General features: G+C 44.0%; 1 protein-coding gene across 1 annotated transcript; it reads right to left on the minus strand.

Annotated features, from left to right (window-relative positions):
• Window positions 1-20805: 20805 nt before the first annotated feature.
• Window positions 20806-54330, minus strand: NRG4 (neuregulin 4). The gene is made up of 5 exons (XM_073650769.1): window positions 54102-54330; window positions 43280-43370; window positions 22790-22939; window positions 22639-22719; window positions 20806-22058 (listed from the first exon to the last, which is right to left on the minus strand). The coding sequence occupies exons 1-4, from the start codon at window positions 54112-54114 to the stop codon at window positions 22683-22685; spliced, it is 291 nt and encodes a 96-aa protein (XP_073506870.1). The 5' UTR covers window positions 54115-54330; the 3' UTR covers window positions 20806-22058; window positions 22639-22682.
• Between the last annotated feature and the right edge of the window lie 17759 nt (window positions 54331-72089).

Raw genomic sequence — 72089 nt, forward strand, 5'->3', positions numbered from 1 at the left:
AACTTTTCTTTTTACTTTATTTAATAGTCCTCTTAGGAGACTTGTAGCTGCGATCATCTGATCACCTGTGCTATACATTGCAGTGCATAAGCACTGCTATGTATAGCAGAAATCACAATCTCCTATGAACACCAGCCATGAGCCGTCAAACGCAGGAGTAATGACAGGCATGGGGATCTTCAGCAGACCCCCGGCTGTCATGACTACCCATCCATGCCCCGCCCATGATGGGTGCCGATGGGCGGGATGAATTACAAGCTTGCAGCCAACGCGTTGTAGGGCCATTCTCTCTCCATCCAAGAAAAATAGTCTGATTATTTGATCAGACTCTGATCAGAGTTTGATCAGAGTGGCATCAGTTTTTTTTGGAGGTGGAGAGAAATAAAAAGTTTCTCCACCCTCTCCAAGATATCATCTGAGCGCGGTCCAATGCAATGTTTTTCATGGACCAAAAAACATGTCTCCTTAGCGTAGCTAAGGGCTCGACTCAGGAGAAGCAAAATATCTGAGTGGGCGACCAACCAGGTAACCATGTTTACATCTACGGTGGTGCACCCTACTCGTGGATATAGGGGAACTTCAGCAGATGAGCAAGCCTTTACTGAAAATAAATCTATATACAAAGACCAATATTACTGTTATACGGTGACCATATACAGGTGCATCTCACTAAATTAGAATATCATCAAAAAGTTAATTTATTTCAGTTCTTCAATACAAAAAGTGAAACTCATATATTATATAGAGTCATTACAAACAGAGTGATTGGCCTACTGAAATATATGTTCAGTAAATGCACTCAATACTTGGTCGGGGCTCCTTTTGCATCAATTACTGCATCAATGCCCTGTGACGTGCAAGGGAGGGGGGGAATATACTAACTAAACACATATGCGGGGATTTCGGGGATTACTAAAAAGATAGGTGGGGATTTCTTGGCGTCCGGGGACGCCAAGCATGTGCAAAACCCAGTTGATAAAAACACATTTCTCTGCAATCAAACCTCTACTATGGACCACACAGGTATGTATAGATTTACTTTTCTATAACCTGTATGCCCATAGTAGAGGTCTAATATTTCCCTGGGGGTGACACATCCCCTTTAATATGTTATATGTTCTGCAGAATCCCGGCATATGTGTTTAGTTAGCATACTGCCCCCCCCCCCCCCCCCCGCACATCACAGGGCCCTGTGACATGTACTGTTCTCCCTCAGTTACTGCACATGCGCAAAGCGCAGCTCACATAGAACGCGCTTTGCTTCCTCCCGACCCCGTTTGTCTGTGCACTGCGCCGCGGGGTTCTATTGAGCAGGCGCTGGGGAGTCACTGCGGCGCATTACACAGACAAATGGGGCCGGGAGGAAGCAAAGCGCGTTCTATGTGAGCGGCGCTTTGCACATGTGGGGGAACTGAGGGAGAACAGTGCATGTCATAGGACCCTGTGATGTGCGGTGGCGTGGGGGAATATGCTAGCTAAACACATATGCGGGGATTTCGGGGATTACTAAAGAAGATAGGTGGGGATTTCTTGGCGTCCGGGGACGCCAAGCATGTGCAAAACCGAGTTGATAAAAACACATTTCTCTGCAATCAAACCTCTACTATGGGCCATACAGGTATGTATAGACTTACATTTCTATAACCTGTATGTTCATAGTAGACCTCTCATATCTCCCAGGGGGTGACAGATTCCCTGGGACAAATTACCTGCACAAATTCCACATACTGCTGATGCCTCCAATACTGAGCCAAGCGGCTGTATATGTCCTTATCACTGTACCTGCTGTGTGTCAAAAAAACAGGGCTCCTCTTAGTGCCCCATACAATAATGCCGACCACTGTGCCCCTGAAAATTAAAATGCCTTCTTGGTGTCGTCTACATGGTACAATTTCCTGTGCAAGTGCCCTAGAAAACAGTGCCCACATTTTACCCCCTAAAAAGTAATAATGCCCTGTGTGCACCTCTAATGGTCACAATACCCTGAATGCCCCTATAACAATAATGCTGATTTCCCAAATCACCTATATACAACATGATGTCCCCACAGCTCCACTATACTCCATATAAGGGCCCCACACTGTATGACAGACCCCCACAATAGCCTCCATACTGCATGAGGGCCATCAAACTTTATGATGCCCCCACACTATGAGGGCCCCTACAGTAACCTCCAAACTGTATCAGGGCCCCCCACAGTAGCCCCCCATACTGTATGAGGGGCCCCCGATAGTAGCTCCCATACCATATGAAGACCTCCTTATACTTTATTATGCCCCCACAGTCACACCACAAGTACTAATTAAAGTAAAAGCATCATATACTCACCTAACCCTGGATCCTGACATGTCCGCCGGCATACAGCTGCAAGGTGCGGGCGGACCACCGCGATGATCATCCCACCAGCCCACACACGGGACTGCAGAGTCCATGCACGGTGATGTCATAGTGATGCATAGCCTCACCTCTTCCTGTGCATCATCCTGCCGTTCTGTAAACCGCAGGCTTAAAATTACCTGCAGTCTTCAGAACAGAGAGTGGTAGTGCAGGAAGACTATGCTCCCCGCTCTACTGTAGACCTTAGATGTGCACGCTAATAAAGTTAAAAATACAAGTCGTTCTAGGTGAGCCCTCCGAACGAGGGAAACGGGCGACCGTCTGCTCTGCCCTGGGTAGTTATGCTACTGGTTATAGTTCTTGTAAGAAAAAGAAGAAAAAACAAAAGTGCAAAACAGGTAGATCGTTCAGTCGGGAAAAAGTTAATGAAACGTGCTTGTTAAGAAACATAGCCCCTCTGAATCTTTAACTTACATTTGGAGGATGTGTAGGTGCACTAGCTGTAAAGTTCTGTTCTCTAAATAAAAAAATCCGGCCTCCACCCCTTAATAGCCAGCCATCTCTCAACTTTTCCCGAGTCCCATGACAGCATTGTCATAGGTATGAGGAAATCCAACTACCGGTAATGGGAAATTTATCATAGCCATGTGCTAGATGTTATTTGAAAAAAAATATCCGGCCTCCTCAGCCCCTTCATAGCAAGCCATCATGCACCTTGTTATTTCCTCCTTACCCAAGACAGAACCAAAAGCTGGAGCTCTCATGAGCATGAGGAAATCCTATTACCGGTAAGTGTAAAATGTTTGTCACATGCCATGTCACATGATTGTAAGAAAGCGCAGATATTATGGCGCTTATACAACCCCTGGTAAAAATATGGAATCACTGGGCTCGGAGGATGTTCATTCAGTTGTTTAATGTTGTTGAAAAAAAGCAGATCATAGACATGGCACAAAACTAAAGTCATTTCAAATGGCAACTTTAGGGCTTTAAGAAACACTAAAAGAAATCAAGATTAAAAATGTGGTACTCAGTAAGGGTAATTTTTTTCAGACCAAGCAGAGGGAAAAAAAATTATGGAATCACTCAATTCTGAGGAAAAAATTATGGAATCATGAAAAACAAACACACAAAAGAACACTCCAATACATCACTAGTATCTAGTTGCACCGCCTCTGGCTTTAATAACAGCTTGCAGTCTCTAAGGCATGGACTTAATGAGTAACAAACAGTGCTCTTCATCAATCTGGCTTCAACTTCCACCAAAGATTTTCAATTGGATTGAGATTCGGACTATTTGCAGGCCATGACATTGACCTTATGTGTCTTCTTTCAAGGAATGTTTTCACGGTTTTTGCTCTATGGCAGGATGCATTATCATCTTGAAAAATGACGTCATCATCCCCAAACATCCTTTCAATTGATGGGATAAGAAAACTGTCAATGTAAACTTGGGCATTTATCAGGATGCACAGATATTATGGCACTTATACTTACCGCCAGCTCGTGAGTGGATCTGCTGGCTCCGCCATCTTCAGACTTTTCCTCCAGGGTCCAGCGACATATCCATGCTCACATCCATTCCTACAATGGTTCCTGAAGCAATATCCAGTCTTCTGTTCTTCGCTGTCTTCTAGAGGCTCAGGAGGACAGCTCGCTTTGATGACTATGGAGCTAGGGTCTCTTCAAGGGTTTCCAAGTTGACAAATGAAAATCATTCGAACAAGGACTGATCCTTTGCTGGTATCATGTTCTGACTTTTGCTGCTGCTTCTATTTTGTCCAGATGGAAGGGTTTAGGATGACGGTGAGGCTCAGATGGCTATAAAATATGAAAAAATATAGAATTATAATATTAAAATAAAAACTTTTATCTCATTGATCAATAATAACTCGTTGTGCTGAGTGAAAACTATGAAAAGAAGAGATACAAACCATAACAATTACTAAAAGAATGTTTTCTTGTAAGACATGTAGATTCTGCAGTAAATAATGTAAGAGGCTTAGGAACAATATCTGGTGATATACTTACTATAGGGATGTGTGGTGGAGGCATTTTCAAGGCTTCCACTGAGACCCAGTTGATACACTGAAAGAACATATGCTTTCTGATGTTACGATTGGCTTCTAAGCAGAAGGCAGGATCTTTCTGAAGGAGCTAAAAATAATAAAGCCAAACCCAAGAATGTGAGAAGTAGAGAAATAATGACGACTATACCATTGTATAAACCCTAGTAATAATATCTTGTAAGAATACTGACCTATCTAAGGATGTGCCGGACGCCAGAGAATTTATAAGAGTATCTGATGGTCAACACTCTCACTCATAACCATTTCTTTCAAGATGACACCGAAAGAGTCCTAGTCTATTCCGGCATTATACCCCTTCCCAGCAACAATCTACATGACAAAAAAAAATAGAAAATGAGTTGGTCAAAATGTCCCACAACCGTTATGTCACCAGGTTCTCACTATAGTGAATGTGTGATTATGTAATATACTGAAATTGGATGATTCCTCTAGTTGTGGCTTCACTCCACCAGAGTATTACGAATACTTACTATAGGGTAAGTATGCCTTATTTTTTCTTTTATCAGCATCCCTTCCTATTTTTAACTTTTAAACATGAGCAGGAAATTCCTATAAATAGTGAACATCTTACATAAAATATGTACAGTATTTATAAATGTACAGTTTGCCATCGTAATTATGTAAAAATGATCTACCTGCCCCTCCCTCTCTGGTTGTCCTGCAGGTCTTCTTTTTTCTGGACTTCTTCAGGCTTCTAGATGGATTTTGCCAAGTCTGATCTTCTCTTCTTGGCTTCACTGCTGGCCTTTTCCTTCTTCATGTCCTTGGCGTTCTGCCTTCATGTAAGCCTACATCGTTTTCTTCCCTTGCTCTCTTTAGAAGATGTCTCCTTGTCCCCCAATAGGTTGCAGACTCTCTTCTTGGCTCCCATCTTCCAATGTGCCTCCATTTCTTCCTCCTTCTTCTGGACAGGTTGTTTTGTCCTCTTGACTGAAGACTTCCTCTCATCATCAGATGTGTCATAGGTAGTGTTGAGCGATACCTTCCGATATCAGGAAATATCAGATCGGATTGGATCGGGCCGATACCCAAAAAGTATCGGATATCTCCGATTCCGATACCGGAAATCAATGCAAGTCAATGGGACACAAATATCGGAATGAAAATAAACCCTTTCTTTCCTTGTAGGTTAATTCTACATGAAGGAAAACAACTAACAATAATGTAGAATGTATTGGGGGAGATGGTTGCCCAAATCGATGGGAACAGTGCTCACAGTGAAACATGAAAAGCCGGCAATTCAGCAGCGGCATACACCGGTACCCGACAATTTAGAACAGAAAGAATAGAGCATCACACATAGATTAGATAGATAGAAACATGTCAGTCACATATATAATAAGTACAGTGATAGTGTTGGTTACTGTACTTGTCATTTAGTGTTAAAATAAAGGATTTATTAAAAAAAAAATTGGCGTGGGGTTCCCCGTAATTTTAGTCTCTAGCGGAGGTTAAGCAGATGGCTGGGGCAGATGTTTGAAGCCTGGGAAGAGGGTAATACCCACGGAGCTTCCCAGGCTACTAATATCAGCCCCCAGCTGAATACCTAGCCTTTACTAGCTATTAAAATGGGGGACCCCCCCCAAAAATGATGTGGGGTCCCCCCTATTTTAATAGCTAGCAAAGGCTAGGCAGACAGCTGGGGGCTGATATTAATAGCCCAGGAAGGGTGCTATCAATTTTTTTTTAATTATTTCATGAATTTCCTGAAATAATTAAAAAAAAATTGACGTGGGGCTTCGCACTATATTTGTGTCCAGCCAGGTACAGCAGGCAGGAACGGGCTGCCCCCAACCACAAGCTGCCTATTTGTACCTGGCCGAACACAACAATATAGGGAAGCCCTTTTTTTCTTAATTATTTAATGAATTTCATGAAATAATTAAAAAAATAAATACGTGGGGCTTCGCCCTATTTTTGTGTCCAGCCAGGTACAACTAGGCAGCTGGGGGCTGGAATCTGCAGCGCAGGGAGGCCCAAGCTTTCTGCCCCCCCCACCCCCCACTGCAAATTGCAGTCCGCAGCCACACCGCAAAATGGCGCGTTCATAGAAGTGCCATCTTCTGGCGCTGTACCCAACTCATCCAGGGCCCTGGTGCGGTGGTTCACTGGGTAATAAAGGGGTTAGGGCCAGCTTGGTATTATCAGCTGGCCCTAAGCCCGAAATTCATGGGGTCACGCCAATATAAGACATGACCGCTATGAATTTCTAGTAAAGTATTTAAAAAAAGCACAATAGCCAGAATAAAGTCCTTTAATTGAAATAAACACACAATTCTTTATTGTTCTAAATTAAACCATACCTACCATCACGCCCATTCCAGCTGAAGCCAACGATCTCCTGCAATAAAAGAAAAATAATAAACCAACATCATCCTTACCTTTCGATGGTTCCCAGGACAGCTCCAGCTCTGCTACATCGAGATGACAGGCTGGATCGCAGCAGAAAGCTGCCATCCAGCCTGTCATCCCGCAGACACTGAGAAGTGCAGTCACGCTTGCGCTCCTCAGTGTCAGGCTGTGACGGCATCCAGATGAGCCAAGTCTCTCACGCTCACCGCATGCGCAAGAGAATTCTCCCACGCTGTCAGTGACGTGCATGAGGTGAGCTGAGTTCATTGTCGGCTCATCGGGATGCCGTCACAGCCAGACACTGAGGAGCGCAAGCATGCCTACGCTTCTCAGTGTCTGCGGGATGACAGGCTGGATGGCAGCTTTCTGCTGCCATCCAGCCTGTCATGTGAATGTAGCAGAGCTGAAGCTGTCCTGGGAACCATGGAAAGGTAAGGATGATGTTGCTTTATTATTTTACTTTTATTGCAGGAGATCGTTGGCTTCAGCTGGAATGGGTGTGACAGTAAGTAGAGTTTAATTTAGAACAATAAAGAATTGTGTGTTTATTTCAATTAAAGGACTTTATTCTGGGTGTTGTGTTTTTTTTAAATACTTTACTAGAAATTCATGGCGGTCATGTCTAATATTGGCGTGACCCCATGAATTTCGGGCTTAGGGCCAGCGGATAATACAAAGTTGGCCCTAACCCCTTTATTACCCAGTGAGTCACCGCACCAGGGCCCTGGATGAGCTGGATACAGCGCCAGAAGATGGCGCTTCTATGAACGCAACATTTTCTGGGGTGGCTGCGGACTGCAGTTCGCAGCAGGGGGGGCCCACAAAGCTTGGGCCACCCTGCGCTGTGGATTCCAGCCCCCAGCTGCTTAGTTGTACCTGGCTGGACACAAAAATAGGGCGAAGCCCCACGTATTTTTTTTTTTTAAACTTATTTCATGAAATTCATGAAATAATTAAAAAAAAAAGGGCTTCCCTATATTGTTGTGTCCGGCCAGGTACAAATAGGCAGCTGGGAGTTGGGGGCAGCCCGTTCCTGGATTCTGTACCTGGCTGGCATACAAAAATATGGCAAAGCCCACATCAAAATTTTTGGGAAAAATTAATTAAAAAATAAATAATAATTTAGGGACTGCATCTTTATTAACCCCTCAAGTGTAATTTAGTGTTAAAATAAAGGATTTATTTAAAAAAAAATTGGCGTGGGATCCCCCATAATTTTAGCCTCTAGCGGAGGTTAAGCAGACAGCTGGGGCAGATGTTTGAAGCCTGGGAAGGGGGTAACACCCACGGAGCTTCCCAGGCTACTAATATCAGCCCCCAGCTGAATACCTAGCCTTTACTAGCTATTAAAATGGGAGACCCCCCCAAAAAAATGACGTGGGGTCCTCCCTATTTTAATAGCTAGCAAAGGGTAGGCAGACAGCTGGGGGCTGATATTAATAGCCTAGGAAGGGTGCCATGAATATTGGCCCCCTCCCAGGCTAGAAACACCAGCCGTCAGCCACCCCAGAAATGGCGCATCCATAGGATGCGCCAATTCTGGCACTTAGCCTCGCTCTTCCACGCTGCCCTGGTGCGGTGGCAGGGGGTAATAGGGTTGGGGTTCATGTCAGCGCCAGCTGCCATGAAGCCCAGGTTAGTAATGATGGGCGTCTATAAGACACCCCCATTACTAACCTACAAAGTGTTAAAAAGAAAAAACACACACTACACCCAGAAAAAAATTATTTATTTGAAATAAAACACACCAGTTTATTTAATTCTTAGTTTACTAAAAAAAATAGTTACCTGTCCACGTTCCTGCGCTGATCTCCCATGCACAGCTGTCACATCTGGAGATGGTGACAGCTGTGCATGGCTGCTGTAAGCTCACGCTGCCAGAACACGTCCGCTCCCGGCAGCGTGAGCCCTGACTGAGGTCACCGGAGTGCATTCAGTCAGCGCAGCTCCGGAGACCTCCTTTACGGCACTGCTGTACCGTGGGAATTTCTCACAGTACAGCAGAGCCGTAAAGGAGCTGACCGGAGCAGCGCTGCCTGAACTCCGGCGAACCCGCTTATGCAATGACGGGGCTGCTTTACGGCCCTGTCATTCTAGCGGCAGCAGCGGTTCAAAGCGGTCACATTCTATGTGGCTGCTCTAAACTGGAGATCATCGTGGGACACTCGTGGACTGCTACGGAGGGGTAAGGATAAGGTTGTGGTTAATTATTTTATATTTTATTACAGGAGATCGATGGCTTCGGGGAATTAGGTGTCTAGGTGAGTATAGGTGTAGTTTTTTATTTTTTACTTTATTTTAGGTGGCGATCGGCGGGGACAGGTAATGTATAAACTAATTTATTTTAGGTAACCACTGGCCACCAATGAAATGTATTTAAAATTTATTGGGGACACAGTAGGGCAATTTAAATAGCAGGATCAGGCTGATGGGAACTACTGCTCCCATCGAGCTGATCCTGCTGGCACGAGTGGACGAGGGACAGACATAGGCCGATGGGAGTAGTAGTGTCACATCGGCCTATGTCTGCCTGCACGCACACACCCGCAGACATCGCACAGACACCCGCACACACCAATCATGACGGGCTGATGGTCTGCGAGGTGTGGCTGACCTGTGCGGCCGTGGGAAAGTTCATGTGAGTTCATGCAATGCAGTCAAGCATGAACTCACATGAACCCTCTGAGGGCACCGCGGCGACTTCAAATGAACAGCTGATCGGCATCACCTGATACCTCAGCTGTTCATTTGAAATAACCGGCGGGAAAGCGCAGCACAGAACGGGAAAGCCGGCTGTGAAGTCTTTTCATTGCCGGCTTCCCCGGCCGGGTCCTTCGCTCCCCGCTCCTTGGTGCTGTGCTCCCCACCCTGTCCTAACTTACGATCGGGATGGGAGGTGGCGAGGGGAGCGGAGGATCGGGGTGGGAGGATGCGGGGAAGCGAGTATGGGGCTGAGTGATTGCTTAAAAGCGGGCGGGCGGTAAAAAGCCGCCGGCTTTTAAACAATCAGGAGAATTCTCCCATGCTGGGATGGCATTCTGATGACAGGCTGGATCGCAGCTGAGCGCTGCCATCCAGCTTGTCATCCTTCAGAGACACTGCAGAGCGCAGGCAGTATGGGAACTTCCGATTCCGGTATCCGATATTGTAAAAATATCGGAACTCAGTATCGGAACTCCGATACCGCGAATATCGGCCGATACCCGATATTACAGTATCGGAATGCTCAACACTAGTCATAGGTAGTTCTTCTTCTCTTCACTCCTTCTTTCCTAAACTTCTCTTTATCCGCATCCGAATTATGGCTGTGCTCAGCAGACATCTCCTCCACCGTCGCTGGTCACTTCCAACTGTCACTCACTGACGTTCAAATGTAAACATTCCAACCTCCCTGGTCGTACGGCAATCCACTGGTCATGTGATCAGCCGCTGGTCAATCATATTTATAAGATGAATATCCTTTAGCTGATATTTAACACACAGGTATATAAAATTATGTCAGATGTTCTGCAGAATACAAGATTCCACTTTTACTAATAGTGGCAGATCAGCACCAAGTGGCCATTTTTGTCTCTTACTACAAAGCATCTTATGGGTGTAATTCATGCAATCTTAATAAGATGAAAGTTTTACATCCACTGTATCTAATATAGACATAGAGTAAGCATTACCATTTAAATATGGGTTATGTTAAACTTGGACTATCTGCTATGACCAGTTTATTGTCAACTCTTGCTTGTAAGCATAATTTTCAATTTTTTTAATATTTCTTTACACTTTCATTGAACACAATGTCTGATATATGTAAACTGATAACAGTAACAAGAAATCAGCAATGATGAACTGAGAGATATACGGTATAACCATCATGTCTTATATAGGCCAATTGTTAGAACCTTGCTCTTAGGTTTTTTCTATTGCTGGTCACATGACCTTGTTGGCCTATTTAGTCCTGCTCCGCCCTTCTGGCTTTGCTGGACTTCATTGTATTACTACTCTTTAGCTAGCCTGTTGTCAGTATTCCGGATTTTCTAGGTAACCTTGTGAATGATTTTGCCCTTTGTTAAGATGGAGTTTGCTGTTTTTGTATGCCCTACTTCCTGTTCGTTTGTTTAAAACCCGGCTCAGGTGCTGGCTTCCTTGCTGGAGTATTCTGCTTCTGCTTCCCTTCAGTCAAGCTGCCTTGTCCTACTATTATCTCCCAGATCTCGTGTGTATTTACCAGGTTAATCTTCACGCCTGTGGCTCTGGACATTCTCTGCCTATGTAAGCTACACTCACTGTGTTATCATTAACCTGTTGACTTTGGAATTTAACCCTTGCCTCACTCCACCCGGTAAGAACTGTGTTTCTGAACTGTGTTGTTGTTTAACCCTTTGTTCACTCCCTCTGGTGAGGGCTGCTGGAACTATTTACTGGAATATTACTTAAATGTGAACTTGTTTCTGGACTTCCCTGAATCTACGCCTCATCTAGGATTAACTTGTGAACTTGTTCTTGGACTTCCCTGTGGCCACGTCACCAGTCTGTTAGACTTTCCTTTTGATCACATTTGTGTGAGGACTCCGTCGTAAGAACATTGCAGACTTGCTATATAGGTTCCAAAGACTTAATATCGCTGGACTTATTTCATTGTATGTCACTACGGGTTATCTGTATATTGTTTTTGGGTGTTATTGCTGTTGCACAAATACATTATTTGCATTAAAGAAACCCGTCTCTGCTTGTTCATTGCCCCACGCTATCAGAATCCTCGAGTTCCTACAATAGTATTACACCTGTGCTCAGTATCTAACTGTTAGTTTGCTTGGTCTTTGGACCTCTGTGTTCTATATATTTTGTTTGTTTGTCTGTCTGCTACTATTTCTGTTAGGAGGTGTCCATTTTGCTCCCAGTCCCTAGTACTTGTAGGGATTCCTTCCCCACATCTATAGGTCTCCGTACAGACTAGCTGAGGACTTTAGCAGGTCTGATCGCAGGATCAGGTTCCCTGTTACATCGTAGGGATCAAGCTGAGTTCTATCGTAGGGACAGATCTCCTCTCTTTCCTTAGCTCTGGTAGCAGAACATAACAGTAAGTCCAGCCTGCAAATTCTCTAAGGAAAGATTTTTCTGTTCCATCATGGTGTCGGTTCTGGATTTGGCTAAACGCCTGCAGGGACTCTCTCTGGAGGTGGCCGAGCTCCATCAGCACGTGAGTAACTGTCCTGGAGCACATTTCTTGGAGCCTAAGGTACGTTTGCCTGATTTATTTTTTGGTGAACACCAAGAATTTTTTTCATTTAAAAATGCTTGCTTATTGTATTTTCGTTTGAGACCCAGGTCCTCTGGGGATGAATCCCAGCGCATAGGGTTCATAATGTCACTTTTGCGCAAAGAGCCTCAGGAGTGGGCCTTTTCTTTGCAACCTAGTGATACATGCTTTAGATCAGTGGATAGTTTTTTTTCTGCTTTGGGGCTATTATATGATGATCCTGACCGTGTCTCATCTGCTGAGACTGAGTTGAGACGTTTGAGACAGGGATCAGGTAATGTGGAAAAATATTGTACTCATTTCCGTCGGTGGTCTACTCAAATAGGGTGGAACGATTCTGCTCTGAAGAGTCTGTTTCTTGCTGGGCTTAGTGAAAGGGTTAAAGACCTGCTAATTGCTTATCCCACACCTGAAGATTTGCAACAGGCTATGCAATTAGCTATACGGGTGGATAGGAGACTGCGTGCAAGGGTTAATGAGAGCAAATCCTCTGCTATGTCAGTTTCTGGTCATGAGAATGTGTGTACTGACAGTGGAGAGCCGATGGAGATTGGAGCGATGGCACCTCGCTCTCAAGAAAAGGACCGCAGATTTTCTGAAGGTTTGTGTTTCTATTGCGGAAATTCTGGTCATTTCATTAAAAGCTGTGTGCTTCGTATGAAGAAAGAAAAAAAAATGGTCAGTCATGCCCGTATTGCCTGTTTAAATTCCAAGGGTGTATTTTTAGCTGCTTCCACTATTGCTCAGGAAAAATTAATGGAATTTCGGGTGTTTGTTGATTGTGGGTCTACTCTGAATGTAATTGATGGGGGATTCTTGGAAAAACTCAATTTAAAACCCGAACCTTTGTCATCCCCCATTGCTGTGGTTTCTGTGGATGGCTCCCCTTTGAAGAATGTTACTCTCAAGGTCTGTGAATTTCCTCTCACTATTAATGGTGTTCACCATGAGAAATTGGATTTGGTAGTTTTGAATAACTTGCCTTCTCCGGTGGTGTTGGGATTGCCCTGGTTAAAATTGCACAATCCTGTACTGGATTGGTCTACCAATGAAATTAAATCCTGGAGCCATAAATGTTATGACAAGTGTTGTAACGGGCGTATTGCAGCTGTGGATAGGGGGGAATTGCCTGTTCCTATTCAGGATTTTTGGAGAGTTTTTTCTGAGAAGGAATCGCAGGTTTTGCCTCCCCATAGAGACTATGATTGTACTATTGAATTTGTCCCTGGAGCGACTCTTCCTAAAAGTCGTTTATTTAACCTTACTATTCCTGAGAGAGGCTTTGGAGGAATACATACAGACAAGTTTGGCCGCCGGTCACATTAGGCCCTCTAAGTCTCCTGTGGCGGTTGGATTTTTTTTTGTAAAAAAAAAGGACGGCGGTTTACGTCCTTGTCTGGATTTTCGTGAGATTAACAAAATTACTGTACGCAATCCTTACCCACTGCCATTGATTCCTGATCTGTTTAACCAGTTAGTGGGGGCCAAGTGGTTCTCTAAAATTGACCTTCGGGGGGCATACAATCTGTTGCGCATGAAGGACGGTGACGAATGGAAGACTGCTTTTAACACTCCTGTGGGTCATTTTGAGAATCTGGTTATGCCTTTTGGTCTTACTAATGCTCCTGCATTTTTTCAGAATCTTATTAATGACATCCTTAGACCTTTGGCAAAAATGTGGTTGTGTATTTGGATGACATTTTGATTTATTCGCCGGATCTGGAGTCTCATTGGCGGAGCGTACGTGAAGTATTACAGTTATTAATTGACAATTCGCTTTTTGCTAAGCTGGAGAAATGTGAGTTCGCTGTACAGAGAATTAGTTTTTTGGGCTACATTATCTCCAGCGAAGGATTTGAGATGGACCTGGTAAGTTCAAGCGGTGCAGGAATGGCCTAGGCCTATTGGTTTGAAATCGATACAGAGGTTTTTGGGTTTCGCCAATTATTATAGAAAATTCATTAAAAATTTTTCTATTATTGTCAAACCTCTGACCGATCTCACCAGGAAAGGTGCTGATGCAGTTCAGTGGTCTTCTGAGGCCATTGAAGCTTTTGTGTATCTCAAGGAGAGGTTCACCTCTGCTCCCATCCTTATGCAGCCTGATGTGACTAAGCCGTTTTTGGTTGAGGTTGATGCTTCCTCTGTGGGGGTTGGCGCAGTATTGTCTCAGGATAACGGGGATGGAGTACATCCCTGTGCCTTTTTTTCAAAAAAATTTTCGGAGACTGAACTGAATTACGATATTGGTAATCGGGAATTATTGGCTATTAAACTCGCATTTGAACACTGGCGCCACCTCTTGGAAGGTGCTGAATTTCCCGTTCAGGTTTTTACGGATCATAAAAATCTGATATATCTTGATGCTGCCAAGCGCCTGAATGCCCGTCAGGCTAGGTGGGCACTGTTTTTCTCGCGGTTTAATTTTTCCGTTACTTACATCCCAGGTACTAAGAATGTTAAGGCGGATGCCTTGTCTCGCAGTTTTTCTCCCATAGTCGGTGCTGAGAAAGAGGAGAACATTTTACAAGAAGGTGTTGTGATTGCTGCTTTGGACTCCGTTTTGGAAGATGAGATTCTTAAAGCACAGGAGAATGCCCCATCTAACACTCCTCATGGGAGGTTGTTTGTGCCTGGGACCTTTAGGAGAGATTTGTTTGAGTGTCACGAATCTCGGTTGGCAGGTCATCCCGGAATCTCTGAGACCAAGAGACTGGTGGGTCGCAGTTTTTGGTGGCCTGGATGGCAGAAGGAAGTCATTAAGTGGGTGCGTCAATGTACTATATGTGCTAGATCTAAGTCCTCACATACTCCTTCTGCGGGGTTACTTTGCCCTCTGGAGGTTCCCAGTGCTCCTTGGACACATTTGGCTATGGACTTTATAACTGACCTTCCCCCCTCTGAGGGTTTTTCTGTCATCTGGGTGGTCGTGGACCGTTTTAGCAAGATGTGTCACTTGGTTCCCTTCGTCAAACTGCCCTCCGCTTAGACTCTCGCTAAGGCCTTTGTCAAGGAAATTGTCAGACTTCATGGCGTTCCTACTGACATTGTTTCTGATAGGGGACCTCAGTTCGTGGCTCGTTTTTGGCGCGCCTTTTGTGACAGGTTGGGAGTTCATTTGTCGTTCTCATCCGGATATCATCCTGAATCTAATGGCCAGACAGAAAGGAAAAACCAGGATGTTGAGCAGTTCTTGCGTTGTTTTGTGGCAGACAATCAAGAGGGGTGGTCTGAGTTTCTGCCACTTACTGAATTTGCTCTGAACAATCATACATCTTCGTCTGCTGGTTGTTCGCCTTTTTTTTGTTGTTCTGGGAGACATCCGTCGTTTGGGTCGTTCTCCAAGTTGGTATCTGCCGTGCCTGAGGAGGAGAATTTTTCCGGCGATTTGGAGAGAGTTTGGACGGATGTGCGTGGTAATCTTCAGGAGGCTAACAGAAAATCTAAAGACTACTTTAATAGGAAACGACAGGAGGTTTTGTTCGCTGTTGGTGACATGGTTTGGTTGTCCTCTAGGAATCTGCGGTTGAGGATTCCTTCTAAGAAATTGGGTCCCAAGTTTGTAGGGCCCTTTAAGGTGCTTCAGGTTGTCAACCCATCTGCTGTTAGGTTGGAGGTTCCTACCTCCTGGAGAATTAATCCGGTGTTTCATGTCTCTCTGTTGAAAAAAGCTCTTGTGACGCCTCTGCCTCTGTTCCTCCGGTGGTGGAGGACAGGGAATATGAAATTTCTCGCATCCTTAATTCTAGACGGTATAGAGGTAGTTTGCAGTATCTCGTGGCCTGGAAAGGTTTCGGACCCGAGGATAACTCATGGGTGAGGTCGGATGATGTTTCCGCGTCCAGACTTATCAGAGCGTTTCACAGGAGATTTCCTGATAAGCCTGGTCCTAGGGGATCCGGAGGATCCTCTTAGAAGGGGGGGTACTGTTAGAACCTTGCTCTTAGGTTTTTTTCTATTGCTGGTCACATGACCTTGTTGGCCTATTGATGTCATATTGAATATGTCATCATTAGTGTTAAGCGCAAGTGCTCACTACTTGAGTTTGCATCGGGTGTTTGGGTATCGCGGGTCCCCGAGTATCAAGCACTCGGGGACCTGCGATACCCGTGCACCAGATTCAAACTCGAGTAACAAGCACTTGCGCTCAACACTAGTCGTCATATTGTCATCATTTTTTCTTTTTACTTTTGAAAGAACCCCAATCTTGACTCCAACCCTAACCACAACCCCAACCTTAACCCTAACACAACCATAACCCCAACCTTAACGCGAACCCTAAAGAATGGAAAAAATAAACAAAAAATATTTTATAAACTGTATCTAACTAAGGGGGTTAACAAAGGGGGATTCGATTTACTAATTTTTGGTTTTTGATCACTGTGATAGGGTTCATCACAGTGATCAAAAGGAACCAATAGGAAAAATTCCCTATTGTTGCCGGATACTAGCCGGCAGATAATTTCTCTTTCATTTGACCTATATATCATGTCAGAAGAGAGAGAATTGGTTTTAATAGCGGGCACAGTTTTTTATTTTTTCCGTGATCGGGGACCGGAAAATCCAGCCCTGATAATGTTCTCCAGTGTCTCAGCTACCTGTGGTAGCTGAGATCCCGGAGATTTTCCGACTCTGGGGAGCACTACAGCCTTATTCCTAATCGCCATTTTAAAACGACAATAAGGGAATAAGGCCCCTTAACACCTGCAGTTTTAATGTGTATTGGCGTTCATTAAGGGGTTAAATCACAAAAACATCAAAGGCTTTGGGAATACAAAGTTATGAGTCTTTGATTCCTTCCACATGGGACTAAATCTGTTAGGAGGATTTATTACTCACTACAAAATCTGAAGAATCTGCTCCAGAGACAGTGAGGGCACCAGGTCTCTGATCTTACATAGATATTGGGACTATGAAACCACTAATTAATGCAATTAAGCATTCACGCTCTTAGATCATTGTCCATTTATTGTGCCATGCCTCTGGTTTTTTTTTTTTACATATTAGTGTTTCTTCAGATATTTTGTTATACCATGCCTGAGGAAAAGCCCTAAGAAGTCTCAAAAGCTTACTTTGTAACATCATTTATTTTATTTTTGTTATCCATTAAAAGGTATCATAACTACAAGATTATCTTGTTTTTCCCACTGAGACCACTCTTTTTTCCACTGGCTAACACGGTACCAAACCCTTTTTTTCTTTTAACTTTATGTACTATAATGTCATAATGCTAACATTTCTGTTCAGTGTGGATCTGACTATAGTATCCATTCCCGATCTCTGGAATTAGGGGCAGCAGCTCTAGGAAAGCACAGTGCCACTGCAGTGCCTGTCAGTCATTATAAGAGGCTGTATTCTTGGCTATTGACTATAATGGGCTGACTATGCAAACTCTGAAAGAGATGCAGGGCACAGTGCTGTCTCTTTACTGACATTTCTCTCAGCTATTCACCAGTTGGACATATCCTAGGAATATACAATCAATGACTTAGGAAAAATATCAATATCAGATTATTGGTTCTGACACTTGGCACCTCCACAGTTACCAGCACCAGAAGAGGACAGCTGTAGACAGTGTACAGGGCAGAACTCCACAGCTCTGTCACACTGTTTAACAGTGACTACCAGGTATTGTTGATCAGCTCCCATAACTTGAATGGTAGGTGATCTGCAGTATCCGGCAGTGAGCACTTAACAGTGTACAGAGTGTTGAAGTTTCGCTCCTTACACTGTTTACATCCAGTCGCTGCTTGGTAACAGCTGATCTGTGGAGGTGGCAAGTGTCAGAAACCACAACCTAATATTGATCACGTATCTTGAGGATAGGTCATCAATACTAAATTGGTAGAAACCCTGTTTAAACATCTAGTACAAAGATTTTGCCTTGTTCCAGTCGTCTTAGAGTTGGATGATCAGGACACATTTGTGCTTCAAAAGTACGATAAAAGAGAGGTCAAAATTCCTTAAGCCGATGCAAGTCCACACCGACTTTCATCACATTTTTAAAAAAAAAAATGTATTATCTATATTATTTTTTTTAATAAGTAAAGAAAGTTTTTTTTTATCTGTGGACTAACATTTGATATAACCAAAGCTCTAGAAAGGAAACCAGCCTCGTTTTGTATTTTTCCAACATGTGCTGAGTAAACAGATAATTTCACAGTGTGCCAGTCGATGTACCCTGGAACGACAAAGCCTCGAAATGACGCAGGAGCCAAAAATTACATGCTCCAACACAACAGGCTGGATTATCTCCTAAGCATGTGTGTACCTGTACTGAGTGTCTAGATAGTTACAGAATGTGCTCCCTTCCCAGAGATTTCAGAACCCTCATCATCACTGCCAATAAAATGCCATCAGAAGGTTTTTACCAGCAAAGTCACTGAATGCTTGGGTGCAGATCATATTACCATTTATAGAAATTAAAGTGGTTGTCCAAATCATTTCCTATGTTAGGTCACACAAAAGATCATTTAACACTTTTGTTGGCAATTGTTTTACATTTTGCGCCTCTCGTAGCTAAGACAATTTTCGCATTTTGACATGTATAAATAAAAACTAAGTTACAAACTAAAAGATTAAAATTAGACCCGATACCTGTATAATTTATGAAAGTAGAAACATGGCACATTGTCAAAATGCCACTCAGCACTTTATACACTGCTCAAAAAAATAAAGGGAACACTCAAATAACACATCCTAGATCTGAATGAATGAGATATTCTCATTGACTACTTTGTTCTGTACAAAGTTGAATGTGCTGACAACAAAATCACACAAAAATCATCAATGGAAATCAAATTTATTAACCAATGGAGGCCTGGATTTGGAGTCACCCCCAAAATTCAAATGGAAAAACACACTACAGGCTGATCCAACTTTGATGTAATGTCCTTTAAAACAAGTCAAAATGAGGCTCAGTATTGTGTGTGGCCTCCACGTGCCTGTATGACCTCCCTACAATGCCTGGGTATGCTCCCGATGAGGTTGCGGATGGTCTCCTGTGGGATCTTCTCCCAGACCTGGACTAAAGCATCCGCCAACTCCTGGACAGCCTGTGGTGCAACGTGATGTTGGTGGATGGAGCGAGACATGATGTCCCACATGTGCTCAATCGGATTCAGGTCTGGGGAACGGGCGGGCCAGTCCATAGCTTCAATGCCTTCATCTTGCAGGAACTGCTGACACACTCCAGCCACATGAGGTCTGGCATTGTCCTGCATTAGGAGGAACCCAGGGCCAACCGCACAAGCATATGGTCTCACAAGGGGTCTGAGGATCTCCTCTCGGTACTTAATGGCAGTCAGGCTACCTCTGGCGAGCACATGGAGGGCTGTGCGGCCCTCCAAACAAATGCCACCCCACACCATTACTGACCCACTGCCAAACCGGTCATGCTGAAGGATGTTGCAGGCAGCAGATCGCTCTTCACAGCGTCTCCAGACTCTCTCACGTCTGTCACATGTGCTCAGTGTTTCGAACTGCTACAAGTACTAAGGAAAGATAGGAAAACTGTCCCTACAATAGGACTAAGCTGATTCCCTACGATGCAGCGGGGGACCTGTTCCTTGTGAACAGACCCGCCTAAGTCCTCAGCTAGTCTGAACGCAGACCTATAGATATAAAGGAGGGGTCCCTACAAGAACTAAGGACTGGGATATAGATGGACAACTCCTATCAGAAATTGTAGCAGAGCAAAGACAAACAAACAAAAAGTACTAGTGGTCCAAGGACCAAGCAAACTACAGAGTCGCTCTCCACGGCGTCTCCAGATTCTGTCACATGTGCTCAGTGTGAACCTGCTTTCATCTGTAAAGAGCACAGGGCGCCAGTGGTGACTTTGCCAATCCTGGTGTTCTATTGCAAATGCCAAGCGTCCTGCAAAGTGTTGTGCTGTAAGCACAACCCCCATCTGTGGACGTCGGCCCCTCATACCACCCTCATGGAGTCGGTTTCTAACCGTTTGTGCAGACACATGCACATTTGTGGCCTGCTGGAGGTCATTTTGCAGGGCTCTGGCAGTGCTCCTCCTGTTCCTCCTTGCACAAAGGCGGAGGTAGCGGTCCTGCTGCTGGATTGTTGCCCTCCTACGGCCCCCTCCACATCTCCTGGTGTACTGGCCTGTCTCCTGGTAGCGCCTCCAGCGTCTGGACACTACGCTGACAGACACAGCAAACCTTCTTGCCACAGCTTGCATTGATGTGCCATCCTGGAAGAGCTGCACTACCTGAGCAACTTCTGTGGGTTGTAGAGTCCGTCTCATGCTACCACGAGTGTGAAAGCACAACCAACATTCAAAAGTGACCAAAACATCAGTCAGAAAGCATTGGTACTGAGATATGGTCTGTGGTCTCCACCTGCAGAACCACTCCTTTATTGAGGGTGTCTTGATAATTTCCATCTATTGTCTATTCCATTTGCACAACAGCATGTGAAATTGATTGTCAATCAGTGTTGCTTCCTAAGCGGACAGTTTGATTTCACAGTAGTTTGATTTAATTGGAGTTATATTCTGTTGTTTAAGTGCTCCCTTTATTTTTTTGAGCAGTGTAGTTATAGGGCTACAAAGTGTCTTATCAACAAGGTAACTAACTATTAGATGGTGAAGCAGATTATGGAATCACATCATGGAAAAGGCCATGCTTTGAAAAAAAAAAAAGCAGAAAAAAAGTGACTGATAACTAATTGTTCTCCATATTACCGACTAGCAGCAACCTGGCTGCAACAGTTTGACATAAATACTGTATAAACAGCACTATGGCATGAAAATGACTAATGTGTGACAATACTACTAAATTCTGCGGTGTACATTCATCACAACACTTCACTGAACTTTCCAATGTCCTGGTCACAGCAGATAAAATAATTGAATAAGACAAAAATTACACTCTTAAGTTTTCAGCAACAACATTTAATATTCAACAACTTGTTTTCTGAACATAAACGCCAACATTGTATATCCAAAACATATCAAAGTGATAAGTGATTAAAACAGAGAAACAAGAGTTTTCCTTTAATTTCTAACATATACAGAAGTTTATTCATCGCTAAGAAATACTGATACATATATATATATAATACAGGCTTTTTATCAGTAAAATCTCAAAGCCATATTCAATTATGAAAACTTTGTAAAAACAGTTTTCTGACGACCCTCTTTGTAAATGAAAGGCTTATAGAGTACTTGTCGCTTGCAATAAACATATTTTTACCTGGTGTAACTGCTGCTGTTCTCCTGAATCTGGCATAGTTTATTTTATTTTGTTCTTGTCCCTCTCTGTTCCTGAGATTTGGCCAAATGTTCCTTGTATGTAAATCTAGTCATGTTAGCCAAGTGGGATTGGTCCTCGTACCTTCTCTTTAGGAATATTCTTGATGACCACGCCTACTTGGCTAAAAAGAATAAATTTAGATACAGGAAAGAGAGCCACATCTCAGGACAGGCATAGTATAAAAAAAAACAATACCACAAGACTTAGGAGAACAGCAGCATTTACACCATGTAAGAAAAAAATTATATTTATGGCAAATGACAGGTCCTTTTTTTAACATAAATCAATATTACATCAAGCAAAACCTAAATGATACATTAGACATTTCTATCTAATCACTGGTAATCCATTCCCATTTCTGATTCATTCTCTTGTCGACTGCAGGTGTGAATAGTCAACAGTGACATTCCCTCATGCTGTCTGTCACCTAGGTTGACTTCAGCTCATACATCCACCTGTTACAGCACTTGCTTTTAAGTGTAGCTTGAATATTTATGAATTTTGCAGAGTCTTTCCTGCATCTTATGACCTATTAACAGCTTAGTAAATTCATGTAATCAGATCCAGGTTGTGTAGTAGACGTTGAAGGAAAGCTTTCCAGAGAGCGTGACAGCAGAGTCTACATTTTACTCGGCACCCTAAACCTGCGGGAGCCACAAGGAAGCTTAACGTAAAGCAAACCATCGTATTACTTTTTGTAAAATTTAGTTCAGAGGTCCAGTCTTCCATGCGGGAGCAAATCTCCTTGAATATCTATCAAAACAAAACATACAGTTATAATTTAAGCAGTGCATTATATGGTGCAAAGCCAACATGAATATAAGTCACGGACAGTTTCAGAAGGCTATAATATGGCCACATTTTAACATTCATATTATGCATGAATGACATAATTTCACTGAGTTTAAATTATCTTAAAAATAAAAACAATAAAAGAATTATTAGATTACTAGATGGTGGCCCGATTCTAACGCATCGGGTATTCTAGAATATGTATGCGGCCGACCGGGCACAATCAGCAGAGCGTTGTTTAAATTTGGCGCCAAAATCTCTGATTGGTCGCGGCCGGCAACCGCGACCAATCAGCAAAACGGTGTTTAAATTTGGCGCCCATAATACTGATTGGTCGCGGCCGGCCGCTAACGCCGCTCATCTCCCCGCTGACCTCCGTCCTGCAGATGAGCCGCTAACGGCCGCCATCTTTTTCTCAAATCCCACGTCGCTGATTGGCCGCGGCCGGACCAATCAGCGACGCGGGATTTCCTGGACAGACAGACAGACAGAAAGACAGACAGACGGGATAAGACGATTATATATATATAGATATGGCTACCTCAAGTTATCTGGAACTCCACTTTGTCAACAAAGCTGTCATATTTATGGTCCGTCTTCAGTACGATGCTTTAATTTTCTTCTGAAAAATTAAAAATTATAAATAAAACTTGTGGTTTTATAGCTCCTGCTTATTTAGTAAATTTGCTTACCTGCAACAATAAACAACTAATCCCAAAAATATCAGACCCAGGAAAGACCCTAAAACCAGAAAGTTTATTAAAAAGTTGCTTTGCGGCTCTGTTTCCACGCTAGACAATAAGATTTCTTCACAGCGCTCGCCTGTGTAGTTGTCAATGCATCTGTAGAACATAAAAATAAGTCAATGTGAGGGGATTTCGATCTTAAAGGGAATCTGTCACCACCTGGGACTTTTCAGACCTCTAATATGGGCATACAGGTGATAGAAATGCAAATCTATACATACCTGTATGGCCCATATTAGATGTCTGCTTGCTTTGATATATATTTTTATAAAATCCGTTTTCCTAGGCTTGGCTACCTACTTAATTTAAATATTCCCCCCCCCCCCGCACGTCACAGGGCCCTGTGACGTGCACTCTAGACCTGCACATCCCGCGCATGCGCAATGCGCCTATATCTTAAGGCGTGTTTTTTATTCTCCCTGCCCTATTTTACGGCTTTGCTCTAGTGCGCAGGCATAGGGGAGTCACTGTGACTTCCGCTCCAGTGACCTCCAGCATGTTCAACAATAAGGTTTGGTCCCCATGTAATGCAGGTGCCGGAATGCAACGCACAGAGACACAAGGCGAGAACAGTCAGAAATGTTTGTAAACAGTTTTATACAACAGGTATACTGAAACAAGGGATTAGCAACAAGGGTAATGAACAGTGGTTTGAAATATCAGAAAAATACGAAATTTCTCAAAATAAGGCGCAGTCTCTTATAATAAGGCGCAGTCTCTTAAAGTAAGGCGCAGTCTCTTAAAGTAAGGTGATGCCCTCAAGCATGAGAAGCACCACACAAGTTCTTTAACCGTGAATTTGGCCCTAGCGGGGGTCACCGGTTATTCCCGCTAGGCCGTGAGTCTCTTTCCAGATGAATTCAATTAAATCACATTGTGCTACTTTAGCCCCAACCGTCCCCCTCCCAACCTGAGTACTTAAACCCAATTGTCCCCGGTACCGTGGGTGAGCAGTGGAAGTGACGGCCCTGCTCACGTATGCAGCTCCTCTCTGCTTGGCTGTTGGGGGCAGTCTCTCGAGCCTTGGATAGGGGGGTCCAGGCCTCGTCTGTCGGCGGCCGACGTCGGGTTCCGCGAACTCACTCAGCACAGCGATCAGGTTCCTAGTATCCTCAGCAGGCACAGCACTCGAGTCACAACTGTGAGGGATCCGGAGCTCTTTTACCGGTGTCCGGCTGGAGCACCTCTCAGGCCTCTGGATTTGGCCTGTCACACGGGGTTTCTCAGGACGCAGGGAGCACATCTGCTCCTCTCTGCTGCTTGGCGCCAAAGACCCCTCAGGTTTGGCGCGCTGGCCTCTTATCTCTCTGAACTCCTTCCTGGAAGTCACCTGATCGGGTCCAGCCTCTGAATCTCCCCTGCCTGCAACTTCCTTTGTGTATTTTGGTTCCGCTTGACTGTCTCTGGCCAGTAGATGGCAGTCTCGCTCCATCCTTGAAACGTCATGTTGAAGTTCTGTTACAAGCTTTTTAGCTCGTTCTACATTCCTCCCTCCTTTTTGCTCGCCAGTCCTCGGGCGAGTGGACTCCTCGCAGAATTGATGCCTCCTTCCAGGCAGTGCAAGCTCAGACAGGAGTTGGGCACACTCCTGCGTTTTCTGTTGGATTCGAGACCAGATAAACTCTTCCTGAGCATACCGGTTAGGAGGAATTCCGGCATTAGCCCGCTCAGTTCTGCGGGGCTCTTCTTGCGGAGGAGACTCCGGGAGATCAGAGGAATCAACTACTGGGGATTGCAAATCATTTCCTGACTCATTCTGACTTCCACTCGGGAGTGGCACCAACGGTTCTGACGGGCCCAACTGCATTGTGGCCCACCCTTTTTCATCCCCCAAGGTTCCTGTATGTGGCACTTCAGCCAACATGTCTGAGGGCCCAGCCCTGTTACAGACTTCTGCTTCAGAGGAGCAAGGTCGCAACATATTACGGTGCAACACCCTGGATGTCGCGGTGTCATCCCCTTCGGGCCTAACCTCGTAGACGGGGTTGTCTGGGTGAACCTTCTTCACCACCCGATATGGTATTGCCTCCCAACGATGGTCCAGCTTACTCCCAAATCGTTTAGCCCTCACCAGCACTCGGTCTCCTGGCTGAAGCGATCCACCTGTGGTCGGGGGCCGAACTGCATGCTCTACTTCCTGAAACTTCTGAGCAAACAGTCTTCTCACGGTATGGAGTCGACGCTGGTGTTCTCGAATCCAGGTACTTGGGCTACTGCCCGGACCGGGGTCTTCTGAGTCTAGCTCCAGTTCGGTGATTTCTCGGCCACTTCTTCCAAACAGCAACATGTAGGGGGTGTAGCCGGTGGTTGCATGAACTCGATTATTATACACCCACACCAGCTCGGACACGAATTCGGGCCACTTCATCTTTTTGTCCGCTTCCAGTGTTCGCAACATTTGCAACAGGGTTCGGTTAAAGCGCTCGCAAGCCCCGTTCCCTTGCGGGTGGTAGGGCGTTGTCCGGGAACGGTCGATCCCATAGATGCGGTATAGCTCATCCATCACTCGTCCTTGGAAGCAGGCCCCCTGGTCAGAATGTATTCGCTTCGGGCACCCATAAATCCGGATGAAATCTTGACAGATGGCCTTGGCTGCGGCTTCTGCCGTCTGATCTTTAGTGGGCGTCACTACTGCAAACTTGGTGAAGTGATCAGTCATGACTAAACAATGTCCATAACCGTTGTATGAAGTTCCTACCATCAAGTAGTCAATCATCAGGACTTCCAAGGGGGCAGAAGTTCGGATGGTCTGAATGGGAGCTCTTTGCTCCGGGGGCTTGTTCAACTCACACTGGCGACATGTTCGGCAGACCCCCTCGACTTCTTGTCGCAGTTGAGGCCAATACACCAGCCGTTGCAACCACCGGAAGGTCTTTTCTACTCCGAAGTGAGCACCTCTTCTATGAGCTTCTTGGGCTAGCTGTGTTACTAGTGCTCCTGGAACTACCACTTGCCAGGTAACATCAAACTCTCGAGGCAGCTGGATTCTTCGGCATAGCAAGCCATCCTTCAGGAGGAGCCTCTCCCACTGGCCTAGGATTTGTAGGGTAGTTGGAAGTGAAGCGGCTCTGGTTTCCTGGTCGGGTCTCTGATTAAGGGCGACCCATTCTCTCAACTTTGCTAGCTCCAGGTCAGATTGCTGCAGATGTATCCATTCGTCTCTTGAACGTCCCAGAATCTGAGTGGGCCTCGGCTCCCCTCTGGTCTCTTGGGCGTCGACCACAGCAGCGGCGAACTGGCTGAAATCCGGGATCTCGTCGCCTTCGAGCTCCTCATCTCTGTCCTTCTTCGGCCCCGCCTGAGTGACCCGGGACAGGGCATCTGCATGTGTGTTCAGGGCCTTGGACCGATAGGCGATTTTATACTGGAATTTGGACATCCTTGCGACCCACCGCTGTTCTAACGCGCCCAGTTTGGCGTTCTCCAAGTGGGCCAAAGGGTTGTTATCTGTCCGCACTTGCACTTCTGACCCTGACAGGTACTCAGCAAACTTCTCGGTCATGGCCCACACCAGTGCTAGTAGCTCCAGCTTAAACGAACTGTAGTTGTCCGGATTCTTCTCCGTATCTCGGAGTGACCTGCTGGCATACGCGATCACTCGCTCTTTCCCTCCTTGTACTTGAGCCAGCACTGCTCCCAGCCCATGCAAGCTTCCATCAGTGTACAACATGAACGGCTGCGAAAAGTCAGCGTAGGCCAGAATCGGGGCATCTGTTAGCGCCATTTTCAATGCTCGGAATGCCTCTTCTTGTCGTGGGCCCCACTGAATGGGCTGCCGCTTGGCTCCCCCGGCTGTTCCTCTCAGCAATTCATTGAGCGGGTTCGCAATCTTAGCGAAGTCTTTAATGAATCTGCGGTAGTATCCAGCGAGCCCCAGGAATGCCCTTAGTTCCCTTAGATTGGCGGGCGTGGGCCACTTCTGCACGGCAGCTACTTTCTCCGCAGTGGGGTGCACCCCTGCACTGGACACAGTGTGCCCCAGATATTCAATTTCTCGTTTGAAGAGACGACACTTACGAGGCTTAATTTTCAGGCCGTGCCTTTGTAGCCGTTCTAACACTTGTTCCAATCGGCGGAGATGATCCTCAAACGTTGCGGAATAGATAATTATATCGTCCAGATATATTAAAGTGGCTTCAAAGTTGAGGTCCCCCAAGCATCTCTCCATCAGCCGTTGGAAGGTTCCTGGCGCATTTGTTAGTCCGAACGGCATTCGATTGAACTCAAACAGGCCCATAGGGAGAACAAAAGCTGTCTTCGGACGATCCTTCTCAGCTACTGGGACCTGCCAATAGCCACTGGCCAGGTCGAGGGAGGAGAAGAATTTGGCGCTCCCTAGTGCAGATAGAGACTCTTCGATTCGGGGGAGTGGATAGGAGTCCCGTACTGTACAGGCATTCAGCTTCCGATAGTCTACGCAGAATCTCAGGGTACCGTCCTTCTTTCGGACCAGCACGATCGGAGCCGCCCAGGGGCTCTGGCTTTCACGGATCACACCGTTCCGCAACATGTGGGCCAATAGCTCTTTCACCTCCTGGTACATTTGAGGCGGGATCTGCCGATATCTCTCTCAGATGGGAGCAGTATTTCCGGTGGGTATTTCGTGCTGAATGTCCCGAGTGCACCCGAAATCATCTTCATGCTGTGCAAACACTCCCTGATATCGCTGTAGAAGTTGTTCGATCTGCCTCACTTGTCCAGCAGAAAACTCAGTCAGGTTAGCTTCCATTTCTTCCAGGAGGTGGCGTCCAGCCAACGGTTCTCTTCCATGTTCCTGGCTATTGAGGGACACCTCTAGGGTCCATGGTTTTCCTTCCACAGGTGCCAGCCCTATAGCGTCAGCTCTAGTAAGGGCCTCCGGCATTACGCACACTCGCGCCACCTCTTGTCGGGGCAACAACTGTAAACTGGTGCCACTTAAATTGATGCAGCGCACGGGTACTCGACCGTGCCGCACGGTGGCCAGAGTTCGAGCAATCAGGAGTCCAGAGGGCGCTTCTTCTCCCTCCATTGGTTCAACTTGAATGTCCACGCCCTCTAAGGACACATGTGCCAGCACCGGCAAAGTGAGTACAGTCTGTCCCACCGGCAGTGTTATTGTGGCTTCGGGCGGTATCGATACCTTACCAAGGTACTGGGAGGTAGTGGGCAACTTTTGAATCTGACTGACCCACACGAGGTGCTGGAACACTCTCTTGTTAGCTGGGTCTCGAGTGGCGCGGGTCCAGTTGTTTTTGCTACAGCCCTCAGCCAGGACTTCTTTCAGCACATTCATGCCCAGGGTTACAATGGGCCCATCGCCTCCGGGCCCGGTGGTCAGTACAATCCCTTTTCGACCGAGGTCCTTTCCACATGCCCGCACAGACATCCATACTACTCCCGCTACTGGGATAGGTAGTTGATTAGCCGCCACCAGTTTGACAGTGGGTTCCCGGCAGGAACGAGCGACTTCAGGAAAGTGACTTTGGAAGTACGTCTCAGGCATAGTGGTCACTTGAGACCCGGTGTCCATCAAACAACGGATCCGCTGCCCATTGAATTCAGCCCAGATAATGGGCCTCTCGGAGACAATGTCTTCAGAGCTCCCTCTTCTACTCTCTGAAGCTCGAGACCCCACGGTATGCTCCACAACCGTGGGGCATTTTAGTTTAACGGCTGTCCCCTCCTCCTCCTTTCTCGGTTGGGACAGTCTTTGGAGATATGCCCCCTACCTCCGCAGGTCCAGCACTCCGGTCCTCGTTCTGCCGATAGGTCGGGTACATGTCGTGCTGGGGCCGGATAGGAACGTCTTTCTCGTTCTGGTCTCCGTCCGCGTTGAGCAGTACGGTCCGTCGGCAAGGGGGCAGTAGGAGTCTTCCTAATAGAATTCAGCTCACCCCGAATGTCTCGAATTTCCTGACGTATTTCCCGTACCCAATCAGGCTCTTGGTTGGTGAATCCAGGAGCAATTGCCTCATGACTTCTAACTGTGGCTTTGAGAACAGGAACTTCTCTCTTCAGGACTCTAGCTTCAGCCACTAACTCCAGGAAGCCCATATCAGGGCTCAGTCGCAGCCGCTCCTTCAGGATCTGCCTCAGGGAAGGGTCTTTCAAGCCAGCAATCAGTTGGTCACGCAACACCTCATCCAATGGTCCCAGTCCTCGGTTCCCATCTCGAGTTTTCTTAGTGATATGGGCCATCACTTCCTCTAATGCATTAACATACTGATTTACGGTCTCATTTTCCCCTTGGACCCGCTGAAACAACCGTAAGCGCAAGTGTCCCAAATCTGTAGTGTCACCGTGCATGTCCTCTAGAATTTTTATCACTTTATCCACGGTGTCACGGTCCCCAGGTGGGCGGTACATCACAGTCTGTCGGGCCTCTCCATCAAGGGTTAGGAGGGCCAACTCCGCCTGGGCTAGAGGGTCAAGGGGATACATACGTAGCATACTTCTCAGTCTTTCTGCCCAGTCCCAAAGTGACATGCCATCCCCTGTAAACTTGGGAAGATGGCTGAGCATAGCCCCCAGGGATATATGGCTCCGGCCGGACCCAGCCATAGACTGATCCGCCATCTCTGCGTCTGAATGTTGCATCCTGCCGACTACGCCAAATGTAATGCAGGTGCCGGAATGCAACGCACAGAGACACAAGGCGAGAACAGTCAGAAATGTTTGTAAACAGTTTTATACAACAGGTATACTGAAACAAGGGATTAGCAACAAGGGTAATGAACAGTGGTTTGAAATATCAGAAAAATACGAAATTTCTCAAAATAAGGCGCAGTCTCTTATAATAAGGCGCAGTCTCTTAAAGTAAGGCGCAGTCTCTTAAAGTAAGGTGATGCCCTCAAGCATGAGAAGCACCACACAAGTTCTTTAACCGTGAATTTGGCCCTAGCGGGGGTCACCGGTTATTCCCGCTAGGCCGTGAGTCTCTTTCCGGATGAATTCAATTAAATCACGTTGTGCTACTTTAGCCCCAACCGTCCCCCTCCCAACCTGAGTACTTAAACCCAATTGTCCCCGGTACCGTGGGTGAGCAGTGGAAGTGACGGCCCTGCTCACGTATGCAGCTCCTCTCTGCTTGGCTGTTGGGGGCAGTCTCTCGAGCCTTGGATAGGGGGGTCCAGGCCTCGTCTGTCGGCGGCCGACGTCGGGTTCCGCGAACTCACTCAGCACAGCGATCAGGTTCCTAGTATCCTCAGCAGGCACAGCACTCGAGTCACAACTGTGAGGGATCCGGAGCTCTTTTACCAGTGCCCGGCTGGAGCACCTCTCAGGCCTCTGGATTTGGCCTGTCACACGGGGTTTCTCAGGACGCAGGGAGCACGTCTGCTCCTCTCTGCTGCTTGGCGCCAAAGACCCCTCAGGTTTGGCGCGCTGGCCTCTTATCTCTCTGAACTCCTTCCTGGAAGTCACCTGATCAGGTCCAGCCTCTGAATCTCCCCTGCCTGCAACTTCCTTTGTGTATTTTGGTTCCGCTTGACTGTCTCTGGCCAGTAGATGGCAGTCTCGCTCCATCCTTGAAACGTCATGTTGAAGTTCTGTTACAAGCTTTTTAGCTCGTTCTACACCCACATACTGATAGTTAGCAACTATCCGGGAGGGAGTGGGGACCAAATCTTATTGTTGCGCACGCCGGAGGTCACTGGACCGGAAGTAACAGTAACTCCCCGGCGCCTGCGCACTAGAGCACAGCAGTAAAATAGGGCAGGGAGAAAAAAAAAACGCAACTTAAGTTATAGGCGCATTGCGCATGTGCGGGATGTACAGATCTAGAAGGGGAGGGCAGGAATATTTAAATTAAGTAGGTAGGCGGGGCTTTTCTTGGCGTTCCCCCGGAAACCAAGCCTAGGAAAACAGATTTTATAAAAAGATATATCAAAGCAAGCAGACATCTAATATGGGCTATACAGGAATGTATAGATTTATATTTCTATCACCTGTATGCCCATATTAGAGGTCTGAAAAGTCCCAGGGGGTGACAGATTCCCTTTAAACAAATACAGTATGAGCGTCTCAGTGCCTCACCTAATAGGAGAATAAGGGTCTCAAGATTCACATTTGCCAATTTACATCAGTTGTGAGTCCCACCAATTCGCAGCAGAGGATTCTCCATTGACTTAATTGGAAAGGTGTCCAAGCTTGCACTCGGCCTTCTCAATTGTAGCATGGGGAGTAAAGAAAAGCCAAGTGCTGCTTGCACTAAATATCAGGCTACATTCCCACAGAACTCATATTCAGTGGATCTCCGGCACTGGAAGTCCCGCAGTTTTACCTGCAGTGGTATATACCAATGGGTATATAATTGCGAAAAAGGTGCATGCTAGCCATACATTTCACCCTTTGGAAACTCACACCTAAATCCGCTTCATAAACTGACATGCTACAGATCTCAAACCCACAGCTCCTGTCAGTTTATTCTGCGGATATACACTGTGTTCCAAATTATTATGCAAATAATATTTTCTCAGATTTTCCCAAATTACCTATATGAATTGCATTCATTGTAATTTTCCAGTCAAATAACTATTAGAGTACAATTGAAAGTTTTTGTACAAACTGCCTATGATAACAGTATATTTTTTAAAAAATAAAACACTCAAACTGCACTCAAAATGCATGTTCCAAATTATTATGCACAGCAGAGTTTTCAACCTTTTCATTTTAATAAAGAACAAAAAAATGGTCATTTTTGAAGTTATAAGCATTAGCAGGTTATTACTAACTGAAATCAAACAGTTTTCAACTCAAAACTTTATTCTAGGTGATGTTACATTTGCACATAGGACCCCTTGTTCGAAAGGAGCTTCTGAACTCTCTCGTCCATTGAATTTGTCAGGTTTTGGATGGTTTCTGCTTCAATTGTTTTGCATGAGGACAGAATACCCTCCCAGAGCTGTTGCTTAGATGTGAACTGCCTCCCGCCATCATAGACACTCCTTTTGATGATGCTCCAGAGGTTCTCAATGGGGTTGAGGTCAGGGGAGCATGGGGGCCACACCATAAGTTTGTCCCCTTTTATGCCCACAGCAGCCAGAGATGCAGATGTGTTATGTGCAGCATGAGACGGTGCATTATCATGCATGAAAATGATCTTGCTGCGGAATGCACGGTTCTTCTTCTTGAACCATGGCAGGAAGTGCTGTTTGAGAAACTCAACATACATTATGGAGTTCATCTTTACACCTTCAGGGATCCTAAAGGGGCCGACAATCTCTCTCCCCATGATTCCAGCCCAAAACATTACTCCACCTCCTTCTTGTTGGCGCCGTAGCCGTGTTTGCATGGGGTGTCCATCAACCAGCCATCCTCCACTCCATCCATCTGGACCATCAAGCGTTGCATGGCACTCATCGGTGAACAAAACAGTTTTGAAGTCAGTCTTCATGTATTGTTTGGCCCACTGGAGCCGTTTCTGCTTGTGTGCAGTGGATAGAGGAGGTCGACAGGATGGCTTACGCACAGCTGCAAACCTCTGAAGGACCCTGCATCTTGTTGTTTGGGGGACGTTGGAGGCACCAGCAGCTTCAAAAACTTGTCTGCTGCTATGACAAGGCTTTTTTGCCGCTGCTCTTTTAACCTGATGTAATTGCCTGTAGGAAAGAGTCCTCAATTTTCCCTTATCAGCACGCACACGTGTGTACTGTGAATCAGCTACATAATTCTTGATTGTGCGATGGTCACGATGAAGTGTCTTGGCAATGTTGATTGTAGTCATGCCTTGACCGAAACGCTCCACAATTTGTTGCTTCTCAGCAGCCGACACATACATTTTCTTTCCCATTTTGGCAGATAATGTAGGCTGCTTAATAATGTGGGACAGCCTTCTTAAGTAGTTTTGCCTTTCATTGGACACACCTGCCAAACTATCTAGCACAGGTGTCTGCAGTTGCTTACAGTGATATAAAGAGCCCTGACACACATCACCATCAATGAGTTTGACTGACAAACAAACAAATTCTTCCCTTATCACTCCTAAACACTTTTTGCATAATAATTTGGAACACAGTGTACAGTGCTGCTCACCATTATTGGCACCCCTTTGTTTTTTTCATAGACTGTACAATATCTACAGAAATAAATGGAAATGTACCAAAGTTATACCCTCAGGATTTTTTAATTAGTGGTCCAAACTAATATAACAATAAAACATTGTTTTTCAACTTCCAGGTTGTAATTTCAAAGAAAAAACAGAGTAAACAGCATGTGCAGCAATAAAGACACCCCTAATTAATACTTGCTTGCACATCCTTTGGCATTGCTGACAGCCTCCAAACGTTTCTTGTAGCCATCTATAAGCTTCTTGCACTTCTCAGCTGGAACTTTATCCCACTCTTCCTTTGCAGTTTGTTCAAGCTCTTGAGTGTTAGCAGGGTTCTTTTTCCCAATGGCAGATTTCACTTCACCCCAAAGATTTTCAATGGGATTGAGGTCAGGACTCATTGCTGGCCATTTTAAAACAGTCCATTTTTTCCTTTTCAACCGTTCCTGTGTACTTTTGGTTGTGTGCTTTGGGTCATTGTCTTGCTGGAGAACTCATGATCTTCGACTCAAACCAAATTTTTTTACACTGGGTAGGACATTTCGCTCTAAAATCTCTTGATAATTCTCTGATTTCATGATTCCTGTTGTAGTAACGGCGTCTCTGCCCCCTGACAGGCAGAGACGCCGTCCCTCTTACTGCTGCGCTCCCCGCCCGGCATCCTCTGGCGCTCCTGCTTCTGCTGCTGCCGGCGCGCGCAACTTCTCAGGCACTGTGCTTAGGGCGCGCGCGCTCCCTCCCTCTTAAAGGGGCCGCGCGCCATCCTAAGGAGTCCCCGGTCAATGGCTGGAGGACCTCTCATATAAAAGGCACCTCCTCCAAAATGGAGGTGCCTGTGCAAGGTTGTAGCTTTGTGTGTTAAACTCTGCTTCAGCCCTCAGGTCCCGCTGCCAGCCTGACTACCAGTCCAGCCCGCCAGCCTGACTACAGGTCCAGTCCGCCAGCCTGACTACAGGTCCAGTCCGCCAGCTTGTCTACCCTCAAGCCCGACAGTCTGTCTACAATCCAGTCCGCCAGTCTGTCTATGGGCCTTGCCCACCTGCTTACCTGGAAGCACCTGCCTGCTACCTGCCGTGCCTGCCAGCCTGCTTACCTGGAAGCACCTGCCTGTTACCTGCCGTGCCTTGCCCGCCTGCTTACCTGGAAGCACCTGCCTGTTACCTGCCGTGCCTTGCCCGCCTGCTTACCTGGAAGCACCTGCCTGTTACCTGCCGTGCCTTGCCCGCCTGCTTACCTGGAAGCACCTGCCTTTTACCTGCCGTGCCTGCCAGCCCGCTTACCTGGAAGCACCTGCCTGTTACCTGCCGTGCCTACCAGCCAGCCTACCTGGAGGCTCCTGCTTGTCACCTGCCGTGTCTGCCAGTCCGTCTACCTGGATCACCCGTCAGCCTGCCTGCCGTGCTCATCTGCTGTACCGGTCAGTCCCTGCCTTCTGACCCGTGGGAGTCACCTGCTCTCATACAAGGTTGGTCCCAGAGTAGCACCTGGTCCCTCTGCTCGGTCCTTCCCTGGTCACAGAGTCGATTGAGCCACCGTACGACCTTGGTCGGTCCGAGTTGATACCTAGTTACGCCCCTCTGGTCCCTCCTTGCACCGCAGCACAGAGGTTCCACCACCCGGATCCGTAACACCTGTGATACGGTCAAGGCCTCCAGTACCAGATGCAGCAAATTAACCCCACAGCATTATGGATCCTCCACCATGTTTAACAATTGGTAAGGTGTTCTTTTCCTTATAAGCTTCACTGCGCCGTCTGTAAACAAACTGTTGCTTTGCATTGCCAAAAAGCTCTATTTTTGTTTCATCTGTCCAAGGAACATTTTCCCAGAAGGATTGTGTTTTGTCACGGTACTCTTTGGCAAAGATCTGTTGTTCCTTTTTATGTCTTTTCTTCAGCAATGGTTTCTTCCTTGGCCTTCACCCATAAAGTTCTGCTTGGTTTAGTATGCGGTGTATGGTACTTGTTGAAACCATGACCCCAGACTGTTCTCAGTTGGCCTTCAGGTCTTTGGATGTTTGACGTGGTGTTTTTCTACCATTTGCACCAACCTTCGAAGACATCTCTTGTCAAGTTTCCTCTTCCCCCAGGGAGGTTCTTGACGGTTCCATGCTTGGCGAATTTCTTAATAAGATTGCGCACTGTTGAAACTGGGATACCAAGGTCTTTAGAGATGGACTTATACACTTTGGAAGTTTTGTGTTTGCTAATAATAGCAGTTCTGATGTCCTCAGACAGCTCCTGTGTGATCACCATTGTCACAAAGGAACAGGGCCTACGATGTGGCTTTTTAAAACACTGAAGTCATCATTCATTGGCTAATTCATGTCACATGGGCACCGACAATTAATCACAGGTGAATCTCTTGTGATTTATCACAGGCGAGTCAAAATGTGTTTTCATACTAAATTTATGTAAAGGGTGACTATACCAGTGACACTGCAAGCTTTAGGTTTTTCTATTTTTCCCTCCCATAGTTTTTTTGTTTTAAATTATTGTTTATCATTTGCTATTTTTTATTTAACATGAGTACTCTATATAAAAAACTGTTTTACTTGATTAATTTTTTTCAAGAGATATTCCACATTATGTATTTAAACTCCATGGGTGCCAATAATGATGAGCAGGACTGTATTTTGCAGCATGTGCAAGAGATTTCTTAAGGAATCTCATGCACTTTGCTAGCACAGTAAAATGTAGCAGGCTGGAAAATCTGCTGTGTTTTAGCACTGTGGGAACTTAGCCTAATGGGGAAAAGTGCTGAATTGATTGATGGGACCTGCACTTATCTGGCACTATATAGTATATCCCAATTAATATATAAAAATATAAAGGCAATCAGCATGTTCTATCTTCTATATATTGACTGATAAACAGCTTACCCACTGTGGTATCTATCTATGTATGCATCTATCTATCTATACATATAAAGTGCTTTGAAAAAGTATTTATACCATGGGAACATTTCTACATTTTTCACATTACACTCACAAACTTAAATGTATTTTATTGGGATTTTATGTGATATACCAACACAAAGTAGCAAGTATTTGTGAAGTGTAAAGGAAATGAGACATGGTTTTCAAAATATTGAAAAAATTAGTCTGATACCCCTAAATAAAATCCTGAGTGGCCAACTGCCTCCAGAATGTAACGCTTGTGGGTGTGGACACAGGGCACCACTGGCTGGACTTACCCAGGAGAGGCGTGACTAAGTGGCTACCTGGTCTTCACTAGCGCCTCTCATGGTGAGGATAGGCTTAGGCCACAGGATAGCCACCAGATGCCACTCCAGGGCAGTGTCCGGACCTGCAGCAGCTGACCCATGGATCAGAGCAGGTATGCGAGGTGCAGAGGGGCGAGACAGAAGCGAAGTCAGACAGTCCGGTGTCAGGGCAGGCAGCACGGGTTCAGGATATGCAGCCGAGGTCAGAAGCAGAGAGAACAGACAGGGCGAGAAGACAAGCCGGGTCGGTAATGGGAGGGATAAACAACAAAACACCTTGGCTGGGAAGTAGATGCTAACAACAAACTGGAACCGAGGCTCAGGCAAGGTGTGGAGGGTGGTGCTGCCTGATATAGCACTGGCTGGTTGGTGATTGGCTGGGGAATCCAAATCCTGCAGGACACAGCAGGGTTACATTCCGGCAGGATCTGACCGTGCCCCCCTATAGCCATGTGGAGACATCAGGGATATACAACAGAGTTGGAAGTGCTGTATGGACTCAGCAAGGCGGCCAGACATGAGGATAAGCAGAGCAGCGAATGCAGTGAGCAGCACAGTGACGGGAACACATGCGAGCTACCGTCGTGACACAGAAGTCACCTAATTAGTAACTTGAGTCCACCTGTGGGTAATTTATTATCAGTATAACTACAGTTGTTCTGAGAAGGTCTCAGAGGTTTGTTTGAGAACATTAGGCATCAAACAGCATTATGAAAATCAAAGACAGGTCAGGAATAAAGTTGTGGAGAAGAAGGGTTAGGTTTTAAAAAAAATAGCCAAAGTTCTGACCATCTCTTGGAGCACTGTTCAATCCTTCAACCAAAAATGGAGGGAGAATAACACAACTACAAATCTATCACGGCATGGCCGTCCACGTAAATTGACATCCTAAACAAGGAGAGCACTCATTAGAGAAGCAGCCAAGAGGCCCATGGTCACTCCGGAGGAGCTGCAGAGATCTACAGTTCAAGGGGGAGAATTTCGCCACATGACAACTATAAGTTGTATACTCCACAAATCTGGCCTTTATGGAAGAGTAACAAGAAGAAAGACACTTTTGAAAACAAGCAATAAGAAGTCCCATTTGCAGTTTTCAAAAAGCCATGTAAGAGTCACAGATTGCACGTGGAAGAAGATGCTCTGGTCAGATGAGACAAAAGTAGCACTTTTTGTGCTAAATGCTATGGCAAAAACCTAACACTGCACATATCCCTGGAAACACCATCCCCATCATCAAACATGGTAGCGGCAATATCATGCTGTGGGGATGATTTTCTTCTGAAGAAGCAGGGAAGCTGGTCAGAGATGATGGGAAGATAGATGTAACTAAATACAGAGCAATCCTGGAGGAAAACCTGTTAGAGGCTGCAAAAGACTTGAGACATCTTCCAGCAGGACAACGACCCTAAACATACTGCCAGAACTACAATGGAATGGTTTAGATCAAAGCATATTCATGTGTTTGAATGGCCCAGTCAAAGTCCAGACCTTAATCCCATTGAGAATATGTGGCAAGCCCTGAAAATCGTAGTTCACAGACGCTCTCCATCCAATCTCACTGAGCTAAAGCTAGTTTGGAAAGAAAAATGGGCAATCAGCTTCTAGATGTGCAAAACTGGCAGAGACAGAATCCAAAAGACTTGCAGCAGCAATTGCAGCCTACAAAGTATTGACTGAGGGAGGCTGAATACAAATGTACGTCACAATTTTCATATTTATATTATTAAAATATTATTTAGATAGCCATGTGTCATTTCCTTTACAGTTCACAAATACTTGCTACTTTGTGTTGGTATGTTGGTATATCACATAAAATCCAAATAAAATATATTTAAGTTTGTGGGTGTAACATGAACAAATGTGGAAAAGGTCACAGGGTATGAATACTTTTTCAAGGCACTGTGTATGTATGTATGTATGTATATATATATATACACAGTACAGACCAAAAGTTTGGACACACCTTCTTATTTAAAGATTTTTCAGTATTTTCATGACTATGAAAATTGTACATTCACACTGAAGGCATCAAAACTATGAATTAACACATGTGGAATTATATACTTAACAAAAAAGTGTGAAACAACTGAAAATATGTCTTATATTCTAGGTTCTTCAAAGTAGCCACTTTTTCCTTTGATGACTGCTTTGCACACTCTTGGCATTCTCTTGATGAGCTTCAAGAGGTAGTCACCGGAAATGGTCTTCCAACAATCTTGAAGGAGTTCCCAGAGATGCTTAGCACTTGTTGGCCCTTTTGCCTTCATTCTGCGGTCCAGCTCACCCCAAACCATCTCGATTGGGTTCAGGTCTGGTGACTGTGGAGGCCAGGTCATCTGGAGTAGCACCCCATCACTCTCCTTCTTGGTCAAATAGCCCTTTCACAGCCTGGAGGTGTGTTTGGGGTCATTGTCTTGTTGAAAAATAAATGATGGTCCAACTAAACGCAAACCGGATGGAATAGCTTGCCGCTGCAAGATGCTGTGGTAGCCATGCTGGTTCAGTATGCCTTCAATTTTGAATAAATCCCCAACAGTGTCACCAGCAAAGCCTCCCCACACCATCACACCTCCTCCTCCATGCTTCACGGTGGGAACCAGGCATGTAGAGTCCATCCGTTCACCTTTTCTGCGTCGCACAAAGACACGGTGGTTGGAATCAAAGATCTCAAATTTGGACTCATCAGACCAAAGCACAGATTTCCACTGGTCTAATGTCCATTCCTTTGTGTTCTTTAGCCCAAACAAGTCTCTTCTGCTTGTTCCCTGTCCTTAGCAGTGGTTTCCTAGCAGCTATTTTACCATGAAGGCCTGCTGCACAAAGTCTCCTCTTAACAGTTGTTGTAGAGATGTGTCTGCTGCTAGAACTCTGTGCGGCATTGACCTGGTCTCTAATCTGAGCTGCTGTTAACCTGCGATTTCTGAAGCTGGTGACTCGGATAAACGTATCCTCAGAAGCAGAGGTGACTCTTGGTCTTCCTTTCCTGGGGCGGTCCTCATGTGAGCCAGTTTCTTTGTAGCGCTTGATGGTTTTTGCAACTGCACTTGGGGACACTTTCAAACTTTGCCCAATTTTTCGGACTGACTGACCTTCATTTCTTAAAGTAATGATGGCCACTCGTTTTTCTTTACTTAGCTGCTTTTTTCTTGCCATAATACAAATTCTAATAGTCTATTCAGTAGGATTATCAGCTGTGTATCCACCTGACTTCTGCACAACACAACTGATGGTCCCAACCCCATTTATAAGGCAAGAAATCCCACTTCTTAAACCTGACAGGGCACACCTGTGAAGTGAAAACCATTTCCAATGACTACCTCTTGAAGCTCATCAAGAGAATGCCAAGAGTGTGCAAAGCAGTCATCAAAGCAAAAGGTGGCTACTTTGAAGAACTTTGAATATAAGACATATTTTCAGTTGTTTCACACTTTTTTGTTAAGTATATAATTCCACATGTGTTAATTCATAGTTTTGATGCCTTCAGTGTGAATGTACAATTTTCAAAGTCCTCAAAATACAGAAAAATCTTTAAATGAGAAGGTGTATCCAAACTTTTGCTCAGTACTGTATATAGTGTGAAAAGGGGTTTGCCCCCTTCCTGATTTCTTATCCTTTTGCATGTTTGTCACATTTAAATGTTTCAGATCACAGATTAAATTTAAATATTAGACAATGATAACACAAGTGAACACAAAATGCAGTTTTAAATGAATGTCTTTACTATTAAGGGAAAAAGAAATCCAAACCTACAGGGCCCTGTGTGAAAAAGTGATCCCCCCCCCCCCTTAAAACAGAAATTAACTGTGGATTATCACATCTTTGGGAAGCAGAGTTCAATTTCCCTAGCCACACACAGGCCTGATTACTGCCACAACTGTACTCAATCAAAAAAATAACTTAAATAGGACCTGCCTGACCAAGTGAAGTAGACCAAAAGATCTTCAAAAGCTAAACATCATGCTGCGATCCAAAGAAGTTCAAGAACAAATAAGAAACAAAGTAATTGAAATCTATCAGTCTGAAAAAGGTTATAAAGCCATTTCCAAAGCTGTGGGACTCCAGAGAACCACAGTGAGAGCCATTATCCACAAATGGAGAAAACATGGAACAGTGGTGAATCTTTGCAGAAGTGGCCGGCCGGCCAAAATTACCCTAAAAGTGCAGCGACGACTCATCCAAGAGGTCACAAAAGACCCCACAACAACATCCAAAGACCTGCAGGCCTCACTTTCCTCAGTTAAGGTCAGTGTTCATAACTCCACCATAAGAAAGAGACTTGGCAAAAATGGTATGCATGGCAGAGTTCCAAGACAAAAACCACGGCTGAGCAAAAAGAACATAAAGGCTTGTCCCAGTTTTGCCAGAAAACATTGATGATTGCAGAGACTTTTGGGAGAATACTCTGTGGACTGACGACACAAAAGTTGAACTTTTGGAAAGTATATGCCCCATTACATGGAGCGTTGAAGAACACAGCATTTCAGAAAAGGAACATCACACGAACAGTAAAATATGGTGGTGGTAGTGTGATGGTCTTGGGCTGTTTGGTTGCTACAGGACCTGGAAGACTTGCTGTGGTAAATGGAACCATGAATTCTCCTGTCTACCAAAAAATCCTGAAGGTGAATGTCGGGCCATCTGTTTGTGACCTCAAGCTGAAGAGCACTTGGTTATGCAGCAGGACAATGATCCAAAACACACCAGAAAGTTCACCTCTGAATAGCTTAAGAAAAACAAAATTAAGACTTTGGAGTGGCCTAGTCAAAGTCCTGACTTTAATCCGATTGAGATGCTGTGGCATGACCTTAAAAAGACGGTTCATGCTCGAAAACCCTCCAATGTGGCTGAATTACAATTTTGCAAAGATGAGTGGGCCAAAATTCCTCTAGAGTGTTGTAAAAGACTCATTGCCAGTTATCGCTAACGCTTGAAGGGCCACCCTTAGCAGTTGTTACTGCTAAGGGTGGCCCAACCAGTTATTAGATTTTGCAGGAAATCACTTTTTCACACAGGACCCTATAGGATTGGAATTCTTTTCTTTTAATAATAAAGATCTCCATTGAAAAATTGCATTTTGTGTTTATTTGTGTTGTCTTTGTCTAATATTTAAATTTGTTTTGTGATCTGAAACATTTACAGTTAGGTCCATATATATTTGGACAGAGACAACATTTTTCTAATTTTGCTTCTAGACATTACCACAATGAATTTTAAACAAAACAATTCAGATGCAGTTGAAGTTCAGACTTTCAGCTTTCATTTGAAGGTATCCACATTAAAATTGGATGAAGGGTTTAGGAGTTTCAGCTCCTTAACATGTGCCACCCTGTTTTTAAAGGGACTAAAAGTAATTGGACAGATTAAATAATTGTAAATAAAATGTTCATTTCTAGTACTTGGTTGAAAACCCTTTGTTGGCAATGACTGCCTGAAGTCTTGAACTCATGGACATCACCAGACGCTGTGTTTCCTCCTTTTTGATGCTCTGTCAGGCCTTCACTGCGGTGGTTTTCAGTTGCTGTTTGTTTGTGGGCCTTTCTGTCTGAAGTTTAGTCTTTAACAAGTGAAATCCATGCTCAATTGGGTTGAGATCAGGTGACTGACTTGGCTATTCAAGAATATTCCACTTCTTTACTTTAATAAACTCCTGGGTTGCTTTGGCTTTATGTTTTGGGTCATTGTCCATCTATAGTATGAAACAACGACCAATCAGTTTGGCTGCATTTGGCTGGATCTGAGCACACAGTATGGCTCTGAATACATCAGAATTAATTTGGCTGCTTCTTTCCTGTGTCACATCATCAATAAACACTAGTGACCCAGTGCCACTGGCAGCCCTGCATGCCCAAGCCATCACTCTGCCTCCGCTGTGTTTTACAGATGATGTGGTATGCTTTGGATCATGAGCTGTACCACGCCTTCACCATACTTTTCTCTTTCCATCAATCTGGTAGAGGTTGATCTTGGTTTCATCTGTCCAAAGAATGTTCTTCCAGAACTGTGCTGGCTTTTTTAGATGTTTTTTAGCAAAGTCCAGTCTAGCCTTTTTATTCTTGATGCTTATGAGTGGCTTGCACCGTGCAGTGAACCCTCTGTATTTACTTTCATGCGGTCTTCTCTTTATGGTAGATTTGGATATTGATACGCCTACCTCCTGGAGAGTGTTGTTCACTTGGTTGGCTGTTGTGAAGGGGTTTCTCTTCACCATGGAGATTATTCTGCGATCATCCACCACTGTTGTCTTCCGTGGGCACCCAGGTCTTTTTGCATTGATGACTTCACCAGTGCTTTCTTTCTTTCTCAGGATGTACCAAACTGTAGATTTTGCCACTCCTAATATTGTAGCAATTTCTCGGATGGGTTTTTTCTGTTTTTGCAGCTTAACCCTAGAACGCATACCTGGGGCCTCGCAGGCCCGCCCTGTTAATTGTTTTCTATTTTCTGCAAGATTACTTTAGTTAGAATTTTGAAACTCTAGGTATTCCTCAGGTATATAGTTGTTTGTCATTTCCAGTTGTTCATTTATTTTTATGTTACAGGCATTTTCGATATAACAACTCTTTTTTGAAAATACCCATTTTTATGGTCATGCGTTCTAGGGTTAAGGATGGCTTGTTTCACCTGCATGGCTCCTTTGACCGCATGTTTACTTCACAGCAAAACCTTCCAAATGCAAGCACCACACCTCAAATCAACTCCAGGACTTTTATCTGCATAATTGAGAATGACATAACGAAGGGATTGCCCACCCCTGTCCATGAAATAGCCTTGGAGTCAATTGTCCAATTACTTTTGGTCCCTTTAAAAACAGGGTGGCACATGTTAAGGAGCTGAAACTCCTAAACCCTTTATCCAGTTTTAATGTGGATACCCTCAAATGAAAGCTGAAAGTCTGAACTTCAACTGCATCTGAATTGTTTTGTTTAAAATTCATTGTGGTAATGTCTAGAACCAAAATTAGAAAAATGTTGTCTGTCCAAATATATATGGACCTAACTGTAAGTGTGACATACACACAAAAGAATAAGAAATCAGGAAGGGGGCAAACACTTTTTCACACCACTGTATATATATTACATTTAAGAACTAAGTGTAGATATACAGCATCTGAAAAGGGACAGCTATTTAAAATTAATTAAAAAACTAATTTAGATGTGAAGAAACACATAACACTCCACTCACCTGCAGAGTTGCTTAGGACCTATGCTGTAACATATGCCTCCATTCAAACAGAAAGATTTCTGCCCTTTCTCTGCACAGGGTACTCCATGACCTGAAACACAAGGTGGATCCAGTGTAAACAATTCTAAAATCACATTCACCATGACGTCTGGCTTTATAACTGACCTGCTGATCTCCAAGTTACAAAATATATCAGTATTATCCCAATCACAGCGTTAGTCTGTTCTGTAGAAATGATGAAGATTCAGAAAATGAATGGTATTGTAGGAGCCCTATACCTCTTCCCATAGAAACAAGGTCTATATAATGTAAATCAACAATAAAACATGCAGTTTTTATGAATATTTTTGCCTCAATAGTTGGGGAAATATCTGTATACAGTGTAAACCCAGATCAGGATGGAGCATTTAGTTTTTGTGTTCACACCATAAAGACTGAACAAACACTGCATTCCACATTGAAGTTTGGAAAAGATAATGAATTGTTTTACAGAATGCGTGATAGTGAAGCAATGACAATAGAGGAGAATACAAACAAGAAATACAGTATTCTTCCGTTTTATAACAAGTGCGAACACACACACAAAAAACCCTTACGACTACAAACCTGTGAATAATCTTAGCAAAATAAAACATGGTAAAACTCGTAGGTCACATCAGCCTGAAATTAGAGATCCATATTCATCCAATACTTGGATTAAGAACCAGTGATGCCAAGATTTGAGAAACTTGTCAGCTTCACCTTTTAAGGAAGCTGTAAGATCCTCATTATCTCCCAGGGGCGGACCTACCGCCCGTGCAGCCCGTTCATTGAACGGGGGCCCCCGAGGGAGAGGGGGCCCCTCCAGCCTCCAGCAGGGCCGCCATCAGGGCATGACTGTCCTGACTCCAGCATGGGGCCCGGCCGGTCGGGGCCCCCTCGGAGCCCCGTTGGGGCCCCCCTCTTGTGCGTCTCCTCATGGGGCCTCCGCAGGGCCAGAGTCAGCACCCGGCGCACCCGGGCAAATGCCGGGGCCCTGAGCAGGCGGGGGGGGCCCTCAACATCGGGCACCCTGCGCGCTATGGGACCCGTGAGCGGTGTCAGCGCCCGCTCCCCCCCCGCTTGCTCAGGGCCCTGGCACCCGGCACAAGGCACAATACTTACCCCTCCCCGTGCCTCTGCAGCAGCTCCTGCATCCTCCGCGGCTGCTGCACTGTGAGGTCTCAGGTCAGAGGGCGCGGTGACGTCTTTACACCGCACTCTCTCCTGAGCAGTCACAGCGGGAAGACGCCAACGACGCTGGAGTCCGGAACAGTGGCAGCAGGTGAGACGTGAGGTGAGTATTTGATTTTTTTTTATTGTATGGAGGCCTGTGGCAGTATAAGGGAGGGGGGTGAGGTGGGGGTGTGTGACATCCTGCACGAGGCATTATATGGGGGGGTGACATCCTGCATGGGGCATTATAAGGGGGGGTGACATCCTGCATGGGGCATTATAAGGGAGGGGTGTGTGTGACATCCTGCATGGGGCATTATAAGGGAGGGGGGGTGCGTGACATCCTGCATGGGGCATTATAAGGAAGGGGGGGGTGTCATCCTGCATGGGGCATTATAAGGGTGTGTGACATCCTATATGGGGGGGGGACAGCCTGCGTGGGGCATTATGTGGGGGGGAACAGCCTGCGTGGGGCATTATGTGGGGGGAACAGCCTGTGTGGGGCATTATGTGGGGGGAACAGCCTGCGTGGGGCATTATGTGGGGGGGGAACAGCCTGCGTGGGGCATTATGTGGGGTGAACAGCCTGCGTGGGGCATTATGTGGGGGGGGGGGAACAGCCTGCGTGGGGCATTATGTGGGGGGAACAGCCTGCGTGGGGCATTATGTGTGGGGAACAGCCTGCATGGAGCGTTATATGGGGGCCAGTATTCTGCATGGAGCGTTATATGGGGCCAGTCTCCTGTATGGAGCATTTTATGGGGGCCAGTATACTGTGTGGAGCGATTCGCTGGTTTCTGAGCTATTGTGGAATTTACAATAGATATCACTCATGTAATGTAATTTGTGAAATCTTTGCATTGTACTGCATATATATATTTCTCTTCGGTATCTGTGCATCATGAATCGTGGTATGTGTTAAAGGGGCCCACTGAGACTCTTTCGCCCGGGGCTCACAAAAACCTGGAGCCGGCCCTGGGCCCCCGGCCCCATGCTGAGCGCTAAGCGCCGGGACATCTCAGCGCTGCTTTCCTCTGTGTAGCAGTGTAGCGCTGCTGCGGCAGTTCCTTTATGTTTCTCCTGACTTCCGGTCATGTGACGGCGCAGTCACATGGCCGGAAGTCAGGAGAACCTGGTGGCAGCGACGCGGACGAGCGCCAGGATTCTGCAGGGATCGCATGGGGGTAAGCATAGCAAGTTTTATTTTTTTTAAATACAAATACACTGTTTTCCAAATTATTATGCAAATAATATTTTCTCAGATTTTCCCAAATTACCTATATGAATTGCAGTCATTGTAATTTTCCAGTCAAATAACTATTAGAGTACAATTGAAAGGTTTTTGTACAAACTGCCTATGATAACAGTATATTTTTAAAAAATAAAACACTCAAACTGCACTCAAAATGCATGTTCCAAATTATTATGCACAGCAGAGTTTTCAACATTTTCATTTGAATAAAGAACAAAAAAATGGTCATTTTTGAAATTATAAGCATTAGCAGGTTATTACAAACTGAAATCAAACAGTTTTCAACTCAAAACTTTATTCTAGGTGATGTAACATTTGCACATAGGAGCCCTTGTTCGAAAGGAGCTTCTGAACTCTCTCGTCCATTGAATTTGTCAGGTTTTGGATGGTTTCTGCTTCAATTGTTTTGCTTGAGGACAGAATACCCTCCCAGAGCTGTTGCTTAGATGTGAACTTCCTCCCGCCATCATAGACACTCCTTTTGATGATGCTCCAGAGGTTCTCAATGGGGTTGAGGTCAGGGGAGCATGGGGGCCACACCATAAGTTTGTCCCCTTTTATGACCACAGCAGCCAGAGATGCAGATGTGTTATGTGCAGCATGAGACGGGGCATTTTAAAAATGACCATTTTTTTGTTCTTTATTAAAATGAAAAGGTTGAAAACTCTGCTGTGCATAATAATTTGGAACATGCATTTTGAGTGCAGTTTGAGTGTTTTATTTTTTAAAAATATACTGTTATCATAGGCAGTTTGTACAAAAACCTTTCAATTGTACTCTAATAGTTATTTGACTGGAAAATTACAATGACTGCAATTCATATAGGTAATTTGGGAAAATCTGAGAAAATATTATTTGCATAATAATTTGGAACACAGTGTAATTAACTTGGAGTGGGGGGAATCAGAGATGCACGGGGGGGGATGAGAAGCACATGGGGGGATGAGAGATGCACAGGGGGGATGAGAGATGCACGGGGGGGGATGAGATGCATGGGTGGGGATGAGAGCTGCACATGGGGGGGGTGAGAGCTGCACATGGGGGGGTGATGCGAGATGCACAGGGGAGGATGAGAGCTGCACATGGGGGGGATAAGAGATGCACATGGGGGGGATAAGAGATGCACATGGGGGGGTTATGTTTACATAACTTTGTTGCCCTATGAAGGGCAGGGGGGGGGGGGGCAAAAATTTCTTGCACAGGGGCCCACTACAGTCTGTGTCCGCCCTTGTTATCTCCTATACTATAGTAAGCCAAAGCAAGATGGAAGGAGGTGATGTTGGTTTCACATTAGTGGTATGCAGGTTCTTGACGCATTAACCAGATGAAGTACCTCAGACTCAGATCCCCCTTTACTCTTTGAACAAAATAGAAATATGAGGGCTATCCTGGCAGATTTCTCCAATTAAAAAAATGTTGTGAACATCTTGAGTAAAAATCAGGAAAAGGGAGCGGAAAATGATCTTGTAGAGGACATTCATTTTGACTATAGAGCATCTCCCAAACCAAGTAGAAGTGTTTTTTTTTCCCAAAAGTCCTTTTTTATGCGTTAAAGAAGAGAAGAATACTTTATGAGGTATAACCTGGCAAGGTCCTTAGATGAGAAGATACCCAAGTATTCAATGGAGTCAACAGGCCTGTGAAATGTAAAGGAGTTGGAAAGCTCTGAAACCACAAGATTGAGAAAGGAACTTTTGATAGTTTATTCTACAAGAAAATAATACCAGCACTACTATGTCTGATATAAAAGGCAAAATCCACAGGTCTCCGCATTAAAAATGGGTTGTGCTCTCTCTGTGTTAATCAGAGAGATACAACAAAATCCTTCAAGAGCGGTATATTCCTGGCCCTCACCACATGAATCTTCATCCAAGATTTCCATTTATTTACATAAGGTGCATACAGGATATAATATACGCGAGATGAATTTGTAATTTGACATTTGTCTCAAGCATATTATATCCTATATGCACCTTATGTAAATAAACGGAAATCTTGAATGAAGATTCATGTGGTGAGGGCTGTGAATATACCGCTCTCCATGAAGGATTTTACTCCTAAATGTGATAATGTGTATATATTATATATATATATATATATATATATATATATATATATATATATATATATATATATATATATATATATATATATATATATATATATATATATATATATATATATATATACACATAAACACGACGTAGGAGGGGTTCCAGTGATAAAATGGAGACTAGGGGCACCCTTTGTGCATACCATTCAATATGCTAAAAGAGGAAGATAGCAGCCCATAGACCCTTAGTTCCACAGCTATGGCAGAATACAGGCTCTATAAGTATTACAGGTTCTTCACTCGTGACCAGACCTGTCCATTAGTCTCTTATAATTTAGGCTATCTGGCATCATCTTGGATTGTGATCTCCACAGAACAGCCATTCCCAGATCTAGGCAAATTATTTTCTGCTGTGTTTGAACCTAATATTAACCAAGACATTTTTTTACTATAAGATTGGTTTTACATACTAGATTTTTTTGAAAAATTTAATTTTTATTTTTTTTTTAGCCAAAGCTACAAGAGGGTCCTCTAGGCAGGAGAAGTATAGGTACTTCCTTTAAATTTTCCATTCCCTTTGACTCTACTTCTGGCTTTTGCTATAAAAAAAAAAAAAAAAAAAATCATCAAAAATTACAACCCAGGCCTTATTCGCATGCATCAATATGTTCGTCAGTATTTTGCAAAATCTTTGAAAGTTGAAGATATTAAGAAAATAGTTTTGAAAAACATTAAAATGCACATTTGCACCCAAATAAAGAAATGTAACACTACAGGCTCACCAATCTCTGTACTGCTTACTACAAAGTATCAGTTTAGGCAAATGTCTGACTTGTAGATGATTTTCTAATCTGGATACAGTTGTATCAAAGTATATACCAAAGTGTATGCAAGATTACATTATACAATGATTAATCCTTATTGACATACAAGCGGAAACCCTTTCAACACTTGAGCAGTTGTGATTATCTCCTCTTCCTCTTCTAGTTATCACTTAATAGGTTATTATAATCTCTATTATTACACTCTCAGTTAGTCTTCAAACTAGATTGCACTTTATCCCATAGCACATCTCCAGGAGGATACAGTGTGACACGCTGTGATTGTATATTAATATGTAGCTCATTAAAAAACAATGGAATGATTGCTAGAAAGATTTCATAAACAATAGAGAGGTCAGATGTGATATTCTTGTAGCATTTACTGTAGATCTTGATGAGAACAGTGTAAATGATAAACCACATTGTATTGTTCATGTACTATCTATAACTAGCCAGTTATAAGTAGTCTTGTGACTTCAGCGAGTTACTGCAATTATTAAAGAAGACCTGTCACCAGGTGAAAATTGCCCAGTTTTTGCTCTGATTTTATTCTTGCTGCTCCAAAGATTCAGGGCTTTTTCAAATTTAAGTCCGCAATGCGATTCTCGTCCCTTTTGTTTTAATGCTAATTTTTATTTTAGCGTAGTTTTTACCAAGGGGACATGGTTCACAGGGAAATAATGCAGAACAGCTTAACCCCTTAAGGACGGAGCCAATTATGTACTTAATGACCAAGCCAAATTTTACAATTCTGACCACTGTCACTTTATGAGGTAATAACAATAACGCTTCAACGGATCCCCCTGACTCTGAGAATATTTTTTCGGGACATATTGTACTTCATGATAGTGGTACAATTTCTTCGATAAGACTTGCGTTTATTGAGAAAAAAATGGATATTTGACAAAAATGTTAAAAATTTTGCAATTTTCAAACTTTGAATTTTTATGCCCTAAAATCAGAGAGATATGTCACACAAAATAGTTAATAACTAACATTTCCCTCATGTCTACTTTACATCAGCACAATTTTGGAACCAACATTTTTTTTTTTTTTGTTAGGAGGTTATAAGGGTTAAAAGTTGACCAGCGATTTCTCATTTTTCCAATAAAATTTACAAAACCATTTTTTTTAAGAACCACATCACATTTGAAGTGAGTTTCAGGGGTCTACGTGACAGAATATACTCAAAAGTGACACCATTCTAAAAACTGCACCCCTCAAGGTGCTCAAAACCACATTCAAGAAGTTTATTAACCATTCACGTGCTTCACAGGAACTGAGGCAATGTGGAAGGAAAAAATAAACATTTAACTTTTTTTCACACAAATTTTACTGCAGGCCCCAAATTTTTAACTTTCTCAAGAGTAACAAGAGAAATGGGCCACAAAATTTGTTTTGCAATTTCTCCTGAGCACGCAGACGCCCCATATGTGGGGCAAAACCACTGTTTGGGCGCACGACAGGGTTCGGAAGGTAAGGATTGCCATTTCACTTTTTGAATGTAAAATTTGCTTGAATAATTAGTGGACGCCATGTCGCGTTTGGGGAGCCCCTGATGTGCCTAAACAGTAGACACCCCCGACAAGTGACACCATTTTGGAAACTAGAGCCCTCAGGGAACTTATCTAGATGTGTGGTGAGCACCTTGAACCCCCAGGTGCTTCACAGAAGTTTATAACATTGAGCCGTAAAAATAAAATTTTCACACTTTTCCCACAAAAATGTTTTCAGCCACCAATTTTGCGTTTTCATAAGGGTAACAGGAGAAATTGCACCATAAAATTTGTTGTGCAATTTCTCCTGAGTACGCCGATACCCCATATGTGGGGGAAAAACACTGTTTGGGCACACGGCAGAGCTCGGAAGGGAAGGAGCGCCATTTCACTTTTTGAATGTAAAATTTGCTTGAATAATTAGTGGACACCATGTCGCGTTTGAGGAGCCCCTGATGCGCCTAAACAGTGGAAACCCCCCACAAGTGATCCCATTTTGGAAACTACACCCCTCAAGGATTTTATCAAGGGGTATAGTGAACATCTTGAACCCAGAGGTACGACATAGAATTTGATAACATTAGGTCATTATATTGAAAAAGTTGTCATTAGTCTTGAGGGGAAGTGCTCGCTACTTGAGTTTGCATCGGGCACTCGGGAATGCACCATGTATCGCGGATGCTCAAGTGACATGCTCGAGTCCCTGCCCCCATGTTTCACAGTTGTTAGACACTAGTGATGAGCGAGTATGTTCTGTTAACCCTTTTGGCGAGCATGCTCGGGTGCTCGCCGAGTATCTTCAGAGTGCTCAGGTGTTATGTTTTAGTTACTCCGTGCGCATGATTTACGATTGTTTGACAGCTTTAATACATGTGAGGAAGGCCTAAGAAACAGGCATTCCTCACATGTATTAAAGCTGTCAAATAGTCGTAAATCATGTGCACGACATGACTCAAACATAACACCCGAGCATCCTGAGGTTATTCACAGGTGGTAACTTTTGATCTCTAGGGATGCCAGTGCTTAAACCCTCATTAATCCCCTACAATGAGGAAGTCCATGCACCCCGGGATCCTCCTCTATCACGTGACTACAGTGAGGGTTGCTACCATTTCATACAAACTCAGTGGGAGCTATGAAAACAGCTGAGCACATTTTTGACTCAGAAATAAACTAATAAAAAAAAGTGGACATTCTTATCCAATGCAAGATTTCTATAATTGAACAATGCAGCGGGAGTGGGTTCCTTAATACAGATTTGCAAATAGAGCAGATTTGCTTCCTGTCTATGCAAACAATCCATTCTGAGATGTACAGAAGATCATCACTTACAATTGAATATCTGGAGTAAAATGGGCTGCATTCTCCCAAAATACATATGTACGTAGAGGTCAAGAACCACAAATGTCATAGTTTGCCACCACTGTACTATATGGGATAATTTCCAGCATTCGTAAAGCTGTAGTTACATCACACTATAAACCTAAATTTGGATGTACTTGTCAGGAGGATTTCTGCATGGTAGACATTGTTTATGATTTAACTTTGTGTGGATTAAAGTAATGATGGCCACATATACTGGCTCAGTGGTTAGCACTGTAGCCTTACAGAGCTGGGTCCAGGTTCAAATCCCACAAAGGACAACATCTGCAAGGAGTTTGTATGTTCTCCCCATGTTTGCGTGGATTTCCTCCTGGTTCTCCGGTTTCCGCCCACACTCCAAAGACATACTGATGGGGAATCTAGCTTGTGAGCCCCAATGGGGACAGTGATGATTTCTGTAAAGCACTGTGGAATATTACGGTGCTATATAAGCGAGAAAAATAAATAAATACTGGTCCGTTGTATGCCAAAAATACACTATTTTTGCATAAAACAGGTTAATGAGGGCCCATGGGAAGGTAGCCTGTTGTGCATTGTTGGGCAGTATCTCCCTGTTCTGGTTATATTTTTGTCGCCTTTTTCACTACTTTTAGACTAGTAATAGGTTACCCACACGCTACTACTATTGTGGCTAAACAGTTTTTTTTTTGTTTGCTTTAAAATGTGGCTGAAGCTTTGACACCCATGATTTTCACCCTTGTCTAGTATTAGGTTTAAGGGTGGGCTAGGAAACATTTTGCTTGTGGTACTTGCAAACCATTCTGTATCTAGTCTGCCCAAGTAGATATGCCCTTATGGTAAATATCAGAATTAATACAACCACTCATACAGTGTAGTGGGAAAGAACCCATCAGTGATGCAATATTACATGAGAGCTAATCTTGTAACTACTCCTGGATTTAAGGTGACTGGTTCTCTTTATTGCATCCTTTGTTTCCCCCATTGCATCATTCAGGAAGTTAGGAATGACACATGATGATAACACTTGCAGCCTCACTATTAAGTGTTACTGACAGTTTTGTAGTTTAATGTATGAACCAAGAGGCTTTTGAGTTACATCATCCACTTAAATATAAACGTGACTTCGTGGGGAAAATGTGGAAGCATATTTATAAGAGACTAGCACAAAACACCACAATAGCCATATTTCATATAATTTCATATTCACAATAAGCCTTTCCACTACCAAATATCAGCCACTGTCATGTATGATGCTATAAGACCACTGCAACAAACCACTGGCTTCAGATGTCTCGGCCGCACACTGCTGGCACCAGTGATTGTTTCCCTATCCATGTGACCACCGCTGGATTCAATCAGGGGCTGGTGGGAAGCATTGGATCAGCAGCATAAGAGCAGCGCAGGATTTATTAGCTAAGTAATGGCTGCTTGTAGTCTCATGCCATGTACTACCTTTAAAGTAATTTTGGCCAATCCTGGAAAGCTCCTTTAAGTGGAGGTCAAGACATAGTACAGTGTATACCTTAAAGTCATTGGAGAATTTTTTTACTGCTTCATTAATGTCTCTTGTGGATCCGTATTTTGAAACTAAAGGTTGCATATTTACGCTTGGATCTCATTTATCCCCATAGGAACCATCAATTTTTTTCTGCACTTATTTTTAACATTACCCTGTTGGTACTCCTTTACAGCAGAACTCTGTTTAATGATGAACACAGCATCCAGGAATAAAAACATATGTAAGGCTAGCTCCATACATCCGCATTTCACAGTTTGGATAGACCTGTAGACAGTCCGGAAATCGCAGTCCATACCTAGACCATGAAGTGTAGATGTATGAAGTTGGCCTAACATTATTTTTGGAAGACATATAGCTGTTTGTGCTGCTGATGTCTGTAAAGCGCTGTGGAATTAATGGCGCTATATAAGTGAGTAAAATTAACAATAATAATTTGTATCTTCATATTACCTGTTTAAAATTCATCTGTAAAAATTTTAGGTAAGATTCAATTAAATCAAGGAAGCAACATGCAGGCATATGATCTCAGACTTTTTCACAATATCGAATTTTACATAAATTTGCAGTATGTTCCCCGGCATGCTGAAATCGGCAATGTGCTGCCTTCTCAGTCAAAACAAATGATCTTACCAAATGTAATATGCATAATATCTAAAACTACCTGTTGTCATATTATGCAGACAGATAACTTGGTCTTCGCTTAGAGACAATGATAAGTAGGAGAATCGAGTCTGAAATTATAAAAAAAAAAAAAAAGTCTAAGAATGAATGATATAAAAAAAATACTAAAATGTAATAAAAGAATGATAAAGAAAATTAATTTACAAATGCATTCTGCGTGATAACAATTACGCTACTATTAGAGATGCTACATTCAATGAAAAATATTATTGTAAAACTATGGGCAAAACACACATACACATTGTGTATGAATATTTCTTTTCTACGTAGAGCATATTCATTCTAACACACTAGTAATGTACCTAGACAGGCAGGAATACAAATCTGGTCACAGACAGGCCCACATAGTGTGTAACTATTATGCATTGCCACATGTTTCACATACACATGGACTCTATCACCGCTCACAATCATATAGGGCTGACACATAGAACTGGGCTGTGCTGGTGTTTAGTTACTTACAGAATCTTGGCATCTAGGAGAGCTAGTAGAGCTTGTTACTGGCACTGTCTGTGCCACCCCATGCAGTCCTAGTATGGAGATGAAGCTTCCTGAGCTGCACACAGCTACTCCTCCCCTGGGCTGATCTCTCCCTTTTCCTCTGGGTTTTCCACTATCACATCTATTCTTTAATTACTAGTATATTACATCTAGTAGGATTACTAATGCTCTGTATTGTGTGTTCTTTTACCTTCTCACTACTTTTATACCTTGCACTTACATTTCCCAAAAACTTATTGCATCACTGGAATGTTGCTGATTGCATAATTTTGCAAGTGATATATTTAGCAGAGACATGATTTTGCCTATGGCTGCTATAAAACCGGAGGATATAATCTTGGCAGAGTTTGTCTGCGAGAGTGCTTTCCTATAACTAAGCATCCTGTATAATTGCTAATAAACAATTCTAAAAAATACCTGACTTCAGGAGAAAGCAGGAAATAAATGTTACAGACAAGGTAAATGAACTGTATCGAATGAGCAAACGCACTGTATCAGAATACAGTAAAATAAATCAATTTGTTGTGAAATTTGTGTTTAATATTTCACCGGATCAAGTTAAGTGTAGGAGAAAAACAACATTTATCACTGACTACCACTATATACAATATATTATATTAAAATATAACCTTTAATAAATTCATTTAAAAGTAAAAGAATTTCATATACAAAAAATAATCAATATTAATATTATCTGGCCAAGTCATATCCCAGTCTGAATAATACCAAAATACAGTAGGGGCTAATGATGCCTTAATTCAGCCTATAGTAACCCTACCTTGCCGCGGAGGTTGGCACCCTAATCTCTGCGCAATTTGCGCCCCCTCTCAGACAGCTCTCTATAAATGACCCTATAAGGCCATTGGTATCAATCAAAAAGCAGGGTGTGTATAAAAACAGCCTAGAGGTTAAATACAAGTGCTTCTCACTAAATTAGAATATCATCAAAAAGTTCAATTTATTTCAGATCTTCAATACAAAAAGTGAAACTCATATATTATATAGAGTCATTACAAACAGAGTGATGTATTTCAAGTATTTATTTCTGTTAATGTTGATGATTATGGCTTACAGCCAATGAAAACACAAAAGTCATTATCTCAGTAAAATAGAATAATTAACAAAAAACGCCTGCAAAGTATGCGTTTAAAAAGGTCCCTTAGTCTGTTTCAGTAGGCTCCACAATCATGGGGGAAGACTGCTGACTTGACAGATGTGCAGAAGGCAGTCATTGACACACTCCACAAGGAGGGTAAGTCACAAAAGGTCATTGCTAAAGAATCTGGCTGTTCCCAGAGTGCTGTATCCAAGCATATTAACCCCTTAATGACCTTGGGATTTTCCATTTTTTTTCGTTTTCGTTTTTTGCTCCCCTTGTTCCCAGAGCCATAGAGTTTCTATTTTTTGGTCAATATGGCCGTGTGAGGGCTTATTTTTTGCGGGACAAGTTGTACTTTTGAACGACATTACTGGTTTACCATATCGTGTATCAGAAACCGGAAAAAAATTCCAAGTGCGGTGAAATTGCAAAAAAAGTGCAATACCACAGTTGTTTTTTTTTTTTTCGTTTTTTTTTTTTACCACATTCACTAAATGCTAAAACTGACCTGCCACTCTTATTCTCCAGGTCATTACGAGTTCGTAGATATCAAACATGTATAGGTTCTTTTTTATTTAAGTGGTGAAAAAAAAAATCCAAAGTTTTCTAAAAAAAAAAAAAATGGTGCTATTTTCCGAGACCCGTAGTGTCTCCATTTTTCGGGATCTGGGGCCGGGTGAGGGCTTATTTTTTGCGCGCCGAGCTGACGTTTTTATTGATAACATTTTGATTGCCCTTATTGCACTGTTGCGGAGACCAAAAAAAACTTAATTCTGGCGTTTCAAATTTTTTTTCTCGTTACGTCGTTTACCGATCGGATTACTTTTTTTCTATTGATAGATCAGGCAATTCTGAATGCGGCGATACCAAATATGTGTCTGTGTTTTTTTTTATTTATTTTTTTATTTTGAATGGGGCAAAAGGGGGGTGAGTTAAACTTTTACATTTTTTTTTTAAATATTTTTAAAAACAATTTATTTTTTATTTTATTTTTTTTACATTTTTTGCATGCTTCTATAGTTTCCATAGGAAACTAGAAGCAGCAACAGTCTGTTTGCCTCTGCTACATAGCTGCTGAGTAGCAGAAATGCTCACTTGCTATGAGCGTCGACCACTAGGTGGCGCTCATAGCAATCTTTACATGACAACCACAGGGGTCTGCTGCAGACCCTGGGTTGTCATGCCCACTCATCGGTGACCAGCGATCATGTGACGGGGTCACCGATGGGTGGGGCTAATGCCGAGCTTCCGGCGCGGCGATGTTAAATGCCCCTGTCAGAGATTGACAGCGGCATTTAACTGGTTAACAGCCGCGGGTGGATCGTGATTCCACCCGCTGCTGTTGCTGGCACATGTCAGCTGTATAAATCAGCTGACATGTGCCCGGTTCAGTGTGGGCTCAGTGTCAAAGAGCCCTAAATGAACCGGAGGTGATGGCATGGGGCGTACTAATAAGCCCCAGGCTTTAAAGGGGTTAATGGAAGGAAAAAGTGTGGTAGGAAAAGGTGCACAAGCAACGGGGATAACCGCAGCTGTGAAAGGATTGTTAAGAAAAGGCCATTCAAAAATTTGGGGAAGATTCAGAAGGAGTGGACTGCTGCTGGAGTCATTGCTTCAGGAGCCACAACACACAGACACGTATCCAGGACATGGGCTGCAAGTGTCGCATTCCTTGTGTCAAGCCACTCATGACCAACAGACAACGCCAGAAGCGTCTTACATGGGCCAAGGAGAAAAAGTCCTGGACTGTTGATCAGTGGTACAAGGTGTTGTTTTCAGATGAAATTTAATTTTGGATTTCATTTGGAAATCAAGGTCCCAGAGTCTGGAGGAAGAGTGGAGAGGCACACAATCCAAGATGCTTGAGGTCTAGTGTGAAGTTTCCACAATCAGTGATGGTTTGGGGAGCCATGTCACCTGCTGGTGTAGGTCCACTGTGTTTTATCAAGACCAAAGTCAGCGCAGCCGTCTACCAGGAAATTTTAGAGCACTTCATGCTTCCCTCTGCCGACAAGCTTTTTGGAGATGGAAATTTCATTCTCCAGCAGGACTTGGCACCTGTCCACACTGCCAAAAGTACCAATACCTGGTTTAAAAACAACAGTATCACTGTGCTTGATTGGCCAGCAAACTCGCCTGACCTTAACCCCATAGAGAATCTATGGGGTATTGTCAAGAGGAAGATGAGAGACACCAGACCCAACAATGCAGACGAGCTGAAGGCTGCTATCAAAGCAACCTGGGCTTCCATAACACCTCAGCAGTGCCACAGGCTGATCGTCTCCATGCCACGCCGCAATAATTGATGCAAAAGGAGCCGCGACCAAGTATTGAGTGCATTTACTGAACATACATTTCAGTAGGCCAACATTTCGGATTTTAAAAACATTTTTCAAGCTGTTGTTATGAAGTATTCTAATTTATTGAGATAATGACATTTGTGTTTTCACTGGCTGTAAGCCATAATCATCAACACTAACAGAAATAAACACTTGAAATAGATCACTCTGTAATGACTCTATATAACATATGATTTTCACTTTTTGTATTGAAGAACTGAAATAGAATATCATGAAAAAGTTAATTTCATTTAGTGAGAAGCACTTGTACACTACCGTTCAAAAGTTTGGGGTCATTTAGAAATTTAATTAGTTTTGAAAGAAAAGCACTTTTTTTTCAATGAAGCTAACATTAAATGAATCAGAAATACACTCTATACATTGTTAATGTGGTAAATGACTATTCTAGCTGCAAACATCTTGTTTTTATTGCAATATCTACATAGGTGTATAGAGGCCCATTTCCAACAACCAGCACTCCAGTGTTTTAATGGTACATTGTGTTTGCTAACTGTGTAAGAAGGCTAATGGATGTTTAGAAAACCCTAGAAAACCTTTGCACAAGTATGTTAGCCCAGCTGAAAACGGTTTGGCTGATTTGAGAAGCTATAAAATTGACCTTCCTTTGAGCTAGTTGAGAATCTGGAGCATTACATTTCTTTGTTCTATGAAACTCTCAAAATGGCCAGAAAACGAGAACTTTCATGTGAAACTCGACAGTCTATTCTTGTTCTTAGAAATCAAGGCTATTCCATGAGAGAAATTGCCAAGAAACTGAAGATTTCCTACAACAGTGTGCACTACTCCCTTTAGAGGAGAGCACAAACAGGCTCTAACCAGAGTAGAAAGAGAAGTGGGAGGCCCCACTGCACAACTGAGCAACAAAACAAGTACATTAGAGTCTCTAGTTTGAGAAATCGATGCCTCACAGCTCCTCAACTGGCTGCTTCGTTAAATACTACACGCAAAACGCCAGTGTCAACGTCTACAGTGAAGAGGTGACTCCGGGATGCTGGCCTTCAGGGCAAAGTGGCAAAGAAAAAGCCATATCTGGCTAATAAAAGAAAAAGATTAATATGGGCAAAAGAACACAGACATTGGACAGAGGAAGAGTGGACAGACAAATCAAAGTTTGAGGTGTTTGGATCACACAGACGAACATTTGTGAGATGCAGAACAACTGAAAAGATGGTGGAAGAGTGCCTGACGCCATCTGTCAAGCATGGTGGAGGTAATGCGATGGTCTGGGGTTGCTTTGGTGCTGGTAAAGTGGGAGATTTGTACAAGGTAAATGGGATTTTGAATAAGGAAGGCTATCACTCCATTTTGCAATGCCATGCCATACCCTGTGTACAGCGCTTGATTGGAGCCAGTTTCATCCTACAAACAGGACAATGACCCAAAGCACACTTCCAAATTATGCATGAACTATTTAGGAAGAAGCAGGCAGCTGGTATTCTATCTGTAATGGAGTGGCCAGCGCAGTCACCAGATCTCAACCCCAATGAGCTATTGTGGGAGCAGCTTGACCGTATGGTACGCAAAAAGTGCCCATCAAGCCAATCCAACTTGTGGGAGGGCCTTCAGGAAGCATGGGGTGAAATTTCTCAAGATTACCTCAGCAAATTAACAGCTAGAATGCCAAAGGTCTGCAATGCTGTAATTGCTGTAAAGGGAGCATTCTTTGACGAAAGCAAAGTTTGAAGGAGAAAATTATTCTTTCAAATAAAAATCATTATTTCTAACCTAGTCAATGTTTGGACTATATTTTCTATTCATTTTGCAACTCATTTGATAAATAAAAGTATGAGTTTTCATGGAAAACACAAAATTGTCTGGGTGACCCCAAACTTTTGAACGGTAGTGTATGTCCAATGAAAACCAGGCTATATAGAACAATTCATATCTGAAGGTACTGTCTAATATGTATCCAAATATTTGTGACAAAATGATGTCTGAGAAACAAACTCCAAGTACATACACTTCTCATCTCAAACATAGAGCAAATCAAAATCAAATAAGTAATATTACATTTAAATATAGGTCAGATGTGAAAGAAAGCATTCAAAAATGCCCATGAATGGAAATACGAAAGCAATAGGTATGTATATATATCGATTGGATCCAGTTGGATAAACACGTAAGTGGGCTGCGCTGCTGAAGTAAATCAATTCTTCAGAGATGATGATGATGAAAAGGCTTTTTATTAACAACGCGTTTCAACGCCGTACGGGCGTCTTTTTCAAGTAAAAAAAAACAAATGTTGACATGTTTATCCAACTGGATCCAATATCTCCTGGAGGATTTATCTTCCAGCCACGGGGGAAGCAGCAGCTGTTTTTCTTCATGCCTTCATAGGAGTTGTGCCTGTCACAACTCCATCAGGTGAAGGTAAGCAGCACTCTCTTAATCTCTCTCCATAGGGTATCACCTTATTGTGCGCTCTGTTCCCCACATTTAGATCTACATTATATATATATATCGATTGACACGTTTCCCCTAGGTAGGTTCATCAGGAGAACATACACTATTTTTGTTAGAAAAATAATACTTTACACCAAACTGATACTTGGTTTGGAGGTTCAATAGTGTCAACTAGTCAGTCAAAGGATGTTTCTGGGCTAGAGGGAGCAGTATCCATCACAAACTGCCTGATGTATTGTTGAGTAGCACATGTTTTGAGGTTACCACCATATATACACTGCTCAAAAAAATAAAGGGAACACTCAAATAACACATCCTAGATCTGAATGAATGAGATATTCTCATTGACTACTTTGTTCTGTACAAAGTTGAATGTGCTGACAACAAAATCACACAAAAATCATCAATGGAAATCAAATTTATTAACCAATGGAGGCCTGGATTTGGAGTCACCCCCAAAATTCAAGTGGAAAAACACACTACAGGCTGATCCAACTTTGATGTAATGTCCTTAAAACAAGTCAAAATGAGGCTCAGTATTGTGTGTGGCCTCCACGTGCCTGTATGACCTCCCTACAATGCCTGGGTATGCTCCTGATGAGGTTGCGGATGGTCTCCTGTGGGATCTCCTCCCAGACCTGGACTAAAGCATCCGCCAACTCCTGGACAGTCTGTGGTGCAACGTGACGTTGGTGGATGGAGCGAGACATGATGTCCCACATGTGCTCAATCGGATTCAGGTCTGGGGAACGGGCGGGCCAGTCCATAGCTTCAATGCCTTCATCTTGCAGGAACTGCTGACACACTCCACCCACATGAGGTCTGGCATTGTCCTGCATTAGGAGGAACCCAGGGCCAACCGCACCAGCATATGGTCTCACAAGGGGTCTGAGGATCTCATCTCGGTACTTAATGGCAGTCAGGCCACCTCTGGCGAGCACATTACTGACCCACTGCCAAACCGGTCATGCTGAAGGATGGAGTCGGTTTCTAACCATTTGTGCAGACACATGCACATTTGTGGCCTGCTGGAGGTAATTTTGCAGGGCTCTGGAAGTGCTCCTCCTGTTCCTCCTTGCACAAAGGCGGAGGTAGCGGTCCTGCTGCTGGGTTGTTGCCCTCCTACGGCCCCTCCACGTCTCCTGGTATACTGGCCTGTCTCCTGGTAGCGCCTCCAGCCTCTGGACACTACGCTGACAGACACAGCAAACCTTCTTGCCACAGCTCGCATTGATGTGCCATCCTGGATGAGCTGCACTACCTGAGCAACTTCTGTGGGTTGCAGAGTCCTTCTCATGCTACCACGAGTGTGAAAGCACAACCAACATTCAAAAGTGACTAAAACATCAGCCAGAAAGCATTGGTACTGAGATGTGGTCTGTGGTCCCCACCTGCAGAACCACTCCTTTATTGAGGGTGTCTTGATAATTGCCAATAATTTCCATCTATTGTCTATTTCATTTGCACAACAGCATGTGAAATTGATTGCCAATCAGTGTTGCTTCCTAAGTGGACAGTTTGATTTCACAGAAGTTTGATTTACTTGGAGTTATATTCTGTTGTTTAAGTGTTCCCTTTATTTTTTTTGAGCAGTGTATATATACAGCTCACCTCCTTGAACGTGCGCACATTGTAAGAACGTGGAATGCAATGCTCTCCACCCAACAGGAAACTCACACTCTGTATGGCGCATGCGCATATCATATTATCGATGTCACCTATCCTGCTGGGCAAACAGTCCTCTTGCGTACCTTCTGTCAATTCATATGTCGGGAGGCACATCCCTGCAAGCACCTGTGGAACGCAGCTGCATTCCATCTCGCGCTGAATTCAGGAAGTGTCATATTATCAGAGACTACGACTAGAGTAATTCCAAATAGAAGAAGGATACACTGTATTGCATGCAGAAGCCGCATGTATAAGGGCTCCGTGCGCATGATTTGCGACAGTTTGACAGCTTTAATACATGTGAGGAATGCTTGTTTCTTAGGCATTCCTCACATATATTAAAGCTGTCAAACAGTAGCAAATCATGCACACGAGTGACTCAAACATAACACCCGAGCACACTGAAGATACTCGGCGAGCATCCGAGCATGCTCGCAGAAAGGGATAACAGAGCATACTCGCTCATCACTAGTGTTGATCTATCCCTGACAGCAGACATTTTTTAAATGCCTCATTTAATACAGTCAAAGGATAACCTCTATCAATAAATGTATCCCTCAAATCACAGGACTGGTGATGGAATCTGGCGGTAGAGGAACAGTTTCTAATAATGCAGAGGTATTACCCCTTTGGGATCTCCCTTCTTAAGCTGGTGGAAAGTTGACTATCCCATCTTAATAAATTATTGATAGAAGTTGGTTTTCGGAATGTTTCAGTGGAGAGGCACCCCACAGAATCACTACTGATTTTGATATCCAATAAATTGATGGAATCATGGTCAATTTCAAGGGTTAATTTAAAGCCCAACCTATTGTCATTCAGATTATGTACAAACTCAGTAAAAGACAGAGCATTTCCAGACCAGAGTATCAGAACGTCACCTATGTATCGTTCCCAGAATAATATCTGGGGACTCCATCAAAACGCACCATCTTCAATGAAAACAATGGTGTCCTCCCACCAGCCCAGGGACAGATTGGCATACGTGAAGGCATATGGGCTACCCATTGCAGTGCCCCTGAGCTAGTGGAAGAACTGTCCACTGAAGGAGAAAAAATTATGTTTAAGGATGAACTCCAACAGATCGATCACAAATTTGTTTTGCATTCAAAGTTGTGTTCCTATTGATCTCAAATAATAATCTGTAGCTCTTAGACCTATCTCATGGGGGATATAACTATACGGGGCCTAGACATCAATGAATACCAGCTGTACTTCCTCACCTATAGTCACATCCTCCAGCTTGAGAAGGAGGTCGGATGTATCTCTAATGTAAGATGGCTATGAGATCACAAAAGGTCTTAAAATGTTATCAACGTACGTACTGCAGTTTTGAGCTATTGAATTGATACCTGCAACAATTGGATGGCCCTTAAGTGGAAACAGGCCCTTGTACACTTTAAGAAGAGAATAAAAAGTCAACAGGACTGGAAAAACTGGATACATAAAATCCCTTTGATTTTTTTAAGATAATCATTAACTCTTTATTGCCCGCAAGGAAGACTATCCGAAGCCTTTCTCTTTAAACTAGACATATTGGAAACATTTGTATGGCATTTGCCCAATCATTCCAAGTTTCTCAGTAACCAACATCGTAAATGTGTCAATACTATTGTGATTCATATTAAGGGGCATCTTCGTGCTTCTCGGTTTAAGTTCGGTAAAAGGACCCTGACCAGGTATTCTTGTGTAACACGGGTACTTTAGATGCAGCGACACAGAAACACAGAGCAGCCAATACAGGGTTAATAAACAGGGGAAGTTTATAATAACAGGGTCAATCTCCACGCAGGGAGTATCAGGGGAAAATATGGGGAAAAACAAGGGAAGTAGCAGGTAAAAGTATTTAACTGACAGTTCACAGTTTAACTAGATATACAGTGCTGGCCAAAAGTATTGGCACCCTTTGAAAAATCATGTGATGCTTCTCTAATTCGTGTAATTAACAGCACCTGTAACTTACCTGTGGCACCTAACAGGTGTTGGCAATAACTAAATCACACTTGCAGCCAGTTAACATGGATTAAAGTTGACTCAACCTCTGTCCTGTGTCCTTGTGTGTACCACATTGAGCATGGAGAAAAGAAAGAAGACCAAAGAACTGTCTGAGGACTTGAGGAACCAAATTGTGAGGAAGCATGAGCAATCTCAAGGCTACAAGTCCATCTCCAAAGACCTGAATGTTCCTGTGTCTTCCATGCGCAGTGTCATCAAGAAGTTTAAAGCCCATGGCACTGTGGCTAACCTCCCTAGATGTGGACGGAAAAGAAAAATTGACAAGAGATTTCAACGCAAGATTGTGCGGATGGTGGATAAAGAACCTCGACTAACATCCAAACTAGTTCAAGCTGCCCTGCAGTCCGAGGGTACAACAGTGTCAACCCGTACTATCCGTCGGCATCTGAATGAAAAGGGACTGTATGGTAAGATACCCAGGAAGACCCCACTTCTTACCCCGAGACATAAAAAAGCCAGGCTGGAGTTTGCCAAAATTTACCTGAGAAAGCCTAAAACGTTTTGGAAAAATGTTCTCTGGTCAGATGAGACAAAAGTAGAGCTTTTTGGGAAAAAGCATCAACATAGAGTGTACAGGAATAAAAAAGAGGCATTCAAAGAAAAGAACACGGTCCCTACAGTCAAACATGGCGGAGGTTCCCTGATGTTTTGGGGTTGCTTTGCTGCCTCTGGCACTGGACTGCTTGACCGTGTGCATGGCATTATGAAGTCTGAAAACTACCAACAAATTTTGCAGCATAATGTAGGGCCCAGTGTGAGAAAGCTGGGTCTCCCTCAGAGGTCATGGGTCTTCCAGCAGGACAATGACCCAAAACACACTTCCAAAAGCACTATAAAATGGTTTTAGAGAAAGCACTGGAGACTTCTAAGGTGGCCAGCAATGAGTCCAGACCTGAATCCCATAGAACACCTGTGGAGAGATCTCAAAATGGCAGTTTGGAGAAGGCACCTTCAAATATCAGGGACCTGGAGCAGTTTGCCAAAGAAGAATGGTCTACAATTCCAGCAGAGCATTGTAAGAAACTCATTGATGGTTACCGGAAGCGGTTGTTCGCAGTTATTTTGGCTAAAGGTTGTGCAACCAAGTATTAGGCTGAGGGTGCCAATACTTTTGTCTGGCCCTTTTTTGGAGTTTTGTGTGAAATGATCAATGATTTTTTTTTTGCTTCATTCTCTTTTGTGTTTTTCTTTGCAAGCAAATTAAATGAAGAGAATAATACCAAAGAATTTGTGATTGCAATCATTTTCAGGAAGAAACGGAGTATTATCTGACAGAATTGCAGGGGTGCCAATACTTTTGGCCAGCACTGTAGCAGAGTCGAATCAGTTGTAAACGACAGTTTTTACACTTAGCTGACTCTTTTCCTCCACAAGGCAGTTGCCAGCTGAGGCCGGTGTTGATTTCTTCATCAGGCTTCCCCTCCCAAACAATGCTCCGTCTTCTGGCGGCAGCGGGCAGTCTCCGGTTTTACCCGCTGAGCCCCTAGTCCATAACACGGCACCTCACGTGCTTGGCTCCACCGACCCTGCGTCTCTTCTCTAGTTGGCTTGACTCCTCCGGTCCACTGCACTCGGCTCTTGCTTGCAGTCCTGGAGCCAGGAGCCTGGACCCTCTCACGCTGCTCTGCTAAGCAGGACCCAGCTCCGCTTTCAAGCGCAAATGTCCTCGTCTCCTCCTCTCTCTACCCACGTCACCAGTCTCTCGGTCACCTGACCTCCCAGCTCTCACTGTGGACACGCCACCAGCTTCCCAGTCACCTGACTCCTGTGTTCCCCCTGCAACCAGAGGCATGGCCCCGGCAGTTCCTGATCCCTTGCTCTGAAAGTACTTACACCCCAGTCTTCCCCCTTACACTTGCATTCTCTTTAAGTAAGTCAGTGAGTATTTTAACACTGGGAGATCATCCTCAGTGATTGTATAACTTGATTGTATAAAAAGACATTTCACAGCAACAAGACCTCTAATATGAGGTATACAGGTAGGTATAGATTTACATTTCTATCACCTGTATGCCCATATGAGAGGTCAGATATGTGCCAGTGGGTGACAGATTCCCTTTAAAAACATGATAGTAAGGATTTCATGGTGATCTGCAAGCTACGCTTTTCAAACACGGTTTCTGTGTCCTTTTTCAAAGCTCAGCATGCACCAGCAGTTGAGCAAAGCATAGTGCGCAGGCACGAGCCGCGATTTCTGTGCGTAGGCACAAGATTTTGTTGCCAATGTGGAAGACGCGAGGTGTCCTCCACCTCAATTAAAGAAGAAGGATGGCAAGCAGCAGCCGAGGGAGGGATGGATAGGCCTGAAACCATGCCCATCGGACCGGACTGACCCGATTTCCATACAGCGCAGGAGAACTTAAAAAGGTTTTTGGGGGGTATACAGTGGGAGTCAGGGGGTTATATAAGCATTTATGGAATACAGCACAGGCGTAGAATAAAGTTATAATTTTAGTTGTTATATGACAAAACTGGTGACAGGTTTCCTTTAATGATCTTGTTATCATCTATTTTTGCATGTTGCAATCCCCCAAACCTTTCTCTCAGATGATACAGTCCCACTGTTCTCTCACTTCCTACAAAAGAGAAAAGAGGAAGAGGACAACTAGGAGCGTCCTTATAGTGATAAATCTCTTACAAAGTTGCTTGTTTCTTGTGAATGTGTATCCCTTCCTTTCTTGCTCTCCTCCTTTCCCTTCCTCTTCCTGAAAAAAGGAATAGATCCTACTATCTTTGAACTTAGACAGATCCCTGACAGGTCTGTTCGCCCGGCAGGATAGGTGACGTCGCACTGCATTCCACGTTCTTACAGTGTGTGCACGCGTGGCTGAAACTTTCTCTGCAACCTTTAATCTGTACTTTTAGACTAACCCGGAACTTCAAGGGTGGCGCATGCGCAGATTGACATCTCAGGAGATGAGATCGTCTCTTGAGATCTCAATCTGCACATGCGCCGCCTCCAGTGGCCATTTTCCCGAAGCCCACCACAGGGAAATCTAGGGAAAGGGTACTCCGCTCACCAGCGCCGACATCTTCTGAGAGCCCAGGCACCACAGCACTGCCTCACTCCTGCCGCCTCTGCCGGCCTCCTGAAGCAGAGACCCTGCCTCCTGTGACACTGCTCCACCACTGCCGCCCACTGGTAAGCTCGCTTCGAATTATGAGATCGCTCCCCATTTTCCTCCCAAATTTGGAGAAAAAAAGTGCATCTTATAATCCAAAAAATACGGTACATACCCTTATGTTTTCATATTTCTATTGATGGGCATTTTTGAACACTTTCTTTCACCTCTGACCTTTATTTAAATGCAATATTACTTATTTGATTCTGCATTTGCTCTATGTTTGAGGTGATAAGCATATGTACTAGGAGTTTGTTTCTTCGATATACTCAAATATTCGTGACAAAATGATGTCTATCAGGGATGTTGACTGCACAATTATTTATTATTATTGGATACATATTAGACGATGATCAGTACAATGATCACGCTCAAGTTTCCGTGAAATATCTAAGGTTTTCATACCTTGTCCAAGGCAGTACACTATTTGACACTTTTCGGCAGCAGAGATCCTTTTTACCCATATTTATTGAAACCTCTGGCCTATTTAATAACGTAAAAGGGTGTAACCTTCCCCTGGGACTGAAGTAGTTAGAATTACATATCCCTATAGTTAGGCACTACGGGGTTAATTTCAGTGGTGCAGTCAGTAGAGTAAGGGGGGGAACGTAGTGACAGGGATAGACATTGGGCATGTCTAGAGGTTAGATATAATTCCTTGTGGGGCTGCAGTACTTTTTATCAGCCACAAGATGCCACTGCTGGGCATAGTTGTCAGTAAGAGGCAAGGCTGTTGCTAAGCAGATGGCTTAGTGGGTGGAGCCTCTGGGTGTGCTAAAAATAGCTGCAGCCGTTATTTTTGAGTTCGGTTGAAGCCCTGTCAGGGACATGACAGGAACTCTTACGTGCAGACGTCCAGGAAAATTGGCTGCTAGGGTAGACAGGGGCTCTCTACCCTCAGACAGTGAATCCGTAGTGTGAATATCTCCTCACGCAGGAGTCCCATTAGCCGGCCGGAGAAACTCAACGGAGGTATTGAGGACCCGGGGCACTTCTAGTCTGCAGGTAGCAGAGTAAAATAGGACTCCATGATAAGCCGTGAGGGAGATAAAGGATCTGGGCAAACTGTCGCTGGTGAGGAACCATCTCTTAGGCTAAGGAATAGAATCAGAGAGATGCTTCACCTAAAGAGGGCACCAGGGCTGAAGATGATTTTAGCACCTGTATGGGAGACAAGAAACTGTTGGGCCTTATCCAATCTACCAGACTGTAAATATTGTAATTACTCCTCCCCCCCCCCCCCCCAAGTAAAAACCCAGTTATGGTTAATAACTTTGTGTCCTCTGAAATTATTACTGCCCTGGTCCCAGAAGAGAAATGTCTGGAGATAGCCGCAACTGGATGGTGTAAAGTAAGTGAAGAATGTCACATGCACAGCCACACATCAAAGGGAGGACACAAATTGTCTGTAAAGTGCCAAAGCGAGCAGGGGCCACAGCTCACCCACGACTACCTCGCTGGGGCACCTTACACGTGTATTTGAAAAACAAAAAAATTACATCTTTATGACACTTAAATCCAGTGTGCATAATAATTTGGAACACCGTGTACATGTATAGTATCCTTTCATTTTACTAGTTTTCCCATGTGCAGGATCTATCTCTAATTTGCAATTGACTTTTACTTAGTGGGTGGATACTAGCAGTTTCGATGTCAAGCACTAAACACACAGAGAGAGATTCTTGCTTTTTTTAATCCTTAGTAGCACACAGAAAGTAGCAGATGCATGGATGAAATGATGCAGGCAGTACTGAACAGTGTACCTATGAATCCAGCACTGGCATAAGCTAGTTAGAATATCCAACAATTGTTTCTCTGCCTCTCACTCTGCTTCTCCCTCCAACCCCCACACCCCTCTCCATAGACGTCAATTTGCAATGTGTAACTTCACACTGCACTGTCCTGATAGTCTGTGTTGAGTAAGTGGTTGAGGTGGAATTTTGAAGCTGTTATGAAAACAAGATGATCCCCACTGGGCGATCTGGTCCTGGTCAGACAACCAGTCAATGACCAAGGCATGTAGCCATAGCCATGGAAGTCCCAAAAGCCACAGTGCATCAGATAGTGGCAGAACTAAAAAATAGAATTAGACTTACCGGTAATTCGGTTTCTAAAACCCTCCACGACAGCACCAACAGGAGGTTGGTAAAGGTATGGATCGAGGACCAAGTAGCAGCTTTGCAGATCTGCTCGATGGAAGCGCTGGCCATTTCAGCCCATGAGGCGGACATGGCTCTGGTGGAATGAGCTTTTAGCAACACTAGAGGAGGCAAATCTTGACTTTTATAAGCCTCTGTGATTGCTTTTTTAATCCAGTTAGCTAGATAACTCTTGGAGGCTTTCTTCCCTTTGTTTGGTCCCCAGTATTGGACAAAAAGATTCTGATCCTTCCTCCAAGGCTCTGTCTGTTGTAGGTAGTAAAGGCTGATTCTTCTGACATCTAGAGAATGGAATTCTGATTCTCTGTTGTCTCTGGGATTTTGACAAAACGATGGGAGAATTATCTCCTGGGACATATGAAAATGGGATGATAACTTTGGAAGGAAAGAAGGGACTAGGTGGAAGATTATTCCGTCATCCATGATTCTCAGATAAGGTTCCCTGATGGAAAGGGCCTGGATCTCGCCAACTCTTCTTGCTGTTGTTATTGCTACTAACAGAGCTGCCTTCCAAGATAATTTGTCCATCTGAGTTTGGGTCATAGGTTTAAACGGAGGGATAGTTAGACCCTTTAGAACTATATTTAGTTCCCAGGTAGGAACCACGATAGGCCTTCTCAGGCATATTCTAGAGGTTGCTGTTATGAACCTCTTTATCCACTGGTGGTCAGCCAGGTTTTGGTCAAAGAATGAACTTAGAGCAGAAATCTGGACTTTCAAGGTGCTGGGTTTTAGCCCTTTAGATAGACTGTCCTGTAAAAAGTCCAGTATTCTGGCAATATCAGGGTGAAAGGGATCAATAGGAGTAGAACCACGTAAAGAAGGTCTTCCGTATTTTTAAATAGATGGCATTAGTAACCGGTTTCCTACAGGGTGTATTACAACATCCGAGAGCCCTTTTGCTTTCAGGATTAAGGCCTCAGAAGCCAGGGAGCCTGATGAAATATTGGACCTTGATGGAGTAGATCGTGATTCGGAGGCAGGTTAAGAGGGCCTTCTGGGTTTAGAAGGTTCACAGCCCCAAACCAACTTCTCTTCGGCCATAGAGGGGCAATCAGAATGGTCTTGACCTTGTCCACTCTGATTTTTTGCAAAGTCCTCAGCAGTAAAGGAATTGGAGGGAATGTGTAGGCCAACCTGAAGCTCCATGGGTGAGAAAATGCATCTACCTTGTATGATTCTCCCTGGGGTCTATGGAGAAATATCGATTCACCTTTGTATTCTGTCGATTTGCAAACAGGTCTATGTCTGGGAGTCCCCATTTCCTGGTTATCAGCTGAAACATCCTTGAACTGAGGCTCCATTCTCCTGGATTTATTTCGGTTCTGCTTAGGAAGTCTGCCTGAATATTGTTGGCGTCGTTTACATGAAGGGCTGATAGAGACAGGAGATGATGCTCTGCCCAGAGAAAAATTCTTGCCGAGACTTCTCGAAGACTTTTGAACTTTGTACTGCCCTGATGACGAAGATGGGCCACCGTTATCATGTTGTCTGAATAAATCATGACATGCGTTCCCTGGAGAACAGGACCTGCTGCCTTCAGGGCCTCCTCTACTGCTTTTAGTTCTTTGAAATTCAAGGATTGGCCATTCATCTCTTTGGACCAAATGCCCTGGAAGGTCTTCTAGGATATGACTGCTCCCCATCCTCTTTTGCTGGCATCCGTTGTTAGAGAAGAGATCAGGTGCTGAATCTAAGCAATCCCTTTGGTCAAATTTTCTGGGTTGAGACACCAGTTAAGAGATACCTTCACATGGTGGGGAAGAGATATTTTTGAGTTGAGCATCTCTGGAGACTTGTCCCAGCGAGAAAGGATAAAGTTCTGAAGGATTCTTGTATGAGCCTGGGCCCAGGGGACCACCTGAATGCACGCTGTCATCGACCCCAGGACCGACATGGCAAACCTTATGGATACCGTCTTTTGGCTCTTTAGTATCTGGATCCTTGATCTCATATTTAACCGTTTAGATGCTGGCAGTAAGGACCTCTGGTTTTGAGAATCCAAGTGAATTCCTAAGAAGACCTTTTGAGTTGATGGGGTAAGGTCTTACTTCACTCGATTTACGATCCAGCCCAAGGATCCCAGGATCTGTAGAACTGATTGGAGCTGGTCTCTGAAAACGGAAGAAGGAGCCGTGATGAGGAAATCGTCCAGATAAGGGACAATGCAGATATTTTCTTCCCTGATAAATGCAAGTACTTCCGCCATGATTTTTGTTAAGGTCCGGGGTGCTGAGGAGATGCCGAAGGGAAGGACCCTGAACTGAAAATGGCATACGGTCTGATTCAAAGGGACAGCAAATCTCAGATAACGCTGGTAATCTGGGTGGATGGGCACATGGTAATATGAGTCTTTTAGGTCTATGGTAGCCATGACAAAGTTTTTCCCGAACAGAGGAACCGTGGATTTTACAGACTCCATTTTGAATCTTTGACAAAGAATATATTGATTCAGCCGCTTCAGGTTAATAATAACCCGGTGGGTTCAGTTTGTTTTTTTTACCAGGAACAATCTTGAGTAATGTCCCTTTCCTTGTTCTGCTTCTGGCACGGTAGTAATAACTGCTGAAGATAGCATTTGCTGAAGCTCTGATGTTAGAACTTTCTGGAGTTTTGCTGATGGAAGAGATGTTATTTCCAGTCTCTGAGGAGGAAAATTCTATTTTTATTCCTGACCTGACCCAGTCTAGGATCTTGCGGTTTGATGTTATCTTCCCCCATTGCATGAAGAATCCTGAGATTCTGCCCCCTACTTGTCTGGCGTCATTGTCTATCAGAACGTTGGGCCTGAAAAATGTTTTTACCTCTATCCCCTTTGAGGTAGCTCTAGCGACCTGATCTACCCTTTCCTTGTATGAGGAAGCATGTGTTTGAGGGGGACGAAATGGCCACTTTTTGGGTGCTTTTGGTTCTGGAAGAGATTTATTTTTATTGGACACTTTCTCCAATAAATTGTCCAGCACTGGACCAAACACGTACTCCCCTTTGAAAGGTATGGAGCATAATTTGGATTTAGAAAGGATGTCACCACTCCACATCTTTAACCATAGAACCTTTCTTGCAGTATTGAAGAGAACCGAAGTTCTTGCTGCAATCCCGACAGATTCCGCGGAAGCGTCCGC

The sequence above is a fragment of the Phyllobates terribilis genome, unplaced genomic scaffold (assembly GCF_046119375.1).
Source record: "Phyllobates terribilis strain yellow unplaced genomic scaffold, ASM4611937v1 Scaffold_11__3_contigs__length_659146591, whole genome shotgun sequence".
NCBI lineage: Eukaryota > Metazoa > Chordata > Amphibia > Anura > Dendrobatidae > Phyllobates > Phyllobates terribilis.

Coding starts and splice junctions, on each gene's coding strand:
- NRG4 (XM_073650769.1), bottom strand. Junction 22,940..43,279: donor GGTCCTAAGCAACTCTGCAG/GTGAGTGGAGTG, acceptor TATGTTCTACAG/ATGCATTGACAACTACACAG. Junction 22,720..22,789: donor TTAGTTGTTTATTGTTGCAG/GTAAGCAAATTT, acceptor TTAATTTTTCAG/AAGAAAATTAAAGCATCGTA.